We start from the raw sequence: 60714 nt of genomic DNA, 5'->3' as shown, positions 1-60714 counted from the left end.
GTCGAAATTTCGCGCATGCGCATTGTTAGGCACTAAAAGTAAACAACATTGCTGAACGAAAGCGTGTGAGAAAAAAACATGTATCAGAATCAGCATCAAAGATTAGGAAATTAGAATTGAATCGGTAGCATCCTAGGATATATCTAGTGAATGAAACTCAGAGATTGCATGTTACAAAGAAGCCACATCTCAAGCGGAACTCGCCCGGATTCTGTTGGGTCATGTTGCACGTGGTGAGTTAAATTTCAACACATATGCCATCGCACATACAGCGGCAGACTAACTACATATATGTTTGATGTACTAAGCTAGCGAGCGCATGTCAGTAACCTGAAGTGTTATAGATTATATGACATGTAGGGTATAACAATCCATCGTACTTCGATTTGATTTTGTTGTTTTTTAACTAAAGATGCCGTGGCAAGACTGTCACTTCTATCTGACATTTTGTTGCACGATTCCGTTTGTTGATGCGGCCTCGTTTTGGAAAAAAATACGTCATGTTCTATGTAAAGCTTGACGCTCTATTTTTAGAGGAGTATTTTCCTGGTCAAGCTAGGCAACTGACCACCCATATTGTTCGCTGTATGTATCGAAAATGATCTAGAATTTCAATTTCGTAAACTTAATATTTCATTGGGCGAAACCTACCTTTAAAATAGCAGTGATAATCTACTGTAGACCCAGAAATACAGATCAGAATCATTCTTCCATGTATTTTAATTGTACCTCGATGACATTATTCTTGTTTCGAATAAGGTATCAAAATGTGTAATCAAGGTCTTTGTTAAATATTTCAATAATCCAAGATACTGCACAGGAGTGAACCTGGGGTTTTGTAACATCCGCAAAAACGTTGCAATACATGTACATGACCGTTCTGCACGGGAAGGCGACAATCAGGTCAAGTCGTAATGCGCATGGCCGTCTCTCGGCGTCGTTAGAGATCCATTCTACGTCACGACTTTGAATGTCCATTCAGAAATGTGATATCAGGAAACACAAATAGTAAATATTGTGTGACAGTGATACATAAATACCGTAATGTAAACACACTGGACTCTGTTCCATACAAAGCTCTGTAAATACCAGGTTTTAATGGTGAGAGAGGCCAACGATAAAACTGCTAAATATAGGTACGTCTTATAAATGGCAATGTTCTTAGCAATCAGGAAATTAGATAAAGGTCATGTCGGTTAACGTTGGCTCCATCGTTTGTCTCGGTTTGTTAAATATATGTTATACGTATACGTATAGCAATTTTTTGCCTCTCAAAATTATTACGCCATTAGAATGTTTATTTGGTAATAAGGATAATGATATGTTTTGTACGCCTCAAATACTCCTTTCTTTAGATTAAGTATTATCTATGATTTCACAGTGTCAATGTTTAGCTTTTATCAAGTTGCAATAAAATTCCGGGAGATAGCAATGCGCGAAAATGTGATTGTGAAAACTTTAGGTATGAGCATAGTAAAATATAGATAAAAAAAAGCTGACAATGCCATTTTAAAAGCCAATTCTACAAAGATTAAAACAAAATAAGTCAAAAATTGTTGATGAAATATTCTACTGTGTACGCCATTTTTTTCCTCTTCTTACCAATATTCAAATGCGCTCACTATCTCCTATATTCTGTACTTGCATATTACAGAGTTATCTGCCCTTGCGGGTAGGTATTGGTTTGCGTCATGTGTTTATGAGCGTAACGTCACATTTTCCAGAGAAAATGACCTATCTCTCACATGAAATGTGGGAACCGCAATGTACTCTGGGAGAGATTGGAAAATTACGTGAGTTCTCACAAAATAATGACGTCACAATGGATACCTAAATTAAATTGCTTGTGAATTTCAATAATTATATCAACACTTTATAGTTGGCAGGTTAATTTATCCGCCAACAAATATTTAAAATTTTGAATGGTTAACGCACTATAGTGCATTTCTATACGTGTGCCAATTATATCATCACATTATATATGACAGTCTAATTTAAACATACTGCAATTTAGGCACCCTACTACCATTATAATTTGAATTATTCATATAGTTACACTATAAAGAAAATTACTGCCTAAATATTTCGCACAACAAAAGCAATATGATGAGCTCATTGTGATGTTTCTCTCAAATATACAAAAACAATACGAAACCAAACTAAAGTCCTTACTGAACAATTTAATCTATACGCACGTGATTAATCATACATGCAATTTATTAAACACATTATTCGGTTAACGGAATTGGTTGACTCTGCTTATAAAATTCGAATATTAATTGGAGTTAAACTGTCTCTGGTCGTATCCGGAGGATCGTAAAAAGCAGGAGATATAATTAATTTGATGTAGTACAGTCAAACCTGTCTAAACGACCACCCAGAGGACAGTGGGATAATGGTCTGTATAACCAGGTGGTCTTTATACACAGGTTTTACATTGACATGTTGAAATTGATCATTTGGTACATTAAAAAGTGGTCTTTTTAAGCAGATGGTCTTTATACAGAGGTTGTCGCTAACACAGGTATTTCTGTATATAGCAAAGCAAGTCAGGAAGTTTGAGTTTATGGAACAGCAAACGGATATTTTATAAGCATACGTAATTAAATCATACCATGAACATATATGTCAATTTCAATTTCAATTTCAAACAATTTTATTGTCGAAGACAACGAGGTGAGACGTCAGGCATTGTCTATATAAGTCTTCTGACTATAGATACATTGTAAAAGTGTCGATAACAATTCTGTATTTGCATATTACAGAGTTTTCTGCCCTTGTGGGTAAATATTGATTGTGACGTCATGTTTTTGCGAGCGTAACGTCATAGTTTTCGGAGAAAACGACGTGGATTGCGCTCACAAAATAATGACGTAACAATCGATACATATCCGCAAGGGAGCTAAATCTGTAATATGCAAAGACGGAATACATATTTGCCAGTTGAAATTCTCCAAATCCAGCCTTTGTTCCATTGCTTGTCTATTCTGTATTTTCTTATTACAGAGTTATCTGCCCTTTCGGGTAGGTATTGATTGTGACGTCGACATGCGTATGGAAGCGTAACGTCATAACTTTCAAAGAAAACGACGTGGATTTCTCTAACACTATAACGACGTCATAATGGATACATATTGTACCTACCCCTAAGGGAGGCAACTCTATGCAAAGACGGAATACCCAGTACCGCTGTTCAGACAAATATCAGTTGTAAAGGGCAACAACATTTCAATACTTGCACCAGACCTTATGTATGCAATATTCTCCATTTTCTCTATTTAAAATTAGTATCTACACCAAATTATACGTATTATCATTCTTCCTAATCAGTTATATCAGTCCAAATATTCCTATCTGTCTTTTTTTATGATTTAAACGAATTTTGAAAAAAAATATTCTGTTCGGAATGGTTCGAAAACTTTTGATTAAATAATCAAATAAATATTGATCATCTCTAAGTGGGTCCCATTTTTCCAACATGCCGAAGTTAGCCGACATTGTAACGTCGTTGCCAAGAACATCATGTGACTACCTTAACTACGTAATGTCATTCCGAACTTTCCCGAGAACGGGTCGTGAGCTTTCCTACTTCCTACAATGTAACTTATATGGAGACCAGCTTAAAATGAAGGCATGTATACAAGTGATGACTTTCAACAACTGCTAGAAATTATAGAAATAGTCTTCGATATAACTTAAAGTTCAACTTCGTTTACAAATACATTAACATACACGAAAATTCCTTTGATTAGCTTCTATTGTTATTTTGGTATATCCTAAAATATTTAATATTTCAGTTTGGTATAAAATAGCCGATTCTTTAAAGATGATCCACCGCTGCCAAATGGTATTTTTCCTCTATCAAAAACATGAGCAGACGAATTAGTATTTTTCTTCAGTTTCAGAAGTTACTTACTTTACACCATTACCATCATTGAAAAGTTTGAGCTTCTTATTTTACTTAAAGATAAAAATACCAAAAATAATCAATTATGTCCCGAAAAAAACCCGCAGCACTATTCCCTTTATGGAATGAAGTACTGATTGGGTATGTACAAAAAAGCAAAATAATTATTTTATATACATTATATATGTACTTTTGTGTTAATTAGACACATATATACAAGATTAAACATCAGTTATTGTTCAAATGATGAATATTGCTTATGCGCTGTCGGCGGTGGAGCATCTTTAGAATTGCGTTTTATCAACAACGAGAGAAGAAGATAATGTGGGAATGCGATAATATTTTCTAAATAATAACACATCTTCAAACACGTTTGACATTTAACATTTAAATGCAAATAACAAAGCGAAATGTTTCAAAGGTATGTATAATAAACTGTGTTTTATGATGCAATATATATCTTTGGATTCAGCTCCTTTAATTTGTTACTGCACATCTAGATAATTCAGTTCCGGAGTTAGAACTGGTGAATTGGTTTAAACTGTATCGCAGGCAATTTTGTTGTCTGCATTTCTATTATCCTCATGCAGAGCAATAAAGATATACTACTAGTTCGACAGCAGCAGACACAAGTTCGAAGAACACCATTGACAGATCTCGTTAAGGTATGTACGATATGTTATAACTCTGTGTTTTCATTAAAGTGAATAGTCGGGCAAAGAAAACCAGTCTAAATGCGTTCATTGGCCTTCCAAAAGTTCTCACATATTAATACGACGGTCAAGTTCTGCTTAGTTTCCCAGTTCTGACCATTAAAGTAAAGAAAAGTTGAAAGCATTGAAAGCGAGGCTGCGTGGAAATGTAACCACGGACATAGTGAGCCGGGAGGACGTTTTAGAATTCCCAAACTTTAAATCAATTTCTTCGTACGCAGACAGATTTTGACGAGAGATTTTATTTTTCCATTTCATAAGAAATTATACTGGATACATTCACACCATTTTTACCGACTTTAGCCATCCTTGCCCGACTGTTCACTTTAAATTGTCTCCAATGAAACCGACATTTCATCTACTTTATCTCTCATACTCATTTGAGCTCTAACTTAACTATACATGAAATGTTTCCAAAATTATTCCGTCTTTTTATATTACCTGTCCATGTGTGTAGGTATTGGTTTGACGTCATGTGTTTGCGAGCATAACGTCATACTTTTCAGAGAAAACGGCGTGAAAACATTGACGACACCATGGATACTTTCCCGCAAGGGAGGTAACTCTGCAATGTGCAAAGATGGAATAGCAATTGTTTCATCTGCTATTTACACATATAGAGAATCAAGGACACAAGAACGTTAGGAAATGCAATTCGAAAGGTTACCAGAATTTGACCCCTAATGGAATATTGTATTATCTTAATCAGGTTGGCAGCTGCTTTAAGAACGAAGTGAAATATATGTATGAAATATGTAGAGTTAAACACCATATAAGGACACCTCTATATAAAGGACACCTGTCTAAGGGACATCAATCCTAATGGGTACAGTTTACTTTGTTGGTGTACTTGACCTCTGTATAAAGGACACTTGTCTATATAGGACATCATTTAAATTTATTACGGTTTATATTTGACCTCTGTATAAAGGACACTTATTTATATAAGACATTATTCAGATAAGATGCAAATTATGTTTGACCTCTGTATAGAGGAATCCTGTCTATGAGGTCATTTGCGTTCGGTGTCTTTTGTATACAGGTTTATAAGTCTATTAATTCAGTTCTAGAAAAGAACAATTGATCGCAGTTAAATCTTCTCACTTTGTCCTCGATATCAATTACGTCTTCCATAAAAAACCCATATGACACGCAACATTTTCTGCTTTAACAAATGCAAATATATTGTAAATGAATCATGTCAGTTGCGTTAAAATCAATAAGAAACTGTGATCTCTATTTCATGTTTGCTTGAACGATACCCTGAACTATCCATCTTTTCCTAACTCTTCAAGAAAAGAATTTTCATCAAACAAAATGAGTACACAACATTACACAACAAATCTTTAATCATCTTATGTTATTGAACTAAAGCGTGTATATGAGTGAAAATTTATTTATGTTTCGTTATTTAGCCTCGCAATACCGAACGTTTGTCAGAGACACTGCAAGGTCTGTTTTATCTGAACTCATATGAGATATTTCAATATCTAAACTTTCTTTGAATAATTTCCGAACAACAATATGTTAAGACGTATATGTAGGAGTTACACGTGAAAAGCAAGATTGTAGCCTTGTAATTTTTTAAAGTGATGGAAGGATTCACAGAGGAATTTCAGTATAATTTTTTTTAGCAAGCTGCATCGCAAGTTCAAACAGTAAAACACTTCTGTTACAACTCAGGCTGTAATTTCTCAATTTTATAGCACACAGGAGAACAATTAGAGAAGAAATCCGTAAAACTCCATCCTCGATTTTCCAGGGGTTACTATCACTGACGTTATAGTCAGCCCTAGTCTATGTTATAGAGAAATTGGCAGTTTAGGAAAAAACCACTGACCAATCACAAGCGAGCAGGGACGCCCTTTGAAGATTACAGAGAGCGAGCGTCGCCACATACAATACCTTTATTCAGTTTTTAACATGTACATCAAAGAATCAAGTTACCTGTTCATCTAATATCGCACACGGAGCCTTCAGCTTTACTATGAGTCCTATTCTAGTAGTGGATAGTTTGAGAGTGATAGTACCTCCTGGAATGTTGTAGATGATGCAACTCTAAAACTCTAATAGAGTTGTTATTTGATTTTAGGAAATATTTGATTATAATAAAGCTTTTACGTGTAGATAAATTGTATACTTGCCACTAATACATCGTCTGGCTATCATTATAACACATATTTTTTTAGTTTTAGCTTGTGATTCGGTTGATTTTAGGAAATATTTGATTTTGATTTGGTTATTCCTTTTATGACGTGTGTTTTACCAATGTTTTAGGATTACTCTATGCATACTTGTGGTGGACGTAACTGAAAGTTTATTTTATCAAATTATGTAGAGTCTCCATGCGATAGCGGGGATTATTGGACTATTCTAAAGTGTTACTTCACTAAAGCTGTCAAAGATATCTATAGTCGGGCTCATCATAAACAGTCATCTGACATCTTAAATTGGTTTTATTGTCTGTATAATATACACGCATCATGCACCATCCTTATTTATAGACATATAAATGATCGTGCGGAACTATTTGTCGACTTAGACTTTTGATAAGAATACAAACCAGAGCCTATACGGAGCACATGGCGAGGTTTGATTGTACAAAATGATTATATCAATGTCACGAGCAGACGTACCCAAACCTGCTGAACCTTTGTGCCGTATGTCAATGTCGGACTTGATTCATGTGTGATTAGAAGCAAGAAGATATATCACAATTGACTGATTTGACTGTCGAGCCACGAAAACAATACTTATTGATACATGTAATTGTTTTTAATAAAAAAATCAATTATACTTGTAACGAACATCTTCATTGGCTTAAAAATACTTTATCAGCCCATTAATAAAACAATGGCGTCGCCGTTTGTAACGTCAGCTCTGATTGAATGAGAAAACGGCGTAATAATTTCAGAGAATAAAAATAGTCCCAAATTAAATTTGTTCTAACTTGACGTAATGGTACGTAACAATTTTCAACTTTTCATTTCTTTGTTAGTTGTTTTTCCCTTTATTTTGAATGTGATATCGATTTATTTTATACTGTTTCTATTTTACAAACTTTTCTTTATTTGATATCACCAATAAAAACTGTATGCTGCCATCAGTAAAATACATTAAACACTTTCCAATACTTTCCATTTTCATTTCACTGCATGTCTAAGATATCCTTTTCCATTTCCTCTTTACTTTTATGAATTCACATTTTCTTCCTTTACAGTCGGTTTCGGGAATGAACCAGTATTAAAAACTAAAGGTATATTGTTCAAGCATAAATACATGAAATACCAAATGTATCTGTTACAAGTATATACAGTATCTCTTAGTGCTTTGACATATACAAAGTTAGTTCATATACCTTTCGATGTTTTTATTTTCCTTTTTCCCAATTTGACAAACAACATACATCTATTAGCGTTTCGAGCTCCATTCAAAAATTTAGGTACACAGGTACTCTTGATACTAATATATTTGTTTAAATAAGATAGAAAACGCTATGTCGGATCTGTAGGTCCAGTTGTTTTGTAAGTTGTAATTGAAAATTGAGCAGAAAGTTGTTGTTTGCGTTAATTTATTTATACTTTAGATGAAAATAAATTAGGAAAATAGTTAGTTGTTAGTACTGGTGTACAAAAAAAAATGTAATTTCCTCTATAGTGCAACGATTAGCAAGTGGTTCTAATCCGCTCTCAGAGTAAAACTATAAGCAATGGCTGTGACACGTTGTACATAATATTAAAAGTTCCGTGTTCGATCCGCCATTAGGTCTGTTTTGTTTTGTTTTTATTTGAACTATTAAAGCAATAAGTGTTTTACGTTGGCCTTTTTAGCCCAACATCATCAGATGGTGGGCTATTCAAATCGCCTTTCGTCCGTGGTCCGTGGTCCGTCCGTCCGTCCGTCCGTCTGTCCGTTAACAATTCTTGTTACCACTATTACTCAGAAAGTACTGAAGGGATCTCTCTCAAATTTCATATGTAGCTTTTCCTAGGACCATAGTTGTGCATATTGCATTTTGGGACCGATCGGTGAACAATATGGCTGACAGGCGGCCATCTTGGATTTTGATAGTTAAAGTTTGTTACCGCTATTTCTCAAAAAGTGCTGAAGGGATCTTTTTCAAATTTCATATACAGGTTCCCCTAGGACCCTAGTTGTGCATATTGCATTTTGGGACCGATCGGTGAACAATATGGCCGACAGGCGGCCATCTTGGATTTTGATAGTTAAAGTTTGTTACCGCTATTTCTGAAAGGTGCTGAAGGGATCTTTCTCAAATTTCATATGTAGGTTCCCCTGGGGCCCTAGTTGTGCATATTACCTTTTAGGACTTATGCATAATGTCTTTCGGGACTGATCGGTAAACAAGATGGCCAACTGGCCGCCATCTTAGATTTCATTGTTGAAGTTTGTTACCACTATTTCTTAGAAAGTACTATAGCAATCTGTCTCAAATTTTATATGTAGTGTGTTTGAAAAAGTTTGAAAAGCATGGAAAAGATCCCTCTTTCCATTGTCAAACATAGATCATTCTTTGGTGGGCGCCAAGATCCCTCTTGGATCTCTTGTTTTATGCGAAAACTGTTATAGACTATGACAATTTCTGTTGGACAGGAGTGATCCATGATACGCCATGTGGCATTTTGGCATTTCAATGTGTAGCTCGAGCAAGAGTTGCGCGTGGTGAGGTCGTGGCAGGCTGAACGTGACCATATCTCTTTTAATTTGGAAATATATGGTTTAATAAGGGAGACAAATATACAATAAAAACTACAATTGCCTTTTATTGCCATGTTACGGAAAACGATTCTTATGACAATTATTCTACATGTGTGTAGCCAACTGTAGCCGTCGGTGACGATATATATAGGGATTAGTACCGGGAGAAGTATCGATAGGGCAATATTTCAAATTATTGGTCTGCATAATAATAAAGGAGGAGACAAAGTTACCTCCCATGTACTTTACAAAAAAACAAAATGAAATAAATTGAAGCTTCGATGTTGTACTTGTCATTAAAACATCAAATTAATTCCTTAATATGCCAAATCTAATTGACCAGATTCGCATTAAAGGGGTTAAACATTAGATTATGACAGAAACACATGGATGTTTTTAATAAATCTAAATATTTTGCAAAATCTATAGAATTTGACATAACTTCATAAAGTTTTCACTGGATTGCATGTTTTCAAATTCAAACACAGGTGCGAAAAGTACCAGGTGTAGGCATAGCTCCCACAGATTGCAATTGACCTTCCCATACATAGTTGAGTTAGTGAACGTTTGAGTGAAAATGAAAGTGTTAATTAGTTTCAATTAATTGGAGAAAAGGAATAAAATTTTGAGATGTGAGGGAAACAGGAAATGCCAAGATAGTAATCAAGAACGAGGAAAATAAAAAAAAATGGATTAGCTTTTTGTACATTGCCAACATTCGGTCTCTGTAAACAAATAACAAAACATTCCGTTAAACAAACGTCCTTGACACCTGCTTACCGACATAAGTAATAAATAATGTGATTACAACACACACCCGTCTCGCCATAACCAGCCGAGATCAGTGACATTAGTGATAAAATACCATCATTATATACCTATTTACTACAGTTATGGTGACAAATACAATGGTTTGTACATTCTTCTGTTTCTGCGATATTTTACGTCCAATATTCTTTACACGGGTCTCTCCTCCTCTGGATTTAGAACTTCACTCGATGTACATGTATCAAATTAAATCAATCTCGCTTAAATGTCAAATGTATTTCTACAGCAAGGTCGCCTGCCAACTTGGCTGCCGTTTCAAAGCACAAGAACAGAATTTTTTCTATGATTAAAATGGCGGGAGCATGCGATAAACACGTTAGGGAATCATTCAACATAATTCAAGTTAGGCACATAAAGTGTACTTTGCTTTGGAAAACGTCTGGTACCGATACTTTATTTATGTTGTTTAAATTCCATAATCCAAACACTATTTTTATTTTTATTTACGCTTCGTTTCGGCATTTTCATTGCTTGAATGTCTTCTCAAGTCAGGATCGTTCAAAATCGTATTCAGTTTTGATAGCTACATATAATGAAAAGTAGTGTACATGTAGTTATAGTAAAGTTTCACTCGGTAATTCACAACTTTAATAAAACTGTGGATTAAACTCGACATATACATGTAGAAGTTCACGACAAGAAATAAATATCGGTACACTTAAAGCAAACAGTGAAAATGAAAAACATTTCATCTGTGATTAAAACAAACTATTGAAGAACCTTTTTCATTTGTTTGTTTGCTTAATTAACGTCCTATTAACAGCTATGGTCATGTAAGAATGGCCTCCCATGTATGCGGTGTGTTGCATGTTTGTTGTGCTAGGTGCATATTTTGGGAGACTGTGATATATTCATGTTGTGTCTTCTTGTATAGTGGAACTGTTGCCCTTTTTATAGTGCTATATCACTGAAACATGCCGCCGAAGACACCAAGCAACACACCCCACCCGGTCACATTATACTGACAACGGGCGAACTAGTCGTCCCACTCCCTGTATGCTGAGCGCTAAGCAGGAGCAGAAACTACCACTTTTATAGACTTTGGTGTGTCTCGGCCAGGGGACAGAACCAAGAGCCTTCCTCACAGGGGCGAACGCTCAACTCAAGGCCAAAAGTGAGGCGGTGCCAAGGGAGGCATTAGGAAAGTCAGTTATGAATCATTCACATCATATGTGGGCCATGAGTTCGAGTCTATAATGGTTAATTACATTCTGCTACTTGTTGGTAACCCGTCAAGCCGTTAGCACCATGTCTGGCCCATTATTGGATGGTAAAATCCACACACGACAAAATCAAACATAAAACAATCTCCTATTTACCTTTTTGTCATCTAGTCATGTTATATCTCTGTCATCTAACATACCATAACTTTGTAGTTTATACTTTTACCCTAACAAAGAACCAGATATGAATGTTACTGTTCCAAGTGCGATTTTTCAATTATGTATGCAATCAAGTTACTGAAACCTGACGTTTATGTACGTTATCTAGAAAATGACCTCATACAGATCAGAACTTGAGTGTTGTCAGTAGCACATGATGTATCCATAGTCACGTGTAAATGTTGTGTGTCCTAAGTCACGTGTAATTGTTGTAAATGTTGTGTGTCCTAAGTCACGTGTAAATGTTGTGTGTTCTAAGTCACGTGTAACTGTTGTATGTCCTAAGTCACGTGTAAATGTTGTGTGTCCTAAGTCACGTGTAACTGTTGTATGTCCATAGTCACGTGTGAACGTTGTGTGTCCTAAGTCACGTGTAACTGTTGTATGTGTCTTCAGTCAAGTACAAATGTTGTGGGTCCTAAGTCCTAAATGATCGTGATTGTCGATGGGTCGTAAAACTCAAACAAATAATCTTTGTACAGTACATCATTTACACCCGGTTTATAAGTTGTATAACGAAATAACTATACCCAATGTATGTTACACACCAAATCATGTCAAAATGTGACAATCAATTCTTAAATAATTATGAATTAGATAGTAATGACGGGAATACTAAAAAAATATGGAGAAGATTTAGTCTGTTATATAAACTTACACATATTCAAACTAAGGGGATAATCTGTTATATGGATTCAGCTGAGAAATTACCAACATTATTCTTTAACAAAAAACTATATTCAGTTATCAGATATTATGACTATACGTTATTGCAAGCAGTTATATTTCTTTATAGTATCTGACAAAGTAGGAATCATCGCTTATTTAAGATCAAAATGGCAGACATTCACAGATATTGATAAATTGGGTTCTCTGTCCTAGGCCAAACTAGCATTTTGTGCAAGACACATTCATTTAACCTTTCGTAGTAGCAATTTAGGAAATGCCATCACTCTTGAAAGAAGATTGGCACACATATCGTCAGACTACATTGGAATCCAAATAAGGTAATGTTTTCAAGGAAAGGGATTGTCAGACAGCTTTTAATGCAAAGCGAAACACATTCCGGGGGTCTGAACCACTTAAAGTCAGAAATGAAAAACAGACATATTTGTCGAAACAATAGCAATTTGTGATTAATAACTTGTCTAAAGTGTCTGGATAATGACTGTTTTCTAATAAAAAATAAGTTCTTTGCGTTCATGGTTGTCACCTTGACAAATTTGCGTTCATGGTTTCACCATGAGGACATTTCTGATAATTAAGTTTATCATCTTCATAGTTTTGACCATGACGACAATTTTGCGATGTTTTGAATGTTACACAGTTTCAAGATCGTTGTTTTTCAATTTAAAAAAAATCAATGCTATAAGCATTGTTTCATCCTATCTGAATCGGTCCGTTAAATATAACGTCGTATGCTATTATGACATTCGATATTTCTAAACTCTCACGGCCAACGTAGATTACAAGGGAAAAAAAAACAAAATTACATTAATATTCATATTTAATATTGATTTACTGCAGTTTGTTTAACAAGGCATGAACACTTTCGGCCATAAAGGACATAAAGCTGTGATACATCTCAAGTTAATGAATATTGAATACGAAATGTATCAATCAACAAAATATGCAACTCCACAATTTTTGACATATTAGGCAATTTGGAAAGTCAGCAAAATATCCTTATATAAATCATTGAATTATGAACGGTCGTTTGTTCACGATGAAAGTAATACTAGTTAATTCAAGCGAAAACAAAGTTAAAGTGGACAATGTAAGTAAAAAAGTATTCATTTGGAATTTAAATAGAAAAAAGTACAATTGTATTTCTAGAATCGTTTATGAGACATTCCCCTTTCGAGGACAGCCATTTTGGTTTCCTCTCTACCAGTATTTCGACGCGCTCACCGACATAAATCTCCAAATGCATGGTGGTTTTTTGAACTTCCATTGTCAGCTTTAAATGATGAGCACATTCATTTTGTTTTGCTTCACGTTTAGTAACTATGGCTTTGGAACGTTTTACGGAATGATGAATTGAGTTCCTCTTGAATGGAGTCAGTTTCAGTTAAACCTTAACTATATGTTGGGAACCGCAGGTTTGATGACGTCACAGATGTGCGCGTATGTGGTCACGTGGCTCACATGAATTTTGCAATATATACTTCAACTAGCGAACACGCTTCTCTATTTTCGTGCTTTAATCCACTATATATTTATTACAAGCATAAGTATATTATGGTTTATTTTATTATTTGTAAGAACATATATGTAATTGACCGATCGCCATGTAGTATATAGCTTTAAGCTTACCTCGTGCTCCCAAACGCACATGTACAAGTTCAATGTAGTATGAAATATCGTAGCATTTACATTACAAAATGCAAGGTCACGTGCGGTATTTCTGACGGTTTGATTGACAACTACCGATCCGTCAATATTTACAACAACTCTCAAATACGGAAAGGTCAGCAAACAAAGACTCGATTTCCAGAAAATGTCATACACATCGTTAGTCACTAACCCGCAGACACGCATCAAATATCGGACATAAATACCTCCTGGAACCAGTGCCGAGAAGATGTATGTGTCCCCGTCATCGCCAGACGGGAGATATGGACGATAACTGAGACGCGTCGTCAAAGACGTTTATTACTGTTTTCTGGGGAGGTGTGGAAGTGCGGTAATGGCAGACAGTAAATAGTTAGGGAAGAGGAATAACGCTGAACTGGCAACATTTCTAGAATTCTGGTAGTTGGGACAGTTGTTGTTTACATCCATACGACATTGTAATGTAAAAAAGAGATCCGTATAGCCGGGCATTTTCGCGATTTGGTATTAAAACAATAAAATAAAATGTTAGCCGATTTAAAAAAAATCACGATATGGCTTTCAAGGTTTGTGATTCAACTATTTCTTAATATTTTGTGTTTCAAATTTTTTCTTCCATGTTTGTATTTTTGATTAAATTAGCGTCATATTAACAGTGAGCCTCATGTAAGGACGGCCTCCCATTTGTGCAGTGCGTTGTGTGTATGAAGTGTGGGTTTGTGTTTTGGGAGACTGCGGTATAATAATGTTGTTTCTTCTTGTAAAGTGAAACTGATGCCCTTTTTATAGTTCTATATCACTGAAGCATGCTGCCTAATACACCAAGCAAAACACACCACCCGGTCACATTATACTGCTAACGGGCGACCCATAACGGGCGACCCAGTCGTCCCACTCCCTTAAAGGTCCACTACATTTCCGAAACGGCTTGTAATTTTTCTTAATGGGAATGTAAAACGAGAGTTATCATTTTGTAGAGTCGCAAAAGTTATCAACTTACCGTTTATACTACACTCATCATCATCTGATTTTTTTTAATAAAGAGAATGATTATTTTTCATAACGCTGGTGATCTTATGTTTCTCGCCGTCGTTTAAATACAACGTGACTATCACTGCGCCAGACGGCAAAGCAGCGAAATGAATATCCATAGCCATTATATATTACGCAGGAAATCTAACATATGTTTGGTGTTGTTACCTCATCTTCTCATCATTTTCTTATATTATCAATAGTTTTAAAAAAACCTTTAAATTTTGCTCTTGAAAGGTATTGGACCTTTAATGGTGAGCACTAAGCAGGAGCATTAACTATAATGTACCACTTCTATAGACTATGGTGCGTTCCGGCCAGGACACATAACCCAGTGTCTTCCTCACAGGGGCGAGCGCTCAACCGAAGACCAAAATTGAGGCAGTTTCAAGACAGACGTTAGGGAGTATGTAAGGTAGAGAAAGTAAGGTAGTATAAAGAAAATATAAAATCCTAAGTTTAGTTGCCGTTTACGATCATGCAATAGGGTCAGCCGGTACAATTCTTATGAATTTCTTTTCAAAATATATCATTTTCAATAAACATATTATAAATTTAATTTTTATGGATAGAAATAGTTTCAAGCAAATGGATTCGACAACAGAGTAGACACTTACTAGGCATATCCTTTTGATTCGGTTTTACAACACTCAAGGCAGGTGTCGTAATGGGTAATTTCACGGAAATTCATGGAAAACATGTGCAGTAGCAAAGCAATATAATCAAATGAAGCATAACATGTTTGATATGTACGTCTGTAGCAGGCACTGAAGTGATAAGATTCTTTTGTAGGAGGAACACATTATGTAGAGCGAATTACAGTTGTTTTAATGTTATCATGTAAAATGATTTGTCGTCATGTTTTGAAAATCCATTTAGTTTGTAACATAAGTTGTTTACCTACATATTGTTGGTTTACTCAAGTTACAGTGCATGACAATACATGACCATTTTAGCGTCATGATTAATTGGCATACTCGATCTCACAATTCTTGTTTTAGACGTAAGTATTAATTATCATAGTCATACAGATATCTAAACAAGTCATAAAAATAAGACTCTTAATATAACTTTATATACTACAGGGGTAGGACCACTAGTTCGCCCGTTGTCAGTATAATGCGACCAGATGGGACGTGTTGCTTGGTGTGTTCGGCAGCATGCTTCAGTGATATAGCAATATAATAGGACAATAGTTGCACTGTATAAGAATACACAACACAAACATACCGCAGTCTCCCAAACACACACACCATACACTACATACACACTACACACCGCATACATGGGAGGCCGTCCTTACATAACCCTGACTGTTAATAGGACGTTAATCAATCAAACAAACACACAAACTATAAACAAACATAGAACCCAGAGAAGCTTTTCTATATGTTGTGCAATATACAATTGACACCAAATCCACGATTACTCGGCCAGGACTACTAGTAATCACCACATTGTATATACTCACTCGTGTTCGATGTTTTATCTACATCGACACTATTTGTTTATAACGGTATAGTGTGTCTGTTTCATCATCGACCCAGCCCTGATATTCATCCAGTTTATGGACAAGCAGGGCATGTTGGCATGATTCAAGTGGTTTGGTGGTTTGAGGGTTTCTTTGCCATGTTGGCATCGGAATCACATTCCTAAGCTTTCGACGAAAGCTATGGAGGAACAGCGAAAAGCAGGTAGGTAAAACCTACCTTAACGGCCACCTTTATTTGAAGACAACCTGCTTAAACAGACCACTTTCTTTTGTTTATAACTTTACATTAGCGTCCTATTAACAGGTAGGGTCATATAAAGACGGCCCCAATGTATGCGATGTCTTGCGTGTATGAAGTGCCGGGGTGCTTGTTTTGGAAGACTGGGGTATATTCGTGTTGTCTTCATGTACAGTAGAACTCTCGCTCTTTTTATAGTGCTATATCACTGAAGCATGCCGCCGAAGACACCACGCAACAAACTCCATCCGGTCACATTATACTGACAATGCACAAACCCTTCCTTCCACTCCCTTTATGCTGGGCGCTCAGCAGGAGCAAACACTACCACATTCAGAGACAATGGTGTGTCTAGGCCAGCGGACAGAACTCAGAGCCTCCTTAACAGGGGTGGGCGACCCTTTTTTGGAGACCACAATGATAAATTTAAGCAAAATGTAACCTTTTATATCTAATATTTTTTCCGTTTTTGAAAGGTATGACACCAAATTATAAAACTCGATTATAACAGACACTGTTTACCTGGATCGATTTTCATTAGCTTGAAATTTATTGTGACGTCATGACAGAAATAATAAATTTACGTTAGGAAAATGCAGTGACGTCAGGACTCCGAGGCCGACGGTACAAAATGGCAACCTCCGCTGGATTTTCGCAATACATTTTGACGTGAGATTCTTCAAAATGTAGGTTGGTCTATCAATTAATCTTTGGTTTAAGTATATGTTTATTTCATTTTTTTTTTTATATTTTTAAAGTTTTAAGGCTCGCAAAAGTAAAACAAACTTGAATGAACATTCATATATCACAGAGTAACTGATCCTAGTGTACAAATCACACTGGGATTGTCCGGAGATCGATTGCTATCTCTAGAAAACCTTTGAAACTTTAACGGTCTCAGAAATCAGTGGTTATTATCTATATCTGGACGTATCGTCTGCTAGGCTTCCAGTATGTAAAAAGTGATAGACAGTTTTGTCCGCCAGTGTGAGATGCACGTGTAAAGATTGCAGAAACAACAGGCGAAGTATTTTACCATGGTATATAAACTTTCGTTATCTAGGTTCCCTCAGCCATGCTTCGTTATAAGACATAGGTAAATTTATTTAGGATTTTCTCCAAGTAGACCGCTTTGTTAATTGTTATAGTCAAAATAACGATGGAAATATTTTCGTGGGGTCGATATGTTCGCGATTTCGCGAGTCATCCAAATGATTGCGAAATTTTGATCCGTGAAGTATTAAGAATTGGTTGAATGGTATATACTCTTGAAGTCAAATCGCAATCTAATGATTCGCTAAAATTAAATTGTTTAAGGTATTTGGTCCAAATCGCGAAAATAATCGGCCATACAGTATATTCAATACTAAGATCGGAGATTAACAGTACGAAAGTTGTGGTCCTCGTGTTGATACAATTTAGAATAGTTAATAGCCTGACCATTGTTTTTCCTTGCTACCATATAGTCTGTTGTTTCGGGACATGGTTATAATTGCGAAATGGTTATAATTGCGAAATATTGAGAAATGACTCACACATACATATTCTGAAACCAGATAGCGAAAATTTAAAACCGCTAAAATGTTCTTTCTCGACCTAAAATCATGAAAATTGTGACTTCCATAAAATACCGGCTAACAAAGGCATAACTCTGTAAACGTGGACATTTAAGCGAGAGGGAAATTTTCACGAGAGGAAAATTTACGCTAATTATGCGAAGATCGTGTGATCGTGAAACTTCCCCCGCGCGTAATATTTTTCGAATATTTTTAAAGCGTACCTTAAAATATGAAGGCATAACTCTCGCGAAAATGAAACCAACGTTATTATGTTAAATACTAGAAAAATTCGAAATTAAGCACTCGCAAAAATATCCACTTTTGTGCTATATAACAAGCCTTACATAAGATAACCTCCTAAAACTGCTAGAGTAGTTATATATAGTAATGCTATATGGTACAGTGTAAACAGGATTGATAATGATAAATGGTATGAAGTAAAAGCGGTTCCTGATTTAGAAATTGAACATCCTTAAATCAATTCATATTTGGATCTTGGTGGTTTGGGCTACGACTATTATGCATTAAAGTTAAAAGCTGGACTTAATGTCTGCTAAATCCAGTAAAGTTGGAGGCTTTTGTCCTATGACCATTATTCTGTACCCATTGTGACCATTAGCGTGGCTGCTCGATATAGACAAATAAAAATACAACCTTCGCTATGTTCGATTTCGTCTAAAATGGGAACCAAGACACTACATCAATTCGTTTTTCTTTTTCCGTTTTTGCCTTTATTATGCATTGGTGTCTTCTTTTAGTACAAACCTAGTCTGGTTGTCTTAACTTCAAGGACAGTAACAGATAAATTTGCAATAAAATTTATATATAGTTTATTTTTTTATTTGAAATGTTATATAATTATTGCTAATTACATATCCATTTAAAACTCCATGTTTTTTAACAGTGCGATCTGCTCCAACTCAAGACGATATGCTTCAGTGAGCCAGCACTATAAAACAAACAAGACTTCTATTATCTTCAGGAGTCACAAAACAAATATACCTCAGCTCATGAAATATACATAATACAAAAATTCATATACAGAACGTATTACACCAATTAAAGACCGTCCTTGAATGAACCTGGTGTTAAAGGGACGTCGAGCTCATTCTACTAACGAACCAATCAACATACACTTCAGTTCTGTGTAACGGATAGAGTACAACTGCAATTCATATCTTTATTTTAGGGTAGAGCAGGAGAGTGGAAACTGAAACTGCCAATTAATTAGACATATATTGCCTAGGGAAACGTTAAAAGAAAGTCGAGTAGAAAAAGATGATTATTAGTTGTAATGTACTCGTTGACGAACGGTAGGTACAATTCTTTCACAACATAATCTTGCGTTATCAACGACGTACCTTAAATGGAGAAAATGCATGACGCAGCTTATTTATTTAAATATGTGTCTTTTGTATAAAATGCCGTGCTGTGCGAATATTGTGAAGATGATAGTTAAAGCTATTTGTGACCTCAGATAATCTCTCTCTTGTACATTGTATGACATTATTAGAGTGTCGAATGAACATCAAAGTAGCAAAACGATTACTGGTTGTTTTAATTGCTCTTTCACTTGGTGCATGTCGGTCGAGAACGGCTTCTTTGTGACATGATTAATGACATAGACATAGAAAGAAAAATATCTTTCTAAATGGTTTCAATTTAGTTTGTATTGAATAACCGGGTTGGGATGTATGTGTATAGAGTATATGCGTACAAAGCTGGATACATGATTGGGTGGTTGGGTTGAGTGAATGTCCAAAACAAATGACTAGAATGCTTATTGTTGAGTATTATCACAGTCTCTGGCATATAATAGAGAGTTTAGAGCACATTCAATACTTCAGATGATTCCATTAATGAATAAAGTAATCATTGTGCCATGATCATGAATTATTACCATTCAAAGATAACTTAAGTCTGTTAACTGTTAACGTTAAATAAGAACTAATTAATATAACTAGAAACTAAACCAATTCGGACTAGAAAGGGCGCGAATAGTTCAAAGGTCCATTTTCTTTGGTGAGATCACTCTCCTCCCTGACCTAGTCACTTCTTGTAGTGGCCTGGAAGTGGGTGCTTTCCTTGCATGTCATTTGTTGCACGTGCGAAAGACAGTAGTATGTTTGTAGTATGTTTTGGGAGGCTGCGGTATGTCCGTGTTGTTTATCCTTGCTATAATGGAACTCTTGTCGTTTTTATTGTGCTATCTAACTGAATCAGAGAAATAGAACAGTAACCACTTTTAAAAACCAGGACATTCCTTCAAATTAAGGAATCCATAAACTTAAAATTCCCCATAGGAAAACACTGCAGATTTTAAGGAAGGCTCCTTAACTTCAGATTTGTTTCCCATAACTTCTGTAATGTTTTTTTTTAAAGTTAAGAAATTCCTTACAGTAAAGGGATGTTGACGACATAGGGCCCTTGGGACAGAACCTAAAGACTTAGACACAGGCATGCGTGGGTGAATGAATGAATTAATGGATCACTATCATTGTATAACATATCTGTTTGTTGCCTTTTTTGACAATCAATTGTAAATGGATGATTTCATGAATTGCCATAAACTGCTGGGGGTGAAATAACCTCATTTTCCCTTGAGAGAAGCCAAATACCATTGTATTGCACAAGGCCAGTATTGCATGTACAGTAGATTTCTCTACGCAATTTATAAATAACCTATCCGTTTTTTATAATACAAAGGTTGCTTGGCAACAACTCATCCTTACATAACTTAAAACACGATATATGGACTTCTAATAGTTGATTGCGAAGCCTCAATACAGGGGTCACGATATGATATGTTGAATCGAAAACTATTTGATTACTGCTGGTATATAACAACCATTTTCCTACTCTAACATACAATGTTATTAGGTCCCGTTTGCGAGATAAGGACAAAAGGCCAGTCGGCGCGTGACAAGAACAAATTACAGACCTGCATTAGATCTTATAAATCATAAATATTTATCATACCATGTATATAGTGAGACCGAATTAGCCTGACAAGGGAATATATGTTGTGGCTCATTTTCACAGCGCTAAAGAATACACTCTTTGTCAAAGGAGCCAGTGTTGTGAAATTTTCACTCATCCGGCCTTAATGTGAGTATATTTATAATTCAATAATAACCGAGGTCTGCTTTAAGCATAAAGATATTACATGATAACATCTACTAAATTGTCAAGTTTTATTCAGTTAACTGCGGTGGGCTTTTCTTGTAAACAACACTACACAACTTAATATTCCCAGATAACATTCTACTCTGATGCTCAGCGGTTAAAATGTCTGCCCTTTGCCAGTGCAAGTTTTTTACCACTGCTACACACAGAAAGGACAAATTTGATCTCCAAGTTCAGGACTAAGTGTATGTTATAGGTTGACATTAATATCAATCATCGGAAGAACAGACAGCGAGGAGAAACCATCACAAGCCTTTTGTCTTTTCTTTTGTCGCAATTTTAATACCTTCTATTGGATTACCGGGGCAGTGTGTATGAATTTATGTATGTTCGTTGTGTTAAATCACTATCTTAGTTTGACAGTAATGTATAATATGTAGCCTTATGGAATATATTTATTTTAAACTTGTCTGTTGTTCAACTATGTGAATTACACCACTGTGAATTTCCTTTGATATGGAGACAAAAAACAAAGTGAATTTACTTTGCCCAGGGATGCACCACTTGACGTCATTGTCGGTAAGTGAACTGTAGTGGATACATGATATAGTTTTTACACAAAGAAAATATTAACTTCATCTGCAACTTGGTAATGTCGTCATAACAACAAGATGGCGGACTACTTTTTATAGAACAGGACATCACTGCAGCAATCGGGAGCAAATTTCCACAGTGGATTACAGTAAAACACTTCATTTTCGCAAAATAGCTCAAACGCGAATTCAACAGTTTCACATAGTATAAAACATCAACCCAAAATATAGATAAACCCATATTAGCTATTTATCGCGAATTAATATATTATTTTTGCGCATATTTCGTAATAAACACAAACTTCGCGAAATTAAAGTAGTTCATAGCACCATAAACGGATAATAGATTATAATTCATTACTTTATTCATGACTAAGCGTCCATTTTAAATTCTATAACGTCTTACCTTTTAGTCAGAAGACAGACACATTATTAAGCATTTAACATTGTTCATCAATTTTTATGAAATTTGATTTTTTTATGAGAAGGAAACGGTTTTCGGACAATAGACTGTGTAACTACTTTTATGATAAGCCTTTCACGTTACTGTACAGACATGCATCAAGACACGTATCAATCATCCGTGGTTTAAGTGTTTCAAAAAAATTGATAAAGACATAAAAGAAGGAAAATTAGAACAAAACAGTCTGTAACCCGACACGACATGATGGATTCTTTTTGTAAAAACGTCTAATCTAAACGCCATTATGCAAAGTAAAATCGAAGGTGATCGGTAATCATGATTTTTACAGGAAATCGCTGAACACCCTGTAACGTTTTACAGGCAGATTAAAGTAGTAGCTAGAGTCTGACCGATCATAATGATGCGATAAGGCTGGGATTTAAATGTCCAGGGTTCTCTCTCAGACGTCCAGTAAAACACGTCCTGTGCTTAAACGTTTACTATATACATGTAGCACCTAGCGTGTACATACACTACATTATGTAGTAATAGTAAGCAGGTACTGGTCTCTTTAAAAACCGAACACAAAGTTAAAAGGGAAAATGAAAACGAGATTAATGCCGATAAAACTGTTGATTGTTGACTGAATCGAAAGGCGTCAGGTAATGAAAAGAGTGTTTTGTTTATAAGACAGCCGATAGAGAAGTTACACAGACTTGTTCGCAGAGAACGAACGGTAGCTCCTACACTTCGGTTAGTAGCTAGCTATATATATAGTCCATCACTGACAAATAATCTCGGGAGAAAGTTGGTGATCCTTACAGGTAGTGAAACCATCAGAGGAAGGTCGGTATCGGGGTCAGAAATACGACATGACGTTTGCTGCAAATTGAATTTCAGTTATGGATATCGACAATGAGAATAGATTACATGTGAGTTAGTAATGCACATTCGGTCACGGAAAGAACGGACCACAGGGAGTCTTAAGTAAGTGGCAGCATTCTTTATGTACGTATTTTACGGTATTTTGTTTCAGTATAACCATTTCGGGGATGAAATGATTGGCGTCACAGTTCCTGTACCAACATATTCTATAAATACTTATAACATGATTTGAAAAGACATAATAATGTATAAGCTATTTATTGAACTTTAACATACTTTAATTAAAAAAATATAAACAATTTCGGGTATGAAGTGATAGGCGTCACAGATTCTGTATAATCAATCTATAAAAACTTATAACATGGTATAAAAACACATTGTTTCTTATATCGGCGAAACAGATTTAATTATTAATCAATTAATAGGAAGTACTTATTTTAACTCAGATATATTACTGAATCATAACAATCGATAGACTAATCAGTGTGAAATGGGGTATTAATTAACATGCTTTTTGAATATTAATGCCATTTATAGTTCATTATCGTACATATGTATAAAAGATATAAATGAATATCAAATAATTAGCGATTTGTCACTATGATCACATGGGGATATCGATCCGATCACCACTTCGCCATTCAAACGTGTTTTTTTTTAATTTGAGGAGTTTGATGTGGCACAGTGATATAAGATGAAGGCATATTTGGCTAGGTGATTAGGTGGCGTGGATCTTTAGTTCGAGATCCAGGTAAGGCATGGATAATAAACGTGTCTTTATTCGGCACTTGTGTTTATGACAGACGAGATATTTACATGTTTACTCTGGAGAGGACCTATATAGGCTTTGCCTGTTGTCTAATCCATTTATCAATACAATAATATAATATCTTTCTCTGTAATTCCGGTATAACTTGTATTGCTTAATAAAATATTTTGAAATGAAAAAAAAAGATATTTACATCTAGGCAATTAATTTTGTATAGATTTAATGGAATCTTTCTCAGTTTAATTCCACTATAAAAACAAATGTATGAAAATAATCTAAAATTAATTTTGGAATATTAATCTAAAAAACATATTTCTTATTTAAAAACATGCTCGCTCATGCTTAAATATTCGATTGAAATGTTTTATATGAACTAAGTTATATAAATTGATCTATGGATTCTAAAGTAAAATGTCACGCCCTGAGGGGTCGGTTCTTGGCCTAATCTCCCAGTAGGATGCCATTCCAAGGCCAGTTATAGTAACGTGTCCACCAACCCTTTCTGTGTGGGCCGTGATAGACGATCACCATGTTATTAAGAGGATTTGTCTTAGTGCTTTTTTTCTTTGTGACATTTGCATCATGGAAATTCAATGCGTGTTGAGAGTGGGTTTCTAATGTAACGCACTACCGGAATGGTGTATTTGGGTGGTCGTCATGAACCTGGAGCTATATTTACTATCTTGCCTTAATTGTATTTTACCTAAATGCCGTTTCAAAACTTTAAACTACAGCGTTACCTTGACATTTTGTTCATTTGATATATTGATTTAGCTATTTGAAACAATTCTGCATTTATCTTTATACATTGAACTCGTGTTACTTGAAAAATCAGTTGTTATCTTAAAGAATAAAAATGGTTCCAATCAGCCGTCACACTACTTATTTAAACTTATTTAATTTCAATACTGAAGTGTTTAGTACAGTCTCGCCAATCATGTGGTAGTATAACTTGACTTCTTTCGATTCTCCAGAAGTTATACGCTATATTTTTGTATTGGTGTGATTATTAACTTAACTATAATTATGTTTTATTTATAAATATTACTTTTGTTTATCATCACAGTATCACCATTTGACGTTTTTACAATATTATTATCAAGGTTAGATTTTACAAAAGACACATAAGATATTAGCCTCTTCGAATCAATCGGATAAAAAGCAGCCAAGTAAGGAAGTAATCGATGTGGTATCATTCTTCCATTCATTTGAGAAGTGATGATCCAGGGGAATACTCTCCATAACCTGTCTAGTCTTCTGTAAAATTAAATGTCTATAAACACTACAGAAGAATTAAAGCCAATCTTGTGTCCCGTTCTACCCAGATAGGGATATATGGAGTTAGCACCGTGACACGACAGTTCAGAAGCACAGTTCTGGGAAAGATGACAACACAGTATTTGTATTGTTTGATTCTTTATAAACAGAGGTTAATATTACGGAAGATCGTCATATGTATAGTATTGTGAGGTCCATGAGATGAAAAAAAGAGTGTGAAAGGAATATATTCGGTGAGGTCGAGGGCAGAATATACTTGCAATAAGACTGAATAAGTAATATGTGGTGTAAGGGTACACTGGCCAAAAAAAGGCTTTCTGAATCATAGAGTCTACCGAACAACCGAACAAAAATGTTATGTCAATTTCATGAGTATTCATGGATGATGTATTAAATAAACAAATCTGTCATGATTTGAAAAAAAGGGATTTTCTTGTCGATCAAATGTTACAAATCGTATCTATAGATATGTAAAACGGAGTATGCCATTTGATGGAATAAGATTCCCACAAAAACGCGCTAATTAAGTACGAAAAAACGATATCACTCTATAATGAAATTCATCTCATAAAGTGACATTAAACTTTCATACCACTTATCTAATCACCATGACGACATGACATGTAAAACGTAATTTAGCATTAAAACGCATGAGACACAAAATACTGACTCGTTACAAATGGTGCGAAAATAGAACACGAATATTTTTTTCGGATTATATTTAATATGAAAATAGGACGAAAGAATTCAGCTTTGTAACACAGTATTAAGACAGTGATTTACATACAGTCATGACTAACATTGTTCGCATCAAAACTTCCGATGAATGGGACCTGATTGCCAAGTGCGTTCTTCATTACTCAAATGAGCGCTAGTTAGGTGAAATCAGCAACCAGTTTCAACAACGATTCCTTATTTCACAGCAGTATCGACATTGATTACACATTATATGTTCTATCAGCGTTTTCTCTCAAAGTGCTTTCGGGTTAAGCAGCTTTTAAATTTGAACTTTTACATTTTTCATACTAATATATCAATACCGTTAATTTAGGCTCACGTGGTTTTAGTGTCAGCAGTCTTATCAAAAGTGCTTTCGGGTCATACACTTACATTGTACGGTATATACAAAATTAACTGCGTTGACTTGGCCTTTCTGATTAAATTTTGTCTGAAGACTTACATGTATCAACCAACATGTGGATTAAATACATACACGGATTTCACAACATAAAGTTTAAAAAGAACCAACAAGTGAACAGAACCTGCCGAATATCCCTTTGTGAACTTTGAACTGGGAACCTCCAGGTGGTCAGCCAATGGTCAAGTGGTAGGCCTAGATAGCATAATCATTTGATCACTGGCCACGAACCGATACAAAATTATTTATATTACATATGTCATCAACTGGTCGGTGAGACCATTGTCCATAGTTAAAACAAAGTTTTTTAGGGATAGATTTGAATTATAATAAATAATGTCATCTATTTCTATTATAGAAAGCATAGAGTCATCAATGATAAGAATGTATTCTGATTTTTGTGGTTTTGCACCATAATATGTAAGTTAATAAAGATAATTCAGTCAAATATGAAATATTTTTTAAAGGTAGTTTTCTCTCATGAATTGATTCGCCATTGAATCAACCAATCACAAGCGACATAGCAAGATAATATCATACGTTTTAAGACAATGCAAATGTTCGTTATAGGTAAATATGAATTATTGCTGTGAATTATCAACCACTGTTATAATCTAAAGCCGGCTATTTACGCAACTTTTCGCGATTTTATTTAAAACGACAAAATTAAATTTCATAAGTTTTACATTTTCGCGGTCTGGATTTCAAAGTCTATATTGATTCCGTATATGACTATATTTCCAAATATTTTGCAGATCATTTTAGCGATCATAAGTGAAAATAATCAGCTACACGATATCTGAACCTCGTGTTTCGTGAGCTACCTGATAATCCATTTCATGAACTTCACTATTGATACACCTGATTTTTACTACAGGTGTAGACGACGGGGGACCGTAACCATGCGGGTACACGAGGGATTTATCTGTCCGCGAGGCGTCAGGAGTATAATTGACAGGTGGGGCTATCGCTGTACCCTCTCAACTTCATGTTTAAAGACAACAGGAAGACACGATGTCCGTACGTCACAGACCAACCCATGGATACACTCGTCAGACTCCTCTAGAACGGGGGCAAAGGATGTTTACAAATACACGGGTAAACCAACACTGCGGGGTATATCTCTGTCTTTCCATACAAGTTGTGTTGATAGTATAAATCTTAAGTTATAATTGTGAATGGATGCATGCCATGTAAACATTTGGTGAGGATAAAATAACTATATTCTTAACAATAAACGCCAACTGGAATATATTGTGGTACTGGGGATTTTGCTGTGAATTACTGAAACTGCAGGTGGGAGGACACCCTGACACGTTCAAAATGCCATGTTCAAATTACGCACTGAAGACTACTTGTAGTAGCCTATTAAGAATGCATTTGTTTTGGAGGTGTTAAGGAGACCACGGTGAATCTATTGAACATTCTGACTTTTTCTAATCATCAATAAAGAGACAACAGTGAATCTTCTGTGCAGTCTAACGTTTGTGATAATATTCTTGGAATTTAAATACCTGAACTACCAATTAAATTGTGTGAATCTGTCGATGGCCGGACATCTCACATTACGACTTTAGAAAACGGTCCTCGTTTCATTATTGTCGTAATACTTTTAATGTTAAAATGAATTTTCCTTTTTGTTTAATTCTTGTTTTGTGCAATATTGGATTATTGTGTTCTCTGCGGATTGGTTTGTTAATGCCGAAAGAAGTTTTTAACTATGGGATTCCAAGCTACCAAACTTCCTCTGGAGCCTTTCTTGCCGCTCTTCATGACATAGCCATACCTGGCGAGAACGTGACATACACGTTCATTGACACATTCTGCCTAAATAGTCTCGCGCTGGCTGGTACCGCGAATATCAGCAAAGGAGTTGACGTTATTATTGGTCCAGTATGTGGAGAAGAAGGTAAGAAAATTAATTATTTTTATTTGTCAAACTACTTTAATTTCTCTTTTTTATCATTATTGAAACTGGCTTACTTATATTCAGCAAATGAAATGCTTTCATCTAACTTTTGCTATTACGTATATCTTGTGAACAGGCATTTCAATCAATCGGCATTTTACCGCCAACGCAAAGCTAATGAAATATTTGTCGTTTTGGTATAAGCGTTTCCTTTGAAACATTTAGATTGATAACAATGACAATTAGATATACTTCGCCAATCAATAAAATATACTCTGTTAAGGAGTATTAGATAATTCTGTTACTCGAGCGAAGTAATATCTCTGTGTTCAGACAGAACACCATGTAGATCAGAACGGGATTTCCTATGTAGTCCTTGATCAATAAAACGGCTTTAAACTAAGATACCATTGCTAACGTCTGGCTTTGCTAATGTCATTTAGACTACCGTTCGTAGATCTATCGATAAAGTTATCTTACGATGAAAGAACTTTAAGGCATTTTGAAAGAGGGACAGTGGATAAATAAAGGGTGTAGTGATTATCGATTAGGTCCTGCCGGCACCCTCTTTACCTGTAGAAGCGAGGTATTTCTTCCAGTATAGCTCAATATACTCATACCGATGTCAGCAGGTCGCATCTCTACCAATGACAGGAGGCATGCATATTAAAATTAATCTGAGCAAAGTTACGATACAGAAATTATCATAGAGGAACTTCATTCGCTGTCTGGTTCTATAGTTAGTGAGAATAAGTGATTTTAAAGGTATCCGGTGTGAAAATAAAAGTAAAATAATGGTTAGTGAGAATTAGTGATTGGAGGTGTGTGACGTGAAAATAAAAATAAAATGATGTAACAAATACATAATAAATAACGAGACAATTCATTATAAAGGGCAATATATTCTGAAACATATATTTGTACATATAGGAGATTTCGCATTTTCTATAACTATTCTTTAAGATATGGCAAACATACGAAATCTTGTACAGCCCTAGAGAAGAACATCATCTATAGTTGTATATTTGTAGAAAGTATCAGGATAAAAAATGCGCCGTGATAGGATTGTTATTATGTTCTTTATGCACGCCTCTCACCAATTTTATGACTATTATACAATTCAATTCATTCGCTGGTTTCGTTATTTCGGAGCCACTTGTGAAATAATCGTAGAGTAAATATGAGTCGAACGGTTGCATTGATGAATCCGATATTCGAACGTAACTTAATATCATCCAGAATGGGGAATCCCCACGCTCAAATTAAAATGTCTGGTGGTTGTAATTTAATGTCATTTGCAGTATCGATTTAATCCATCTGTCTAGTTACAGACATTTAGCTGAGGACATGGATAGCATCGTACAATAGCGTGACGGCAAAGAAGCGAATTTTGTTAGGTGTATTTTTTTTATTTTATTTTTTTTTTTTTTTTTTGCTTTTTTTTTTTAAATATCCGAATTGAACAGTGAACATTATAATGAACATCCTATGGTATCATAGCGCCTTGATGAATATTCCCCTACTGTAGACACTTCCAAACTTGATTTCCATTCTTTAACAAGTGAATGTGTATCATTTGTTTCATATTTTAGTTAAAAATTGAGTAGGAAGCGATGGTGAGGTGGTTAGTATGTCAAGTTGTATAAACCACTTCATCGGGAGTTCTATGGTTCTAAGCAAATGCTAAGAGATAGCGTTATATCGATTGTTTTACTCTGGTACTCCGAATCTGTTTCATAAGCATAACCTGGTGATAGTAAAACCGGAAAATTTCATAAAACGTTTGATAAACTAGAACAAAGAAAATGGTATTTGAAGATTTTTTTTCTTCATTCACTTTTTAATATGCAAAGATACTTAAGACTCGATATTCATAAATAAAGTATCAATTAATAGACAATTATACGATTTGTTTAAATGTATTTATACCAATCAAATACGACGTGTGTCACTCTTGATAATTTGTTCATTTATATAAGTCGACATATGATTAGTTTTATCTTTTAATGAAGGTTTTTTGGTGAACGAAAGGAGATTCAAGGAAATTTCACTCGAAATATCCATAGATATCACTCATAATATCCAGATATCACTCAACATATCCATAAATATCACTCAAAATATCCAGATATCACTCAAAATATCCATTGGTATATTTCAAAATATCCAGATATCATTCAAAATATCCATTGATATCATTCAAAATATCCATTGATATCACTCAAAATATCCATAGATATCACTAGAAATATCTATAGATATCACTCAAAATATCCATAGATATCACTCAACATATCCATAGACATACATCACTCAAAATGCAAAATATCCATAGAAAGAGATATTGTGGTATATAATCGTTAGGTCAACTCCTGGTAGTTAAATCGATCGCTTATAAACAAATCAAAAATTTCTCTATATTACGACAAATATATCGAATTTCTAAACGACATCAAAACGTAAAAAAAAACTTTTGGGAATTGTCGGAGGGTCTTTGACCCTTTATAAACCGTCTACTGCAAATCTATTTATATAAAGTGCCAAAAATAAAATGTGTTCTGTGTCTAATAATGTCGACAAAGATGGTAAATTTCCTGAAACTGTTTCGCTTTATTGACTGTGGTTAACCAGAGAGCTAACAATATGTCAGAGGACCATCTATGTGATAGAGAAGCTTATCTTAACCTTTCGAATCAAACATTTTTGAGATGCTGATTTTGAGTCTAGATTTAATATTTGTAAAAGTAGAACGTGTTTACCATCGATATTTCAGGCCTGTTTTTGCTTTTTAATAATTATAACAGCGTATTTTGAAATTAGTTTTGTAGGTACAATGTTGTTGATATATAACACGTAATACAGTTTATACAAAAATAAAGTATTCCATAGCTGAACATATATGGGTAGTTATCTAAAAAAATAATATTTTTTTAGTTACATTTTGAAACCCGTCGCAAAGCTGCCGTTTGAATAAGCAATTGAATTTTAGTGTATTTAATATAGAGGATTGTCTTCGATTTGGCAGATATCCTTGAGTATTATATTTCCGACATTTTGTTCAAGATATCAGGTGTATCAGTACCTTTGGAAATGAAAATACTAAATCCAAACGAAAAAGAGAAATACGTGTAACTATTTTTCATAATGAAAATATGAAGTTGTAACATTTATTTAAATCAATTACAATTCATCACAAATACGTTAATAATACGTTAATTAAGACATAATACAACTACTAAGAAAAAGGGAACAAATGAATTAATCAAGATTTATTATTTAGAAAATAAGTTTTGTTTGTTTCCAATATTTTTTATTAATGATCTCCATTTCCAATAATATATAATTTATTAATTGTAAGTTTGGACCAAATATATATTTGAATGAATAAAAACAAAACTGGCACAGTCACATTCAATGTCGACCGAATCCTCAACTTCCTATATTAAGCCCTGGGTACTAAGGCACCCTTTATAAGGGGAAGATAAACACCTATATGATAGGGAAGAGATAACAATGGGTCGTAGGATGAGCATATTGTTTACGTTTGTTGTTGTTGTATCAATAGTAGTAAGGACATGATCGTACAAGGATTGGTAGAGTACTTCGGTCACAGAAAGGTGTGTCAAACGAGAGTTTGAAGTGTCACTGAGAGAACTTTAAGTCGGTCGTTTGGCGATTGGTCCGATTATCTGGTCTATAAGTGATATAGTTACTGTGTAACATAGAGGCATGCTACACTGAATCATATAATCATAGAAGTAAAGGTAAATGTTGATGTCTCTTACAGTTGAATATTTGAGCGGAGATTTTATTTTCGCTTTAGATAAATCCGCCTTAGCGACCATTCCTGTCTAAAGATCACCTCCTTATAAAGAGCGTTCTTGAAATGCTGAATGGCTAACTTCAACAACCATTGATCTGTGTATAACAACCACCTGAGATATTTTGCTTTGTCATTAGGAGGTTTTTGTAGACAATTTTGAAGTATGTCACGGACTCTTGATCTTCGAAATATTAAAACGATTAAGTTGTTAAGATATTTATGTATAACATGAGAGGACATTAAAGCGACTAGACCAGCGCTCTACCGATTGTGATACCTGGTCTCCCATGATTGGGACAGTTCAATCCCGCTACATGTGTATAGTTGTATTATCATGTGTATAAACGTCCATCATTTGTTGCTTTAAATCAAACATTTGCCCTATTAGAAATGTTTTGACGTGTACATCACAACATCCTAAATAAAGTTCCGAATCAATGAAAATGCGTCGGAATCAATGTAAAAGTAAACTTAAGATCAGAAAAAAACACAATCCAGCATCAAATATAATAGCAATTGAAACGCAAGGTATCATCTTTTTTCATTATGACAAACACCAAAATTTGTCATGATTCTTTTATGTGCATAAATTAACTGAAAAGTTTTTTTCATTATTAAAGTGTAATTATACAACTATATTCTCAATTTTGGTGACTCCCAAAATGTATTATCTTACCATTATTACACACTACATGTCACAAACAATTCTAAATAAATGAATTCCTATAACGCGGATCGAATGATTTTTCCATTGTCGTCCTAATTACCGCGCATTAGTTGACTCTCACTACGCCACGCGGTAAAACGGCGAAACGAAGACCCATACATAGATGGCATAAGTTAAGAAGGGAAATCGTGTATTTGTTTAGTAAATGATTCTCTTTGTTATGTTTTGTGTATTTACTAAGTTCGAGCTGCTGAGACTAAGTTGTTATGATCCGACATATTACCACAAACTTTCCATATCTGGGTTGTGAGTTCGAATCCGCTGGTCGGTAGTTATTCTCTGGGTATCATAGTTTTTCTCCGTCATCAAACCTGGCATGTCTTTACATGATCGTGGCTGTTAACAGGACGTCAAATAAGACAAACAAAACCAAAGTATTTATTTAATGTTATTGTTACTTCATATCAGACCCAGAATCAAGATCTTCTGGCGTATTAACTTTTTTTCATATTCCATTAGATATTCGTAATTCCAGAATCATTCCTTAAAAGGATATGTTTTAAATGAAAATGCTGTTTAATACTGTTCAATCGATTGAGCAGTTCATTGTTGCCGCAATTATTCTCGACTTTGAATTCATGTTTTACATTTAAACATATATCGTAGGATTATTTCAGTTAACAATCGATCAAAATTCAATAAACTGTTGCATTTAAATGTTACACGGTTTATGGTAGTGTTGCATAATAATGAACCCTGTACACTGAGACTAGATCTAACAACAAAATTCTTAAATTGTAACAATAAAAAGTTCAATGCTAACTTAAAATGTCATATTCTAAAATGTGATATACACATCACATGGTAAATCAGGATTAAAAAAGTGACATGATGGTCGAACGAAAGAATAAATTCTGACACAAGTCAGGGCATCTAGGACTAAGTGCTATTGAGTCTTGAATTCTATTACTAGTCCTTTATTTTCAAGACACAAGGTCCAATATAATATGTGGTATGACATTCTACCACTAGCTTTTCATTTCTAGATCAGGGGACTGAGCGGTTAGATTAGTAATCCGACATTGAAGTCTCTGTCACTAGCCCTCTACTTATAGGCCATCCGACACTAGCATCCGCAATCTATGGCTGATATTCTTCTAGCCTTCTTCCTCTACTAACAATCACCATTTACTTCTAGGCCTTGAGGACTGAGTAGTTAGGTTTATGACATTCTAACACTCACCATTTACTTCAACGCCTCAAGGGCTGAGTGGTAAGGATTATAATATCCTTACACTCACTAGCTGCCTACTTTTAGGCCGTAATCATGTGCTGAATAGTAATTAATGATAAAGACATTCGCCTAAGCCACTAGTCCCGAATAGACTTGGTTAGGCGTCTGTAATTCAGACACTATACCTTTAATTCGTGATCGCATAACTTAGAATAAAGGTGTCTTAACATTCTATCACTAGTCGTCTACGGTTGGTTGCAATGACATAGTGGTTGATGTGGCTGATATTCTATCTCTTATCATCAACAAATGCATAGTGGTAACGGTGTCTGATATTATATCTTTGGCCGTCCAATCCTGAAATGAAAGTTCGACATCCACTTTTTTCTGAAAACAAAGACCCTTCAGAACTCTGGACTTTAGCCACAGCAATAAGATTCTGATACGTATTTCGCTGGTGCCGTGATGACATTACATCTAACATGTAACTATACTATGCTATTAATAGCACGTTATTGTCATTGTACATCGCCGTTGAGGGACTCATTTTACAATAGTATATGGAGATAAAGAATATCACATCATTGTATCAGGTTTCATTTTAATAGCTTCAAATTTGTCTCGTCCGCAAGTTTACTTAGACAGTAACGGCGAGGTCAGATGGATAATATCCCAGTAAATCATTCTCTGTAGTTTATGGCATGCCATGTGTTGCTTTTTATATTATTTCCCATAAGGCAATGATGTTACACAGCATCAGCCGTAAGATTTAGATATATTTTATTGTCTTTGTTTTTATTAGACTTTCAAACCAATCATTCTATCCAATATAAAATAGTCTCCTCATCTCAAGGCTGGTTTTGATTGGCTCTTAACCTTTGTTCTAAACCATTTTTATTTATATACATGTTTTATAATGTTATTACAACTATTTACCTGGTGCTGTGAAACATAAAATACTAGCACTGAAGTCATGGTGTTCTGTCTCCGAAGTCTTCCATGTCCATAAAGTCTAATTTGTGTGACACAAATAGTTTGAAATACATTTTCGTTAATACGATTTGGTTTCGTGTAACGTGATATATATATAGGATGAAAATAGGATTTATGGCATCGGTGTGAATATTACCTTTTTATGAGACATAGTATTATTTTTTACGTCAATTATCTTTCATATCTTCATAAAAAAGCAGACACACTAAAACTGTAAACCAATATTTTTTGCGACGATTTAATTTCGCGACTTGGAGTCTAAAGGTTCAAATTGATCAGGCCCCATGATCATAAAACAGACTTAGACTTTTTTTTTTTTTTTGCTTCACCAATAAATATGACGTAACTTTTTGTAATGTCTTCTGTGATTGGGTAATTCAAGACTCAAGACTTTTAGATTTAAGAATGCTTCATTAATCCTATTTATACCTAAAGTTATGTAATGACAAGTGGCGAGTGTATGTGTTTTGGCAGATTATGGAGTGTTAGTATTGTATGCAATTATAGTGCTATCCTACTGAAGCCTATTGTCAGACATCATACAGCACCCCCCCCCCCCAATCTAGTCACGTTATACTGACAACCGGCGATCCAGTCGTCCCACCCATTTATGCTGAATACTAACCATGAGCAAAGACACCTTTTTATAGGCTCTGGTGTGTCGGTATAATGATTACTATTTATCGTCATGTTGTTCCTGATTAATATGGCAAATCAGGTAACACCACAGTGTTATTAATTATAAAGGTTTTGCAAACAAAGAACCAGAATTGTAAAGTGAGAGAAATTTGTATCGCGTTTATATCTTTATACCTAACGAACAATTAAAATTCGTTTTACCGAACACATATCTGCCAGGTATAGCGGATCAGTTATGTAATACATAGAATTTTGTAATTAATGTAAGGTATATCGAAATCCTAGCTATAGAACTATATACAGTAGTTCTCTAAATCATGTTTATTCTAGCTAGAAGAAAAGTTGTTTTGTTAGGATAGCTTTGTATCTGGTTTACGAGTCATGTGGCCATTTTCTAATCGGGCTATATACTACGATGAACCTATAGACCTCAACCACTTAGTTCACAATTAATTTAACTTCCAAAGGCCGATCGAGGGAAGGTTAAACTCTATATAAACAGTAGACAAAGACCAACGATTAGACGTGGAGATTGATGGCTGGGTTCGTGTTACTCCGGCGGACCTGTTATCCAGACTTGTACTTGGCAAGCAAAAGAAGTAGAGATTGAATGTAAACACTAAAAGTAACAATCTTATCGTTGACGGGCCGTGTACTTGTTCTGATTAGGTGTTAAGACATCACCGTAGCGCTTGCTGTTCGTTCTGTCACAGAATGTTGAGTAACCTGGACCAATTAATTCCGAGCGAGGACACGACACCACTAGAAACTTAATCATTTACACCTGTACGATATACGGCTGTTGACATAACAAAATGGCCGACCTGGTCTTACTATCATAATTAAGTAGATTCAACGACCGCTACAGCGTACGCATGGTAATTACATTTACCTGGCTAGAACAAAAGATTTGTGTAAAGTATGTTTATTAAGTTATTGTGTGATCACTGATTACATTATCTTGTATTACAAGTAAATAATCTGATATTCGTGGAATGATTACTAGTTGGGTATTTTTTCTTACTTTCTGCTAAACTGTATCAATCACAATGAAATAAAAATTCCGACACAGTACATTATGTTAGGATATCTAGCTAGGTAGGGGAAGTGATCTCCTTCTGCCTCAATTACATGATATCCCTCCACCTCCGAAAAAGTTAAACTTAGCGTATACAAACAATAAGCCCTAACATCGTGTCATCAGTATTCATTTGTTCTATGTATTTTGTTTAAAACGTAAACTCTATTATCGTTTTGTTTTATTTTCTTAGTTTTTTTTAAAGTATGTAGCATGTGCTGACCCTCTTACACCATTATCGAAAGTCGAAAGCCCTGATATAAGTGGCAATAATCGATTCCTATTAATTTTCTTTTCCTCAGCTATCCACGTGGTGTCGCTACTGGTTTCTGCATGGGGAATCCCTATTATCACGTGGACCCCAGTCGGGGAGGAATATTTCCAGTCTCACGAAATCACAACACTCATATCAACATTTGGAACATATCAAAACTTCACAAGGTCGCTAGCAACAGTCTTGCTTCAATATTCATGGAAAAATATAGGTAAGCTGTTCAAAAAGGAAACTTAGCTGCTCCATAGTCTAAATGTTGTCGATATATTTGGGCTTATCTCTATTTCTTAATCAACAGAGCACATTTCACACATTTCACATATTTCACATATTTCATAGTTCACATATTTCACATTTTTCACACATTTCCTATATTGTGAACTAACATATTTTCGCAGTGACTTGATTTCTCGTTTCCACGTCTAATGATTTTACGGAAATTTAATGTCGCGATTATGAGTCATTTTTTTCAACAGTATTGTACCTAGGCTCAGAGCATTTTTCCCGGTTTCTAATCATCCACGAAATAAAATTGCACGGGGAAATAAGTTGGTTCAAATTATATTCGCAAAAGCCAAACTAAATGGTCTGCCCTAAAATCGTGAAACAGACTTAGATTAAAGACTGACTTCGGATCTTACTTTAGCCATTCAAAAATGGTGATATGTAATCAAATACTTAAAAAGGTATTTTCCTGAAAGCTGCCTTGTGTGAACAACCATCACTATTATCTCTGAAATGTCCTACTGATCATAGGGTTGTCCAAGTATTTCTTTTTTATAAAATTTTCTGAAGTAGTGTTTATCCGATCCGCCAGTGGGGGTAAGTATTTCAGTCTCATATCAGGCACAATCAGATAATCTTTGATCTGCAATTTTTAAAAGTACTTTAAGTATTTCTCTAGCATTAAGTTTTATTTCAACAATAGCAATACGCGTGAAAGTATATGACCACAGTTCAAATAATTCACCGAAAGCAATTAAGTTTATATATTAAGAATTCCAATTCAATTTTAATCAATTATCGATTAGTTTCTTTTCTTAGCTACTACGGTGTTTTTTTATTCAAATGAAAAACACATTTCTATGTTCTGCCGATGAAAATATTTTCCTTTTTTATCTTAAAGAACATTGTTTTGTATAATAAAATTATAATAATATTTCAATTCGTTCAACGATGAAAAGAGAATGGCATAAAACATCTAATATGTTTTTCCAGTGAAAAATGCAAACATTACCCTTCTATAAGTTTCATAATGTCTTTCCAATAACAACACCTTTAATATGTGAATTGCCCAACTTTAGATTATATCACCTTCGTAAATACATAACCGGACCTCTTCCAAATGGATATATTTTTTTAATTACATCACCACTTTCAAACTCGTGACGCCTCTTTCCACTCTATGCACTAAGGAGTCCACCATGTGTACTAATAGTAAAGAATATCTAACTTTTTGTCAGATTTCTGGTCTGTAACTGTCATGATCTATCTTGCAGGCGTTATATACTTTGGAAACGAGATATGCGAGAAAGTATCTCATTATATTTCAACCGGGTTTCCTGACAACGACATTCTCATCCATCGGGTGGAAAAACTTGATAACTTTACCAAACCGGAAATGGATAAAGCCATCAACAATGTCAAGGACCAAGTGGCTAGTAAGTAACTACAAATACCTTTTTTCTGATTATTTGCGTAAACTGGAATGCGGTGGTGTATGTCCTTTGAATTTCTCATCCCGGAAATTACAATGACAATCAACATTGTAAGGAGTCTAGTGTAGTATATCTGATATGCGTCCTTTGATGCCTAAACCAACATTTGTTTTCATTAAAACATTAAGATCTTCCTGTATGCAACTTAAGATTCAGTTTCTAATATGGTTATCTGTTCGAATATCATAACATGATGTTTTGTCACACCTGTGGATCAGTTGAAGTTTATTGAATGAAAGTCTATATTTTTATCGCTTTAAACTTCCTAATATATTTGACAATACAATCCCGAATTTTGGCTTTGTCCTGATATAAATTCCTGTTCTTACATTTTATACGGCATATCTTTTACAATTAATCTCATCAAAATTAGGACTTTTTCCTACGAAATCATTACGCCGATATATCGGTTAATCTTAAGGGATTTCTTTCTTTATTGATTGATACAGTAAATATTCAAGCCAGTTAAAATGTTCGTTACAAGCAATATTGAATTACACTTTGTATAACAATAAACGTTATGGTCATCACTCCGCATATTAACTTTGTGTAACTTCATGTGGGTGGCAGTGTTGAGACAAGATTATATTTTTTTCAACAATTTATTTTTTAGTCATCATCTTGTGTGTGCCGGGTGAGTTCCTATTAGATGTTCTTCTGGTGGCCCAGGAGAAAGGCATGGCCAATGGTGACTACATGTTTATCTACTGTAAGTTTAACCCGGTCATTAGTCATCCGGCTATCACCAACAACACACACAAAGATCAGCTGGAGCAGATGATGAAATCCGTCCTCCACTTCGGTCCCGAAACAATGATCAAGCCAACAGAGGTGAACAGGTTTGGAACAGCGGCTAATCATACGGTATGTAGCCCTTCAACTAGTCCATACTGTGAACCAACTTGGATGTCGACCCCCTATTCAATTTTCGCGGGGAATTAGAAACTTTTGGAAAAAATTATCGCTGCGAAAACAAATACATCAGAACCATTTATTATACGTCAACATTGCGAAATCATATTATTGTGATAGTTCATAAGGTATTAAACGTTAAGTCGCCACAAAAATAGCCTTAGTAAAGAAGCATTTCAAATTTTGTATTTATCATTATCACTTATTTATATTTTAAAGCCACTACATTGTATTCTAATTATATATTTTAACTTTATAATCAAATATTTTAACTATATAATCAAATTTGGCTTGAAGTCATCCTTTCCCTAAAGTATGTAAACGATATAGACATATACTCAAATCATTCTGTATTTGCTTATTAAATTGATATCGGCCTTGCGGTAAGGTATCGATTCTGACGTCATTCTTTTATGAGCGAAATTGGCGTCATTTCAAAATATGACGTAACGCTCATACACAGAAACACAATACGTAACAGTCCATATCTATCGGGTAGCTAACAGATAACTCATAAATTGACAAAGACAGAATATATAATAGATACATAGATAATTACTTCATATCTAATAACAATGATTGAAATGCAGAGTTAAGAAATGGCCTTAATACCTCAATTGTATTGAGTTTATTATTAATTTTTCAGATTGATGATTTCGTGTTGTACCTGTATGATGCTATTATGATGTTTGCCAAATATTATAATACAACAAGACAATTTAATCCAAATGCGACAGGACAGGACATTGTCAATCAGATAAAAAGGATGGCCAATAATTATGTTGGTGAGTTTGTTTGATTAATTAACGTCCTATTAACAGCTAAGGTCATGTAAGGACGGTTTCCCATATATGCGGTGTGTAGCGTGTATGGAGTGCGTTGTGTGTGTTTTGGGAGACTGCTGTATATTAATAAGAATACACTACATTTATTAATCTCTGAAAGGCAAATGTATATCAAAGTGTGATTAATTTCAATCAGATGACTATTGTCTATAAAATTTAAGGTCACTTTTCTTGAAGTTTTTTGTTATCGGTGTCTATTTTCTTTATACAGGTAAATCCGGATATTTCAAGATACTGGATAAAGGACAAGCTTTGAGAGTGTTTGGAATATATCATTATCAAAATCTAAAATACGAAACTGTGGCTACGGTGGATACTGGAACCTATACTTCGTACAAGAGTATCGCGTGGCCAAAAGGATACCAGCCCAAGGATACGCTCCCAAAGACGTGTTCCCCCGGGTCCAGTTGTGACGATACAGGTAAACTATGTATGTGTTTCACCGCTTTCTGATATAGAGTAGACATGATCGGAGGGGCTAATTATTCCCATGACGAACGTGTATAAAATATTTACCTGATCGAGGGGGCATTTGCTACGTTTTGGTCCAATTTTTGGACATTTTTTTAAAAATCAATTTAGTCTAGTCTTGATATTTTGCCCTATAATCTTCAAACAAATCGACTTGGATTTGAATTTCCCTATGAAGGTCATTAAGTGTATGAGATGTCAATTAAAATAACAGGTCTAAACACACATTTAAACACAATAATACGGTGTTCTATACATTTATTACATCCGATTTCCGAAAAAAGTTTACGTATTGCTCGTCTTAGCAAGTTTTTTACTGAAAGGTTTTTGTTACGTTAAACGCTTCAAAATGCATTTGTCTGTTTGTGAATTATGTGGAGTCATGCAAAACACGCCGCGAAATGATTCGTTGGGTTTTTATTGTTTTCCAATGTAAAATTATTGTCTGGGTTTTGTGTCGTTTCTTAGATGTAGAAAGACTATAACAATAATTTCACTGGAAATGGTTCATCAAGTATTCTAGTACTCACCAGTTCTTTTCAATTTATTCAGCTTACAATACTCCGTTTGAAATGTCATTAAATTGATTCCTGTGTAGCATGTATCACTTAAAATAAAGCCTAATACTATGTGATTATTATGAAATACAAGCTTTTCAGGCGTACCAGTTAATGTAAGTTTTTGTATTGCTCGTATCGGTCATGTGATCAATAGACAATTTTAGTATTCTTTTTCTTTCAAACGTTTGCCATAAAGCAGCGTCACTGTGTCCCCCAGGTGAATTGTATTAGCTATTCTCAAAAAATGTATGTCATTCTAGATCTAACCAAAATATTTGGAAATACCTCCAAATAAAAGTGCAACAATAGAGTAATATTATAGGTATTTTTATGGCCGAGTCCTGGTGTTAACAGATGTCCTCCAAAGCCAAAAGGCTGGTCTCGAAATAAACCACATCCAAATTGATTAACGTCAGAAATGGATAAGAGTTTCTGGCAGGCGAAGATTTCATTTTTTTACGGGCTTTTGGGGATTACACTGAACTAATAAGATTGACTTCAAGGCAATTCTTGAAAATTCCTCTGGTGCTTTTCTTTAATTCAAAAGTATAATTCCAACAATCATAATGAATTGTCTAAATTAAAATTTAAAAAAAAATAAGCTAGACGCATTCATCCTAATTTTAAATTTGTATACATGAAAAAAAGTATGAGATACATTATAAATTTAGGGGAAAACATTGACAGAACATTACAATATTTAAAAACCTAACACTAGGTAAACCAAACGAAACCGGTGATTGCTTGTTATGAACTTCGGTTACATTGCTAAAACGATGTCGTCTTTTCACCATTGATCCACGTGCATACACGGTCAGTTAGTAAGATATTATGCAATTAGGGCAGCAGGTACAATTCCAACGTACTACTTGCATGGTGATGCACATTTAGAATTAGAATGCAAATTGTCCATGTAATATGTGAAGGGTTATATTAAACTTTCCCCCACCATTCTCTGATTTGTAACCGGTTTTAGCCGTGGGAGATTTCTATCTCAACCCATAGGGTATGACATATTGCGCGTGCTAATCTTTTGAACCTGAAGACAATTACGTGACGTCATGTCTGTATGCGGTATGACCGTGGTGTGCATTGTCGATGACGTCATCAATATTGACGTGCAGACGATGGAACCTGTTCATGCCGTGTTGAAAATGCTTCTGTTTAGGCTATAATCTCTTTTTTTTCTTCTTTTGTATGTGGGAGAAAAAGAATCATTCCCTACCTATGAAGGTGTGACAACAAAATCACAAACCTCGGGGGAATTCCTGAATGCCCAACCCTTGACAAGCCTCGGGTTGGACGTTCACGAATTACCCCTCGGGTTGTGATTTTTTTCTCATACCCTCTAGATAGGGAAAGATTCTATTAATAATCTTATATAGGAACTGTATAGTCTTTAAGTTTATTCTTGAAAGTTGTTCCATACCGTACTACGGTATACTCTGATTAAGATTAGCTTTATAATGCTCTTGGTGACTTTGGTAGGTAAATAATGCGATGCCTCACATGGTGCTGTGTCTAATTACTCCACGAATAAACACCGTAACATCTAGTAAAATGTACTCGGCGAACAGCTTATGTACCAAATAAGCCCAACCACCCGCTGTTAGGCCTGTTATTTCGATAGACATATGTTACCATGCGGTCTAGGTCGTCTGTACTGGTAGGTACAGTATATGGCTGTGGAGACCTTCAGTTTAGCAATGATACCCTTATAGAAGTAAAAAATACCGTATCACTCACTCGGTGTATTTCCACCGTTATATAGTTCATAAAGTACGATTTTCTCAAATCCAATTGAATCAGAAATACACAAGATGCAGTGCCACATCGATATTCAGCACGGAGTGCCTGCTTGTATACAAAATCAATTCTTGAATTTCTGCAAAATGTTATGTTTTTATATCTTATTTCTTGTTTATTTTTCAAGTAAAGTGGTCCAAATATGAAATCACTGCACCAATATAACACTTTTAAAGACAAAATCATGTGATATATTCCACTCCATACGTATATATATACACAAATGTCACGTTACCATATTGAGGTTAAGTTTGCTTAAAGGTCATAACGACATTTAGTTTTTATTTGTTTTCTTGGAAAATGTACAATGGCAGGTGTCCATTTTAAGGTTAACTACACCTTAGAGTAAACTCTGCGCACTGTATCCTAATACGAGCAGCTTCAATAGGGTCACATTAAAACGTATACTTTTCATTGGTCGATTCATTTGAGCCCCATTCATTGTATGAATGATACCTTCATTTCACATCCGCGATGGGCTAGGATTTGTTGCAATACAGTTGTGTCATGATGGACAGATGGATACATATCAATTGACTGATGACCTATATATTCTGCTAGTAAAATAGTGATAATGACACGAAACACATGTATTAATTCAAAACATGCAAGGTATGTATATTTATTTATGCAATGCATTCTAACGTTCAGACGCATTGTTTTTCTTGTGAAATATATAAAACATTTAACCGATTTCTCGTTCAAAACATCATTACGGCATCAGAAATGATATATCTTTATAACCATACTTATTCTTGATATCATTGTCAATTCGGTTTCTTTCATGCTTTGTTGAACTAATTTTGATTTACTATTGACTGCTTGTGATGCTCATGAGCCCGTGTTTAAGTATACAAATGCATTCATATTTATATAAAACCTGCAAATACATTTTAGAGTTGTTTTAAATTTATCAAAATGTTTCATATTTAAAAAAAAAAATCTTTTTCAGTTCTTCTGTAGTAATATTTTCCTAAGAGTGTATTGTTCCCTAGAGGTTTTTTTTCCAATTCACCCTGTACCTTATCGCTTGCGTTTGATTTGTGTAACCGCCTGTTTTAAAGTAATGTAATCGCAATTTTAGTATTTTCTACATATACTGTGAGACAATATATATTTTGCATTGTTTTCTTCAGATAATACGGCTGCCATCGTCGCTGGTGCTTGTACAGGATCAGTGCTGATCATTGGAATAATTCTGGTTCTTTTCTTCCTCTACAGGTAAAATAAATGGTTTTGAATGCACAAAGAATATATATGGTAGTGATAAACACACGTCTTCATTTGAATACATTAATGATAAAATATTGTTTGAATCGTTATAATTTTGTATGTTTAGCAGTTGTTTCATCCTCGACTTCTTAAACACATTTTATTCGTGGGCATGCTTCAGTGAGATAGCACTATAAAATGGAAAGACTTCCACTATTACAAGAAGACACAGCACCAATATATACAGCAGTAACTTCGACACATTGCACACATGACCATCGCTGTTAATAGAACATTAATCTAGTAAACCAAACTTAACAAATCCAAATCAATCATATTAAATACTTTGAAAGACTTTCAGACGCATCTTGTGCATACTAATCTTCATGTTCATTTTAAATTTGGCTCCATTGTGTTATTTTACCTCTTTATATAGATCTTCGATCATTTTACCCATATTTGCATCAATTTCATTTTTTCATAGACTTAACTTTGTATCTATGAAACAAGATAAACTGTGATTCTTTTGGATAGAAAATAGCTGGAAATGCATATTGAGTTACAATTGCACATTTATATGAGCGTTTTTCAGTAATACCATTACCGTATTTGTTTGCTGTGCAGTATGAAATATCCATATACTATACAGTAGTTTGAATCCACAATGGGCAGCAATGCTGACATTTTAATGATATCAGGTTCTATAAGATTTCAATCCTATTTATTTTCGTAATATTTCTCTGTACTGTGTTTCAGCACTTCAGATGTGTAACATGCCACAGCAAAGTATCCTTATCTCATTGATATTAACAGATACTACATGTATAAATTGATTTTACTTCCACACAACAATTCGCTGTAGTGATATGCAATGTCAGTGAGTGCATGATAAATAAATGTCTATGGAACTTACACAATCTCGTAGGTTGCATCAGATATGGGTTTGGTTGAATTATAACTTAGAAACATAAATGACGAAAGAAAACAAACAGTTTTATCCGGGCTTCGATCGCCTAGCTACACCTGCGACTTTCAACACAAAAGCGAGTGGTTGAAAATGTACATTTTGCCTTTTCACTTGTTTAATCATCGTATTTACGATCAATACTTTTACATTTGTATTACATGAAAATAGATATGCACAAAATGAGGAACTGTTTCCCATGCATGTGCTGTATTGTTTGTGCATGTATTGGGACACTGCGGTATATGCATGTTGTGTTTTCTTGTAATAGAGGAACTCTTGTCCTTTTTAGTGTTATTCCACTAAAGTATACCGCCGAAGACACTAAACAAGCACACATCACCCGGTCACATTATAGTGACAACGAGAAAACCAGTCGTCCCACTCCATTATAATCTCTAGCATAAACTAGATCAAGCGAAGAATAAAAACAATAATCTGAGACTATTGATGAGGAATGTTTAGCAGGATAAGAAGAATGTATGATTTTATACATTTTTTTGTAAAAATCAATGTAGAATAGCATGCATATCAGAAAGTGATAAAGTGCTGGACGAATTATGTAATGATGATAAATTATCTTTATTTCTTTTGCTTTCTAGGAAAAAGAGGTTCGAAAAAGAACTGATGGGGATGTTATGGAAAGTGAATGAGAATGAAGTGAAAATGCGTAAGGCCCGGCCCGGTAATGGTGCTGCAGCTCAGGCTAATGGTGAACCGGAAGTCCAACAAAAGAAAAAGCTCGTGCGAATGGTGAGACAGATATCAATCTGATAATTTTAGGCACCTTGATTTTAAAGACGAATCCATTATACACGTAGCCTATGCTAAAAGCAAACTCAATTTCATTAATAAAACCAACTGCGTTTGGAAAAGAATTTATGCATTATTCATTGATGAATAACTAGTACAATCTCAACTTTCTTAGAATACATGTGAAATACTAGTAAGCACTTATTTGTCAAATCGTAAGTATTTTCATACAAGACTAGATAATTTCAAAATATTCATACTTAAGCTTTAGAGGCTCATTTTTATTTGCACTCGTTGATCGATTTTCATAAGAAATATGCTCATTGTCAGAAATAGTTTTTGAATAAAAGCGTTGTATATCTAAAAGAAAGAAGAGGTATGTTGGGTCTTGAATCATCTTGTTTCAAGAATATTAGTCTTGATACTTTCAAAATAGCTATTTCCATGAGTATCTATAAGAATTCTTCATATACTCTGTCGTAGCTATGCTTGTTGCACGTGTCAGAATCATATACGTGGTCTTTGCGTAATTGTTTTTCAGGAGACAAGAGGAACATTGGGTTTTGGATCATCTTGTAGTTTAGATAAGAATCTTCTATATGCTCCAATTGGAAATTACAAGGTATGTATAAATACTCCCATCGAGGTTTAACATATAATATGTTGGCATTTAATAGATGTTCATTTGTTTCCATAAACTCATAATCGTCGTTGTGCAAACACCCAATTCACACGTGTAAAATGCAGATCTTAGGTAAAGATTTTAGTTCTGATCCTTGCATGTAGTTTGTAAGCAAAGCCATAAACGTCGGCATTATTCAATTATGAACTTGTATTATGGAATTACGGAATAAAATCATGAAGATAATGAATATTATTTTCATTTTTGTTTCAGGGGTCAGTTGTAGCTGTGAAAAATATTCAACGAAGGTCGATCAGATTAACACGAGATGTTTTACGAGATCTTAAAACGGTAAGTGAGCATTCCGATTATGAAAGGCAAACAGCAAAATGCATCTCTGTGCCATGTTTTCTGTTCTGTATTTCATTTAGCTACATTTTGTATTACTGGTGAGATTTGAATGGTTATCTTTGAATCTAACTATAAATACATATACTGCAAATCTATTTATTTTTGCGGCGACTTATTTTCGCGTATTCATAGCTAACGACTTGTTGAAGGTGAGGTAATTTTAAGTTTAAAGATGCTCCACCGCGGAATGAGCAAAAACGATACTCATCATTTGAGTTCAATCGTGTATATATGTCTAATTAACACAAAAATTAATATAAGATAATTTATTTTGCTTTTCGTGCATGCACAATCATTACTTCATTCCATATAGGATATAGTAGCACGGATGTTTTTCGGGATGTAATTAATTATTTTTATATATTTTTTCTTGAAGGAAAATGATAAATTTTTCAGCTGTGGTAATGGTGTAAAGTAAATAAATTTTGTAACTGAAGAAAAATTCTTATTCGTCTGTTCCTATTTTTGATAGAGAAAACATACTTTTTGGAGCATCTTTAATGTGCTTTGAACATTTTACGGCGCATAATTTTCGCGATTTGAAGTCTCCGGCGAAATAAACCAAATTGAATTACATGTGAAAATAAGCTGGTAAACAGTATTTAAGAGCATAAAACTAGACACATTTGTAATCACTATATACACAGCTTGATATTCTGTGTAGAAAAATGCATAAAACAATCCTTTATACCTTCAGCTACGGGAGTTACAACACGACAACCTGAACACGTTCGTTGGTGCTAGTCTAGAGGCTCAGAATACCTACATACTTACACGCTACTGTTCAAAGGGCAGTCTTCAGGTAACGTCCCTCTGGTATCCTCTGCTCTGAGGATCTATCTGTTCATTCTCTTATTAGTATCCTCAGAGGGAATTAGTATACTCCCTATCGATTTCCCCTGTACTATCATTTCAATATAAGTCATTTTTTTATTTCTCATTGTACTTTAATATAAATGTAACATCTTGTCTCATATCAAAATAATTCATTAACATGTTATATAAAATGTATTTTGTATGCATAATCAAACTATGTAATCATGTTATTTGTAATGCCTCGTGTTAATTATGTTTCAGGACGTGTTAGAAAATGACGATATCAAAGTCGACTGGATGTTTAAAATGTCGTTTGCGTTAGATTTAGCAAAGGTAGAGTATTTAGACGTCATTCTATATGATATAAACAAATTCATAAGGCGAATCTCTTTGTATACCCTTACACACATAATAATGATCCGATTTACCAGCATGATCCGGCCAAATTGAGTATAGGAACACACGTTTGATGTAATTAGGGTAAAAATGAGATGCTGAAAACGACCATGATGGCTTCATATATAAGTCCCATCAATTTATCCTGATTGATTTTTAATTATTCGCTACCGCACTCTGCCTCTGCCCAAATGTCTTAGACATAGTTTTTGATTACCAAAGTCAATCTTCTGCTTCTAATTTGTGATAATCCCCATTAAGGGAATGGAGTTTCTACACAAGAGTCCTCTGAGGTCTCATGGCAATCTAAAGTCGACCAACTGTGTGATTGACAGTCGATGGGTGCTGAAGATTACAGACTTCGGCGCAATCACCACCCAGCCCGAGGAGCCCGATCAGGAGGAGGGTGACTCCGAGTATTACAGCAGTAAGTCATTAACAACACTTTTGTTTGGTTTGGTTGTAAGGCAAAACAAAATGTAAGTTTCACCCCTACCTACCCTAGATATATGATACTTAAAGCAAAAATCTAAGCTGATATATTGCTAGCAATAATATTGGTTCCCGGTAGATAGCCTTTCCGAAAGCCGCAGCAACTACAGCCCAAATATCACCAGAATAATTCATGTGACAGTTACAATACAAAAGTGACCGAAATATCACTCATGCACGCATTAAGGATCTTCTCTTTTGCCTTGGCGTCTACCTACGAAGAAGGGTCTCTGAACCACAATAGCAGGGGTTTCTCTCATCGACATCAAGTAGATAAAATATCTTCTTTTACCAGCCTAGCGACCTCTGAATTTTGAATTTCATCAAAGTTTGTTGGGAACTTGCCATATTTTACCTTGCAGGTATCTGCTGCCCCTATTACATGACACAAAAGGCGACTACATTTTAAATAGGATTTTTTTCTTTTCTTTCTATTCAGTAACCTATTAATATTCGTTCTGCGTCTCTTGTCACCCGGTCAAATGACACTAACAGGCAAGCCAATCGACTTTTTGATGTTGTGCGCTAAACACCTACCATTTGACCTTATTGAATTGTATAGGATTATTTTTTATTAAGGCTCTCTTGTACGCTGTTTGTTGCCTGTGTAAAATGCACGCATCTTTTGGGAGACTGCAGTATGTTCGTGTCACTGTGTTGACTTTCCCTTTTTATAGTGCATGGTACCGTTCATGCCACAAGACTCCCGACTAGTCCTACAGATAGCTAGGATGCCAGAGGTTTATCAGATGCACTTAAAGGCGACTAAATTTGGGATCTTAAATTTCCACTCCATAACGTCCCTCGTGACACTACCTCTACGTCATATCAACAGCAATGCCATTTTGAATATGTGAACAGCTATATGTTTGAGTAATGTCCTTGCAATAATGAAAACGTGTACATTTCTTTTAATGATTTCTCACTGAAGCATGTCGTCAGAGAAACCAGTTAACCTGACAGCACCCTCACCGCACCCAGTCACAGTACGGCATATTACAGTGTTGTAAAAGGCGACTAAATTTAGGATAATACCTTATCTCTTCATAACTAATTTTGCTCTTCCGTTTCATTTTTGGCCTTCTGTCGAGCGCTTGCCCCTGTGAGGTAGGATATGGGTTCTGTCCCCTGGCCAAGATACACCAAAGTCTATGAAAGTGGTTGTTTCTGCTCCTACCTTAGTGTTCAGCATACAGAGAGTGGGACGATTGGTTGGCCCATTGTCCGTATAATGTAACAAGGTTGAATGTGTTGCTTGGTGTCTTCGGCGACATGCTTCAATGATATACAGTAGCACTTTAAAAAGGGCAAGAGTTCCACGATACAAGGAGACACAAGGAGACCTCTGCCCCCAGTGGGTCGGCCAGGAATAATGTGGATATGATATTAAAATGCTATCTGAGGCTAATAATTCTAACCAAGTTTGACTCTTTCCAATGAAAATTGAGCAAAAAATGCTCATTAATGTGTTTTTCCTATATAAACTATAGTAAACATGACCCCCTCCCAGGGTGAAACATAAGACCCCAGGGTCATATAATTTTCAATTTTTGTAGAGGACCTTAAGACCTTTCTATTTGTGAAAAGTACTTGATTTTACCATTTCCAGAATTTCAGAAGAAGACCTCTTTTGACCCCGCCCCTAAGGCCCCTGGGTGTCAGTCATAAAAAATTAATATGATTAAATGGCCATCTCATACTGATAATTCTGACAACATTTGACTCATTTCCTATTACAAATGACCAAATAATGCTCAAAAATGTGTTTTCCCAATATAAACTATAGTAAACTTAACCTCCTCCCCAGGGGGAAACTAGAGACCCCAATGTCCTATAATTCACAATTTTTGTAAAGGACATTAAGACCTTTCTACCTATGAAGAGTATTTGATTCTACCACATCTATGAGTAGAGAACAAGATTTTTGAAATTTTACTCAATTTTACCCCTTTTGGCCCCTCCCACAGCCCCCTAAGGGGTGGGGACCATATAATTCACAATTTTGATTGGCCTTATGCCTTAGAAGGTTTGTGCAAAATTTCATTGAAATTGCTTTAGCAGTTTTGGAGAAGAAGTCGAAAATGTAAATTGTTTACGGACATACGACGCACACCGGACGACGGACAAAAGGCGATTAGAATAGGTCACGTCTCAGGTGACCTAAAAATTCTAAATCCATAACCTACTCGTATTCGACAAAACAGTCAACTATTTTGGTTAGTGGCGATCGTCAATTCTTATTTAATTAAAGAACAAGACATATTTTAGATTAATTTTTATCTACTATTATTATTTCTTTTTCGCTTCAACGCATTCAGGACAAAATAAAGTGTTATTCGATTCTGTTGAGCCTCCTTGTGGGTCATACCGATATATGCAGGGTGAAACTCTTTATTACAGACATCACAAACTATGTACAGTGTATGAATATCTGGCATGCATGTGCAGGAGAGTTCAATGTGGTGTACTTCGTACATGTTAACATGATTTCCCATTCCGTGGATGTAAAGCTCAAATGCGCGGATTTCTCTGTTTTCTAAGCAATTGCGAATGCATCTTCTTTCTATCGTATCGCTGCTATACAACAAGTTCAAAGGCAAGCGGTACCATATTGGCTATTGCTTAGAGTCTTAGAGGCCACAGTCGTACCAATTGTAACATTTGTTCTGTGGGAAAACGTTAAGCATTTTCAGCTGTATTTCCCGTTCTGGAGGGTGTATCAAACTACACAATGACGTTGTTTCTATCGTTTGGATATCGGTAATAGCTTAATCGCACACAGCTAATTCTCCCGAGTGACAATTGATAATTGTAACTCTGAGCCAGTGACGGAACTGGTTGGAGAACTTTTCCTATCGGCGAAAGAGAAGTGTCAACACACAACACAATTATCATGCACCATGAACAAAAATCGACTGAATTTAGAAATAAGAAGTGAAAAAATAAAAAATAAAAAAGTGGTCGAGCATTTTTCTTTTATAAATTATGGTGTGTTTCGACCAGAGAGGAAAGAGAAAGATAATATTCCAAAATAAGTCACATTTTATGTCGTGCAAAGATGTTGATTGGTCGGCTATAGGCCTACAGCTTGGTGCGGTTATGTGGTGCTAGTGTATGTTTGGAATGTTATGGTAAAACGTTATCCATGTCCCTTTCTTCCTTGCCCTTTTATAGTGCTATATTACTAATTTGTCACCGAAAAACCCGTAAAAACACCCAACCCGGTCATAATATACTGACAATGGGCGAACCAGTCGTCTCATCTCCGTAGGTAATGCTAAGCAGGAATCAGAATACCGCTTGTATAGAGTTTGATGAAGCTCGGCCTGGAGACAGCAATTTATTGCATTCGTGGGAGGCCATCCTTACATCTTTACCAAATCAAAATTACCAAACAATATAAAAAGATACAACTGGAATATTATCGCTCACACAACACATTATTCCAAATTAAGTCTCCTTTTGCAATCTAACTGCTGTAATTTGTGTTTAGGTAAGGTGCTTCACTTGTTTCACTATTACAAGGAGTCATAATAAGAATATTCTGCAACACATTACATTGACACCCTGCATGAAGGGCGTATGAATTATAAATGCTGCCCCTATTGCATGATCGTTAAAGTTGACTAAGTTATATAATTTTTTCTTTCTCCTTATAACATCTCTCCTGACACCCGCTCACGTTTGGCCTTAACAGCAGTTGAGTGTTCTAGGTTCTGGCGAGCCATTCTTTATACAAGTGACAGTTTCTGTCTTTCTGATGCTGCTTACCGTTAAGTATTAAGGGAGTAGTGCGTTAGAATTGTACCTGCTGCCCATATTGCATGATCGTAAAAGGCGACTAAATTTAGGATATTATCTTTTCTCTTTTTCCTAACTGACTTTGTTCATCCTAATGTCTCCCTTGACATCGCATCACTTTTGGCCTTGTGATGAGCGTTCGCCCCTGTGAGGTAGGCTCTGGGTTCTGTCCCCTGGCCGAGACATGGCTCCTGCTTAACTCTCAGCACAACGGGAGTGGGACGACTGGTTGGCAAGTTGTCAGTATAACGTGACCAGTTCGGGTGTGTTCTGCCGCATGCTTCAGTGATATAGCACTATAAAAAGGGCAAGAGTTCCACCATACAAGACGACACAGCACGAATATAGCACAGCCTCCCAAAATACATGTATGCACCGCGCACTTCATACACGCAACACATTGCATACATGGGAGGGCAGGCCGTCCTTACATGACCCTGGAATAGGAAAATAATTTAATCAAACAAACAAACTGGTCTACCTTTTAAAGTTTTAAACGGCATAGCAAAAATGAGGTTACGAAAAATAACAGTTATAGACTGAGAATATCTTTTCAATATAAACCTTTAAACAATGAAAATATCTATTTGTCTTTCAATGTTATGCTAGAAGTCAAAAACTAGATTCCCTTTTCGCCAATTCTAACGTTAATACCAGTAAAATATCTACATAGCTTATCAATGATTTGTTACAGAATTGCTGTGGACATCACCTGAGCTATTACGACTGCAGAAGCGACCATCAAAAGGGTCACAAAAAGGAGATGTGTTCAGCTATGGTATCATACTACAAGAGGTTTTCCTTAGGGTGGGACCGTACTACTACAACTGTGCTACCAAATCAAAAGGTGTGATATTTTACTGAATGTTGGATGTACGTATTATATAGTTTACCTGACAGACTATCTCTAATTAAGCTTAAAACAAAGAGGCATGATACGTTGTCGATTTTTTCATGTTAAAAGCACCTCATCAAATTCTAAGGCAGCCAAAATAATGTCAGAAAATTTTCATATAGGAAATGAAACGATTTTTTTCGCCAAATACATGTATTTTTAAAGTTGTTTTTTTTAATAGTCGGGCAAAGAAAACCAGTCTAAATGCGTTCATTGGCCTTCCAAAAGTTCTCACATATTAATACGACGGCCAAGTTCTGCTTACGTTTCCCAGTTCTGACCATTAAAGTAAAGGAAAGTTGAAAGCATTGAAAGCGAGGCTGCGTGTAAATGAAACCACGGACATAGTCAGCCGGGAGGACGTTTTAGGATTCCGATACTTTAAATTAATTTCTTCGTATGCAGACAGATTTTGGCGAGAGTTTTCATTTTTCTATTTCACAAGAAATTATACTGGATACATTCACACCATTTTTACCGACTTTAGCCATCCTTGCCCGACTGTTCACTTTAATTATCGTAATTGGCGTATATGTATTAATTATGGATCATTAATACAAATTTCTATCAGAGAAGTTATTTTCATTCTGGGAGAAAAGGTTTCTTCACTTTACTTTGACATGAATGTGTTTAAGTGTCTGATTTGAGTGACTCAGGAACACATTAGGCTTTTTTCATAATCACCTAAAGGTCACGGTTCTTCAAGCAGTTATAGAGAAAGTGCTAATATAATACTTATATAGCATTAAAGAATTGTTAAGGAAAACATAACGTTCAAAGAAATCAAATATTATGTGAGATAATTTTGTTTTCAGAGATTGTAAACAGAGTTCGGTATAATGAAACGCCCCCATATCGTCCGAATATCCCCGAGGATAGCAATCTACCGGACAAAGCCATGAACCTTATGACTTTATGCTGGCACGAACATCCAGAGAGTAGGCCGGATTTCCAGCACGTCAGAAAGAGGCTCATCGACTTAAATGGGGGAAAGTAGGTCACGCTTTTACTCTTTAAATCAATTTCATTGAAAATAAAATTCTATGTTTTATATCATTAATTGCATTATACTTTATTGGCTTCTTTGGATGTGGAAAAATATTGATCATCTACAATCGTTTGATTTTGCTAAAGGAAACCTTGTACTATTGCCTAAAGATCGTGTGATAAATACAATTATGATGTATATGTATTTTATACTGGGCCCGCTTGTTTGTAGACTAGTTCTGGTATTAAGTCCTATTTCGATAGACCTTTGCGGTTCAGTAAAGCAAGCGACGCTTACTGTGAAAGACCGTCTGGTATCATTATATCCATACCTATGTATGCTGTTGATATTTCATTCTATGTTTATCGAGATATGTTTGATTCATTGCTTCAGGAAGATGAACATAATGGACAATATGATCCACTTGTTAGAAGCGTATAGTAATAACCTAGAGGAGCTTGTCACTAGTCGTACAGAGGAGTTGGCACTAGAGAAACAGAAAACGGACAAACTTCTGTACAACATGCTTCCACCGTACGTATTTACAATCAAGGGTGTATTAAGTTCTGGATTGTTTTGCAGTTATTACTGATTTGATATTAAGAATTTCAATAATACCAAATTATTTATCCATGTTAGTTACGGATTGTCTATGTAATTGGATTTTTTTCAGTTGATATAAAGTGATCATTTTGTTTCTAACACAAATTCGTATCCTTTAGACTAACTATATTATATGAAAAGTCAACACTACTAGTGGTTTTCATGACAACGTTATGCTTCAGTGATACAGCACTATAAAAAGGCACCAGTTCCACAAGAAGACACTACATGCATATACCGCAGTCTCCCAAAACACGCACCTCGCACAGCATACACACAGCATACATGGGATGCCGTCCTTACATGTACATGACCATAACTGTTAATAGGACGTTAATTAATAAAACAAACAAATGTTGTAGTATGGTAGCTGAGCAGTTGAAGAGGGGAGAGTCTGTCCGTCCGGAAACATTTGATGACGTGTCAATATTTTTCTCCGACATTGTCGGTTTCACCACCATAGCTAGCACAAGTGAACCGCTACAGGTAATTTTAACTTTTTAGAAATATGCATGCGAGAGATTGACAAAGGAAAATGTGTATTTAAATTGCAAAATTAACTACACGACTTAAAAGCCAATGAAATCTGCGAAGTGATCCCTTCAGAAAAAGAACATATTTACAAAATCAAATTAATCTGATGATCTATACAAACTATTTGAGGAATTTTAATTTCATGGTGAAATTAAAACATGTCTATATATCAGGCACTTGAAAGCAAGACGTCATATTTACATGGCGATTAAATCATCTAATGCATATTGAACAATAAACTCTTTTCTACCTTTTCCAGGTGGTTGACTTACTCAATGATCTTTATACGACGTTTGATGGTATCATAGCTATGCACGATGTATACAAGGTACCTTTCATAACATATTCAATGTTTTAAATTTCTTATAAGAAATTGTGATCAAATAATTAACACAGGCGAGAGTGTTTCAATAGAACGCTTCATGATATTAAATGCATTGTCATAACCCTTAGAAAAACCAGTGCTTCTAGATCAAATATAATTATTGTCTGTGTAAAGTGATTAACGCAATATTGGCACTTTGATAACGCTTAGAAAATTGGACACAAAAGTTGAGCAAACTCACAAACCAAGTATAGCCGTCATTGATGGGATGGTTCGCGCCATCCCATAACTCGTAATATGAATACTAGAACATTCTCATAAAGTCACAACGGTTGCATTTCAGGTTGAAACAATTGGGGACGCTTATATGTGTGTGAGTGGCCTTCCTAGAAAAAACGGCAGACGTCATGCTGGTGAGATCGCCAATATGGCGCTCGATTTACTGAGTGCTGTGACTAACTTCCGGATCCGGCATATACCGGACGGGAAACTGCAGCTCCGGATAGGATTACATACGGGTGGGTGTGCGGCTGGAGTCGTAGGCTCCATCATGCCCAGGTATTGTCTGTTCGGGGATACTGTTAACATGGCATCCAGGATGGAGTCAACAGGCAAAGGTAAATGATGTTCTGTGATTTGATACAAGTTATTCACCAGTCACATATTTTCCTGAAATTATTCAATATGAACATTAATTTTTCGAAAATGTTTCCAGCTGGCTTTCTTCCCCGTTGTTGTGCATTTATAGTTTTTTTGAGCACACATTGTCAGACAACCTACTAAATCGAGATTTTCTAGGGGATGAGTTTGTCAGACAACCTACTAAATCGAGATTTTCTAGGGGATGAGTTTGGATTGTTTGTTTGTTTGAGATTTACGGCGTATCGACAGCAAGGTCATTTAGTGCCAATGAGTTTAGAATTACTGTAAGGTTAAAAGGAGTGTGACGACTGGTTCGCCCGTTGTCAGTATAATATAACCGGGTGGAGTGTGTTGTTTGGTGTCTTCAGTAATATAGCACTATAAAAAGGGCAAGAGTTCCACTATACAAGAAGACACAACACGAATATACCGCAGTCTCCCTATACACTCACCTCGCAATTCATACACAACACAATGCATACATGAAATGCGTCCTTGCATGACCCTGGTTGTTAATAGGATGTTAATTTAATGAAACAAACAAACATGTACTAGCAGCTTCCTTAATTACAAACCAATGTAATGTCAATTCGTTCGAAACAAGTGATTGGTTTGTTTATTTTTACGTCCTATTAACAGCCAGGGTCATGTAAGGACGTGCCAGGTTTGATGGTGGAGGAAAGCCGGAGTACCGGAGAAAAACCACCGACCAGCGGTCAGTACCTGGCAACTGCCCACATGGGATTCGAACCCGCATCCCAGAGGTGGAGGGCTTGTGGTAATGTTCGGGACATCTTAACCATACGAAACAAGTACACTTTTTCTTAAATACAAGTATAATGATATCTGTGTGTTCTGCTTTCAGCCCTACACATCCATATTAGCTCCTCTATGAATACAGTTCTGGAGGACCTTCTTCAGTGGGGCTTCATAACCATAGAAAGAGGAATTATCGAGGTCAAGGTCAGTGTCAAATACAGACATATAACATTTAGTGCGTTGGATGCATAATTTTAACAAAACAACTAAAAGTGACGGCGATGATGTAGAGCGATTGAATCCCAAGAAGAGATATCCATGCAAAGGAACACAGTCTATGGTAGAAGAGACGGCGCAAGAACATGATAAAAAATGATTTTTTCCATTACGAGCTGATTTTTTTTACATATTTGCATTTATTAAGTACTATAATTAAAGTAAACCTTACTGGCTTGAAAATCAACCAACTTACCGAAACATCTTAATTGGGTGATCACTGTTATGTTGGTTGTACTATTACAGGGTAAAGGACTACAGAAGACGTATTGGCTGATAGGGAAAAGGCGTTACAACAGGCCTCTACCACAAGAAATGCTGGAGTGAGTACACATGAGTTATAGTGAGAAATGTATTGTAGTGTGGACACTCGACCCATGCGTTCATGTATACATGTACATGTGTACATAAATAACATGACAGAACGTAACCATCGTTACTACTGGTACCTTCAACATTCAAAGTGTGCTAATTAATTTAAAAGTTGGTGTTTTTTAATTTGGAAATTAGGTTTCATTTTAACTCTTATATCGTTTAATGTTTTTTGTATTGTTCGTGCTATAACATTTCATTGTTCACAGCTCTCAAGTTAATTGTGGCATATTTACATTGTGCCATCACTTACAATTTGCCAAGATGATAACCCGATGATAATGTTTAAAACACATTACCATTTTTGCTAAGAAAGTTAAATTAAGTCTGAATTTCATTGTATCCCTACAGCCTACAGACCAAGTACCAGGCCGCCTTGGCGACAGGTCGGTCGGTTTCGCCGACAGAGTCCCATATCTCCGCAGGAGAACACAGCGACAGTATGTACGGACGAGCATTCCGAAAGACTTCCATTGCCATTAGTTTCTTATCTTCACTCAGCCATGACGTAATGTCAAATAGGTCGCCATCGGAAGTGACAGTTCGAGATCTCGCGTTGTCATGTGATAGCTTACGAGAGCGCCGTCCAAGCAATGACACTCTTCTTTCAACAGATTCTGCACAGTCGCCATCATCACCGGAATTTATGTCAAAAAAGGACGTCACTACTCCAAAGTCCCCGGATACTTTATTCCCCGAAAGTGCGCATGCTCCCAGGACGAGAAAAATGGCGTTTGATATACCGAAAATCGAAATTTCATAGGGATTTGGAAATCATTTATGCAAATCAAAATAACCTGTGGCAATCAAAATGTGTGTAAAAATGTAAATATTTGAAGTATATACTTTATACAACGACCTTGTCTTCCTATGTATATAGCACGTGCCAATGAAATCATGAGTGGACCGATTTCAATCCAATGTTAATGTTTTTTAAGTATTGCTTAGTTACCAATGCATTCATTTTTTGTATGTGAATTTACCTTTTTATTGTATGCAAGTTGTTTTAATCCTTGCGTGTCTGTGATGAATTTTCTAAAGGTTTCTGCATTAAGACAAACGGTACCAAAGCGTTATCGCATATGTAATGTCAAATATCGATTACATCATTCCTTTACTTTGGATTACTGTAGCATTATTACTTGCTAATATTGATATGATTCCTGCTGATTGCACGAAAATCAAATATATGTTTTGTTTATGATATCCAAGTATGTGGTTAAAATGGTATTATGTTTACATTTCTTCATCCGAAGTTTTCACTTATGAGAGGATAATTATTAAGCCATTCCGAATGGCCAAAGGAAGAAAGAACACAGGCGGAAAGGACTATACGCAACCGGTCTTCTAAGGATTGAAATATGTAAACAATATTATAACGAATACAATGCAGAGACTATATTATTAAGATTTTACCTTCTACAACTAAATACTTTGAACGTATCGTTGTTTACCAGGTGGTGTATTAGGCAAATATTGAAATAATATTACGCATGCATGAACTTATGTAGTAAGGATTCATTAAAAAAACGTAATATTAATTATCTTACAAAAGACATTATGTTGAATTTAAGGTTGCATCCCTATCTATATGAAGCCTAGATGTATAGTTGTTCCATCCTTCCAGGAATCCAAGGCACATCACAACTGTTATAATTTTTCTGGAACGAGGCGGTGATGTTGGGGGCACACTTGTAATTCTTCTGGAACGAGGCGGTGATGTTGGGGCACAACACAACCGTATACTCTAATATGAGAAATCAGTGATGTTAAGAACACAATTCTGCTGTTTTATAACTGTTGAGTGATGTTCTGAGTAACTTATACAGAAGCTGTTTAGTCGTTCTGGAAGTAGTCTGTGAATTTCAGGACAAGTAGAAGCTGTTAGGGCTCCCTAGACCTTGCCATTGATGTTTGGGACACCATACATCTGTATTAGAACATTCCAGAACTGATAATGGTGATGTATTGTAATGTTAGCAGCTATTTTGTTTACTCGTCATTCACATAAGAAATATCAAACTGTTATGCAAGTGCATCAGACAGAATATAAGTTACTAACGCTGATAACTGTACAATTGCTATACAATTTGAAACAGTCTTTCAAAGTGTTATTGAAATTCCCTTGCACCTTTTATGAAATATCGATAATAAAGATTAAAATATTACAACATTGTTGTGTTTTTTTTTGTTTTTTTTTTGTTTTTTTTTGCACTTCCAAGAATTAATGAAAACAAGATTTATCATGAAACCATAATTCGCACAAAGTTGATTTTATGATAGAGAAGATATAAGCATATATAGAAATGAATGAAGATTTTGGAAAAGAGTACAAAAATGAGTAAATATATCTTTGAATGTTTGATCAATTGACGTTATCTGTTATACAAGGAATATACATCAAACTATTAGAGCAATTGAATTATGAAAATAAGATAAACAAAAAAGTTATTTGTTCAAATGAATGACTTTATACCAGACAACAGAGGTCAATTAAGCTTTATTTTTAATAAACGAATTCCTGGGTC

General features: G+C 35.3%; 1 protein-coding gene across 3 annotated transcripts; it reads left to right on the top strand.

Moving 5' to 3' along the window:
* Window positions 1-21182: 21182 nt before the first annotated feature.
* Window positions 21183-60357, top strand: LOC138331440 (atrial natriuretic peptide receptor 2-like). 3 transcript variants are annotated; one of them, XM_069279075.1, is made up of 23 exons: window positions 21183-21312; window positions 27274-28305; window positions 37042-37224; window positions 38513-38674; window positions 39345-39595; window positions 40290-40428; window positions 40700-40918; window positions 44462-44546; window positions 46104-46254; window positions 46796-46876; window positions 47150-47227; window positions 47985-48089; window positions 48365-48436; window positions 48761-48926; window positions 53487-53639; window positions 54503-54680; window positions 55069-55209; window positions 55641-55764; window positions 56072-56140; window positions 56481-56754; window positions 57645-57742; window positions 58061-58137; window positions 58538-60357. In XM_069279075.1, the coding sequence occupies exons 2-23, from the start codon at window positions 28020-28022 to the stop codon at window positions 58947-58949; spliced, it is 3504 nt and encodes a 1167-aa protein (XP_069135176.1). In that variant the 5' UTR covers window positions 21183-21312; window positions 27274-28019; the 3' UTR covers window positions 58950-60357. The 3 variants fall into 3 exon arrangements, with proteins under 3 accessions (XP_069135176.1, XP_069135177.1, XP_069135175.1); XM_069279076.1 differs by lacking the exon at window positions 21183-21312 and adding an exon at window positions 21469-21909 and having other exon boundaries at window positions 40700-40909; XM_069279074.1 differs by lacking the exon at window positions 21183-21312 and adding an exon at window positions 21469-21909.
* Window positions 60358-60714: the final 357 nt, after the last annotated feature.

The sequence above is a fragment of the Argopecten irradians genome, chromosome 9 (genome assembly GCF_041381155.1).
Source record: "Argopecten irradians isolate NY chromosome 9, Ai_NY, whole genome shotgun sequence".
Lineage (NCBI taxonomy): Eukaryota > Metazoa > Mollusca > Bivalvia > Pectinida > Pectinidae > Argopecten > Argopecten irradians.
This window is presented reverse-complemented; position numbering and strand designations above follow the sequence as displayed.

Coding starts and splice junctions, on each gene's coding strand:
- LOC138331440 (XM_069279075.1), top strand. CDS start 28,020: ATGAATTTTCCTTTTTGTTTAATTCTTGTTTTGTGCAATATTGGATTA. Junction 40,919..44,461: donor TGACGATACAGGTAAACTAT/GTATGTGTTTCA, acceptor TGTTTTCTTCAG/ATAATACGGCTGCCATCGTC. Junction 44,547..46,103: donor GTTCTTTTCTTCCTCTACAG/GTAAAATAAATG, acceptor TTTGCTTTCTAG/GAAAAAGAGGTTCGAAAAAG.